Source organism: Pistacia vera, unplaced genomic scaffold, assembly GCF_008641045.1.
Source record: "Pistacia vera cultivar Batoury unplaced genomic scaffold, PisVer_v2 Contig836, whole genome shotgun sequence".
Lineage (NCBI taxonomy): Eukaryota > Viridiplantae > Streptophyta > Magnoliopsida > Sapindales > Anacardiaceae > Pistacia > Pistacia vera.
In genome coordinates, this window is record NW_022196708.1 from 83,572 (window position 1) to 151,947 (window position 68,376).

A 68,376-nucleotide genomic window follows, 5' to 3' on the forward strand; every position below is an offset into this window, starting at 1 on the left:
AATATTTTTTTTTTCTCTATTTTAGCAGAATTTTGTTGAAGGAAAACAGTAGATTCATGGAAGAGGTCACAAGGACTCACCAAGCTATCCTAAGTTAATTAATCTTTTCTATTATTGATAAAGTTGAGATTACAAGTTATTTTACCTGAACTGTTATCCTCGTTAATGATTGAAATATACTGGAATTTTTCCACGTCGATATTATATTTTGAGGTTAACTTAACTCTTTGCTCTTGTTCAACGTTCGAAATATGATCGGTATCCATACCATCTTCCACCGTAGAAATTTTTTGGTGCTGTGTTATTTTGATGTTGGTTATTTTTATATGGAATTAATCTTTTTTTTTTTTAATTTTTATAAATATTGGATATGTGTAGGTCACTTGATAAAACAATTTCAGCACTGGAAATGGAACTAGCAGTGGCTAGAAACAAGGATATTGATGGCCAAATTCAGTAGAAGAGCAAGTACTAATCACAGTTTACAGAAGCTTTTGTGGTCATTGAATTAATACAGCTTTTAGCAGCAAGAAAAGGAGAGACTCAGTCAGAGAAACATGGATCGCTACAGGTTTTCTATTACCCATATAAATGAAACTACAACTTTGGTCAAAGCATTAAATGAAAATTTTGCAATGGATTTATTTAGGGCAAAGTTGAAGAAATTGGAGGAAGAAAAGGGTATAGTGTAAGTTTTGATAGGGCACAGTGCCACACCGGAGGTGTTCTTGACAGAGCCATTGATGAGGAAGAAGCTGAGTTTCATGATTTTCGGAGCTCAAACATGTTGAAGGCTACCATGAATTTCCACTAAGACTCGCTTATATTTCTCCACTGCAATTACCATTTGGGATGCTGAGTTCTACTTGAAGGTTGATGATGATGTTCATGTCAATATAGGTTAGTTTCTAATTACTTCTTTATTTCTCGTATGAATTTTTATCAAAAACGATCTATAATGAAATGTTCAAAATTAAGATACGATTAGGAAGTTTTTGTTACATACTTCGTCGAGAAGAGGTGGTTTTTTTTTTAAAAATCTTTTTTATAAGTTAATTCAAATAATAGCCGATTTTGAAGTTAAAAGTTGTGAAAAAATTATATTTGAGAAAAAAGGTTTTTGATATGAATTTCGAAAACGAATAATTTTGAATAATGGAATTTTCAAGAATTATGATACGATCAGAAAGTTTTTTTTTTTTTTTTCAAAATGTTAGATTTACGTATTAATCATAATATTATTAATTAATTAATGATTATATAATTATTCATTGATTAATTAATATGATATCCATTAAATTAAGGAATTTCTAATTTTGTGCTGTTTTAGGAATGCTAATGAATACACTTGGAAGGCACCGTCCAAACCGAGAATCTATATTGTTGCATGAAGTCCGGTCCGGTCTCTCTCAGAGTGAGTGCTCTTTTGTTTTTCCAATTCTGAATTACATTCCAATATATTTAATATTTAAAAATATATTTGATATAACTTAACTATCTTTCAAGGAAAATTTATTAAATAATAAAATAAAATGATTTTTTTTTTAATTTAATATATTTTTTATAATTACATTCAAGAACAGTTTTTGAAAACATTCAATCAAATTGAATTTGTATTATATCAAACACGTCCATATTTTTAAACTTTAAAATCCTAAATATTGAATAATGTAGAAAATAATGAGATTTTCTTTAATGCAGAGGGGTGAAATATCATGAGCCGGAGTATTGGAAATTTGGGGAAGAAGGGAACAATATTTCGGCATGCAACTGGCCAAATCTATGCCATTTCCAAGGATCTTGCTGCCTATATCTCCATCAATTCGTTGTTCATCATCCCTTTCAGCTCTAAACCCTACATTCAATAGATTGATTTACAATTAATCAATTCATTTGAGATTCTCATTTATTATTTGTAACGTTATCAAATGATAAAGAGTATTATCAGTTTAGAGACACTTATTTTCCACAAAATATTGATAAGTTTTAATACAGTAAAAAGCTTAGAAACCGTTAATTACAATTAATTTTCGGAATATTAAAAGACAAAATACCCCTAATTGCATAGGGGTGTATCCATTTAACTTTAGTTTAGGGGCATTTATGTCTTTACTTTTTTCCACACTAGGTTTCTTTGTAAGTTTATGAAAAAAAATGTTGTCTCTAAACTAATAAACATATCAATTATCGTTGGGTTATAATCAGAATCTTTGAATTATAGTATCCAACGATTCAAGATTTCACTTTAAGATGATTATCAATTAGGTAAATTACAAGTTTACCCTTATCAAGAATATCGATTTATGATCTCATTAAACTACGAATTTTTATTGAATGATTGTCAGGCCTATATTGCATAGATATGCGAATGAAGATGTTTCACTGGGGCATGGTTCCTAGGATGGAAGTTGAGCATGTTAGATCGTTCAATGTGTTGTGGGACTCCTCCAGGTAATTTTATTAATAAGCTATTTAATCACCTAAATTATTGAATTATAGATCGATAAATCAATAGATACAATCTATATCAACTCTATCGAAAAATTTTCAGTGAAATAACGTATATACTTTACTATATTGTGTTAAACACGTTATATATCCTGTTGTAATTTCCGACCATCGTATTTGTTATTGTAGATGATATTTGTATTGTTTGTGTGTGTATTTTGTAGATTGTGAATGGAAAGCAAGAGCTGGGAATGTTTGCGTGGCATCATTTGATTGGTCTTGCGTGGAATATGCAAATCAGTGGAAAAATGAAAGAAGTTCATCAATCTTGTGGTGAAGGAGATGATGCCCTTTGGAATGTTTGTTTTGAGAGGGATTTCACATCTTTTCCCCCTTTTTTTATTTTTTATTTTTATTTGGTTATTTAGTTTTGATCCAAAATTATGTATGGAGAGAAAGAAAGAGAGGCTAAGAAATTAAACTCTTTTTATCTTATCTTAAAAGAAAACCACCATGACGACAAATAATGAGTTTATGTTCGATGAACTCATTCAACATCAAATTTGTCAAATAATGAAGGAACAAATTTCAATTGGTTTAGATAAACTAGAAGATAATACCTTACAAGAAATGTTACAAGATTTTCATACAAACTGATGTGTTAAAAAATGAATGAATAGTGAATTTTATCATTTTTATACATCTTATACATACTCATTGTGTTGAAATCTTTGAAATTTCTTTATAAGTATATTTGAACTTAGAAATAGAATAAATCGACCTAAAAAAGAATAGGAGATTCTACGAAGTTAATACAAATTCTTTCACTTTTCAAGTAGAATTGCGCACACGTTGCAAATAAAAGAAAACAAAATATTATTTATTCGATATATTATATAAAAAAAATGAAACATGATTTCATACATCAAAATACTAAATTTTTGTCATCTAGTATACTTACGTGTGCCCTCCTGACCTTCAAGGACACAAGTTAAGACAATACCTTATAGGATAGATTTATATGTATCCAATCAATGGATTTTTTCTGCTAATTCAAACTTACATTTGTTAAACATGTTCAAAAGCAATGATTCCCTTTTGCATTACCAGTAAAACTTCATCATGAGAAATCAATACTTCACTCAAATAGAAAAATATGACCCATATAGAACAACAAGGTGTACAAAATTAGGTACAATAAGGATTCTTGAAAAGACCTGTCAAAGGGTAATTCTGATTTTGCATAAGATTAAGATTAGTCGGTGTTGATGATTGTAGCTACTCTAATTGTCATTGGATGTTTCTTCAACTTTGGGCCGATTCCTTTTGTACATCATCATTGGCTGATCTTGGACTCCCAGGCAATCCCTTTTCTAGATCGTCGTTGGCTGTACCTGGAGGTCCTGGACTCCCAGGTAATCCCTTTTCCGAACCTGCGTGCAAATCAAAGATTATGAGTTAATTTATCTGATATTATAGTGGAACTATAAAGCTGAACAGAAAGCAATGTCTATTTTTTGGTTTTTAAGTCTCAATGAGTAAATCAACATGATCTAAAACATCTGTATGAATCCCTTGCTTCAAGAAAATAGTGAACACACTTGTGGAACAAAGAGAATGAATCAATGAAATAACTAAAATTCTCGGCTTCAAATCAAATAAGCAGTACGCTGAGATTGAAAATCCAGATGCAATCCCAGCAACATTTGCCTCCACAAAATCTGTAATCGAATACCATGAGAATCTAATAATGTTCTGATTTTAGGGGGGAAGCTAACATGGTTTCTCTACGCCATGAATTTAAGAGGTGAAGCATTGGTGATCATCACTATAAATCAAGGTGCCAGACTTGATTGACTACGAGATGAAGTATGCTTTTAGGGAAAGGTTTCTACATTGGTTACTTTTAATAAGGTTTTCAAGTCCATGACAACTTTAAAGAGTGTACCTTGATTGTCAGACGACTTTCCTCTCAGAAAAGAACAACAAATGAAAAGAAACTTATTATCAAGTTACCACAACTTTAGTATTCAAATAGGTTAGCCAAGTGATTTCTTTTCGTTTACATGAGTTTGAGCGAGCAAGCGACAGACATGAACAAGTTTGAAGCAAAGCAAACTGAACTGGAAACATATTACCAGAAAGAGATCAATTACCTCTGTCATTTCTTCTTTCTCATCAATGCTGGTACTTTTTTCGGTAGGACGTGTTAACAAGACGTTTTTTCTTCTGAACCCGGAATGGAGGAACTGTCTTGGTCAGTGAAATGTGTCTAACTGATCTACAGAGACTTTTATATTTTGATACCACTCCTTGTACACTCTCAGCAATCTCTCCACATCTCCAACTGTTAAATCATCAGCCTCAGCTTCCATAAAAGGATAATTATATCCACCTGATTTGGTCACAGATGAATCATTATATAGAAAATAATCCTAACATTGTTGCACTATTAGGAAATAATAAATGATATATTATTAAACTAATGAAAAATCTGCACTGTGATAACCTATACCGTTGATATAATATATCTACTTATCTACTTGATAGACAGATAGATACTCTGTTATTCTATATAATGTATAGAGTCCTCCGATAAATCCACATTTTTTACAATCCAGACCACTGTCTGCTATTACTGGTTAACTATTCACCACCCCAGTTAACGCTAAAAGCAAATTATCAATCTTTGACTTGAGAGAATTGACCAAAATTATATCTTTTACTGTTTATTGACGGTATAGACGCCAGTCTCATTGTAAAAAAAAGTCAAACATCTGCACTAGAGATGACTCTATATAATATTACAAACTTATTAAAGAATCCACATTCATGACACTGCTTATACAGTATAGTACTAGAAAGATACATAAATAGATGCCAGATGGAAAAAATCTCCCAAAGTACTTCGATGTATGATCTTAAAACAGTGTGAGATAGATAGATAGTAATCAACAGTTAGAAGTTGCAGACAAACAGCATCAACCAGTCATGTATACAGATAGATACTTCAGTAGTACAAGCTCACCACTTGTATGTATTCCGTCGCCATGAATTCTTCCTGATGGTCCAGGACCTCTCACATCTCCCAAGGCTTTAAAGTCGTTTGAGGAGGATGACACTTCTACTTGTGGGCTTTGTTGGCTATCTTGCGGTTGCATATTTTCCTCAAATTCAATTTCCTCAATAGAAAGAGATTTAGCATTTAAATCGACAACAAGGTCTTGGCTGAGACAAGATTTGAAATAATAAGCTGCTTCTGAAACAAGCTTTGTCTGCCTCCGTACAGCGGATAATTTAAGGTTAGAGTGCAGCTGCGGAGGATTGGCCTAACAACACAACTCGAACCCGTAAGAACTTCATTTTAAGAACCAATCGCTGCTCCTCGCAAGCGCAGAATAATCAATAAACACTTAGACATACAGTAGCCTTTCAAATCAAATTTGTATTCTCCAAATCATTTGCCAAGTATAACATAGAAATGGACCCAAAGATAAAAAAATCTCAAAAATAAGAAAGAGAGCTAAGAAATTAACACTTTTTTATCTTATCTTAAAAGAAAACCACCATGACGAGAAATAATTTGAGAATTATGTTTGATAAACCTGTTCACCAAATTTGTCAAATAATGAAGGAACAATTTCAATTGGTTTATAAACTTAGAAATTGAATAAAGCGACCTAAAAGAATGTACAATTCTGAAATTAATACAAATTCTTTCATTTTCTCGAGTTGTCTTACGCCCACGTTCAAATAATAAAAGACAAATATTTACTTATTTTGATATATAAAAATACAAAAGAAAATGATTTCAATACATCAAAATACTAAATATTTTGCCATCTAGTATACTTAACTTGTGCCCTTCAAGGACAAACGTTACGATATAATTGCATAATTGAAATATTTGGGTCTACAAGGATAATTTCCATGTATCCAAATCATGAATTTTTTCTGGTAATTCAAACTACATTTGTTCCTCAAACAATGTTCAAAACCAATGAATTCCTTTTGCAGTTACTGTATAACTTCATACATGAGAAATCAAAACTTAGCTCAAATAGAAAATATACCCATATAAAACAACAAGGTGTACAAAACTGGTACAATAAGGAGTCTTGAAAAGACCTGTCAAAAGGGTAATTCTGATTTTGTATAGATTATGATTACGGTGTGGATGATTGTAGCTACTCTTATTGTCTGGATGTTTCTTCAACTTCCGGCCGATTCCTTTTTATATCATCATTGGCTGATCTTGGACAACTAATTCAACAATCAAATATCAGACATCTAGATACAAATGTAAATGCAAATGCAAGGACTAGTCAAACTCATCCAAGTTGACCGGTTTCGTAGAAATTTCAAAGCCATCTAATCCAATAAAAAGGTAGAGTCGAGTTCAAGTCAACAGAAATTAAGTCGACCAAATTCAAGACAATCTAACCTAATTTAGTCCAAAAAGTGAGCAAATATTCAGCAAGATTAGCTAACTTTAGATTGAAGAACTCAATTTAACTCTATTTCTTCATTTTTCTTTGACTGAACATTTTTAACAGCATATACTAATCGAACTGTTGAATTGTTTTTGAAATTTGGATCAATCGATCCATCAAATTCATCAATCCTAATCAAAATGAAGTTTGCATGTATTGAATTGATCAGTTTGGATAGATTAATTTTGATTTTGACAACCCTATCCACTCTTAAGTCACATGCTTGAGAGCCAACTAATGACTTAATAAATATGCAGAACACGGGAACCATGATTCAAACTGAGAAATGACGAAGGCAGAACGACTTATTACCAAGAGAGCTGTCCTTGATCATACATAAATAAGGACGAAGGAAGTCATCAGCCCCTGCTAGTACCATATTCTCCGACATTGATGCATTTGAAGTAAATTGCTGATCACTCTGCAACAATTCATAATCCAGAGAAGCTTCTCACGAGGAGCTTTTACAGTTTCATCTTCTGTAATTCTTTCTCCGCAAGCTGGAAGGACAATATGAATAAGTACACGATGTAAACTAATAATATTCAGTCCTAAAAATGACATCTAATATAGAAATAAAATATAAAGATGTAAATGGATAAAGGTACTCGCAGTCACTTGAATAAATGCCCTCTTCCACGATGATGGTGAAGAGTAACTTACATACACATAATGAACACTAATCATCCGTGTGGAAGATTGATAATCATCATAAGATCAAAGGTCCAAGCAATTGTTGCTAATCATTTCATAAGCTAATTAATTCATCAAAGCCTTAATCACCTAATTAGTTTACATGATATTCTAAGAACACAGCATTTAAGCTTTGCAATATTTTTGCAACTGCAACCAGCAAGAAATACATTTATAAAATATACAGAAACAAATTTTTTAAGATTTCCCTCATACCATCGGAGTTTCCGAAAAAAAAAAATCATTATTTAAACTCAAATAAGATGGACAATAGAAAATGCATGCAGCTAGACATTTCCCTTTTTTTTTGGAGCCAAAGTAATGCTGCATCTATGTCTAATAATATTCAGATTAACTGCGTGATTTAAGCATATGCCCCATCTTTGTAAGTTCCTAGTGTTTCAAAACTCTGCCTATTCTACACATAATCATTTTGTTTATCAAGTTTTAGCCAGGGTTTGGAAATCTAAAATTAAAACTAATAAAAGACAGGGAGCGGTCTTCCCTAAATGTTTTCTCTTTAATTCTAGAACCCATATTTCACACTTGTCGAGCAAGATCAAAAACTTTATTTACGATGATACATCAACTATTCAGTTCACATTCTATAATATTTATTTATTGAAGTTCACATTTAAATGGAACAAAGGCAATCATAACATAAGCATTAAAAATGCTCAATTACAGCACCACATCACATCACAAACACTTAGAAAGTTATACCTAGTCCTACAATAAGCAGTGTAGATTAATTCAATCCGACAAATAAACTTCCCACAACAAGAAGGTCAGTAACCATACCAGCCAGAAGCTCTATTGAAGTACCACTGTATATCCAAATGCTCAGGCCTCAAGAAGGTTTGCAGCAGGCAATATCTTCTCATAGATTTCCTGATCAATCTTCACATCCTCAGGAGTTGAAGAATTGTCCGAGAAACAGCTTTGTCATGCATACTTCTCCAATCCTGCAGAATATGGAAAAAGTGATTAACCCATATTGTGTATGAGTATGGTAAATTTCTAGAAAATTTTATAAAACATAACTTTGAAAGAGGTTCATGACTATTTCAGAAACTTTGGAGAGGTCAATTAAATTTTCAAATCGTTAGCATTTTTTGAATTTTCACAGTTATATTTACACAGCCAGTCATGGTAACTCATTTCTATAATTACTAAAGTACTATGGCGTTAGAATTCATATTTCATTACATGGTTTCATGTAAATTTTCCCATGGTTATCATAACAGCTAATTATTTTGTCACATGCTAAATACTACAAAAATAAATTTGAATTATATCATCATGAACCTCGATAAATCTATAAGTCTATCATTACCCAATGGTACCAAAATTACAAAAACGCCAACTAGTTACTGTGTCACATCTCATCACTTATTGTTACTCTTGGACCCAAGAACATACTTAATTTCATGGTCATATCATTTTCAAAAAACTATAAACTGAACAGCTAGTTATTTTGTCACACGTGATATATTACTAAAACACACTTGAGTTATACTTTATATCTCATACTGAAAAAATATCAAAAACCAGAGCAATTAAGTTAACCAGTACCTCCAATGCAGAGTCATTTCTCCTCGGTAGCACCAACCCACAAGGGATGATCTCTAATAGCACCTTCCATTGTGAGTAGAACTCGCTTTACTCTCTTCCCATCATTCTCAGGATTTGCAGTATAAAACGAAACGAAACTATGAAGCTGAAATAAACATACAAACCCAATTGATAAACCAAACATAATCACCATGGAGCGTTTGCAACGGTGCAACGGTTTGAGTCTATAATATACTGTACCTATGTTTTTGTTACTACATGTAACATCGTATAACTTATAGTAATCAAAAACAATTTCTCCAATACATTTAATTACACGAAACACTAGTTAGTAATGCTACCACAGGGGTCTGCTCCGGTACTGGGACCGTTCTACACCTAATTATGGTTAAGACTACTCATGATTTAGTATCCCAAAAACGATATTTTCAGTCCATTATAAAAAATTGTCACCAAACATCAACTTAGTAGCGTTACTAAAAACATCTTTCAAACGGGGACTTGCTACAGTATCGGGGTTTGGTAACGTTACCATGTCTATGTTTCATTTCGGTGCACCATTGTTCTAGAAACCAAAAAACCGTATTCTTCCATACAATTATCAAAACATTGTACACAAATATCAGCTTAGTAACATTACCGCAAAACATCTCTCAAACAAGGGTGTTGCTACCGCACTGGACCCGGTATCCTTACCGCATCTGTGTTTCGAAAACTCAGTAGTGTAGCCAAATTTGTACAAAGACCCACCAGAACATTGTTAACTATCATTCTTTGCTACTGCCTGGATCCGGTATCGTTACGTATCTAACTTTTGGAAATTTTCAGTGGTTAGCAACAAATTGTCTAGACCCACCAAAAATTGTTACTCACTAACGAAACTATCACCTCGTTAACATTACCGCAAAGGTACCGACCCCATTCCACACCGAATCAAACAAATAAACTAAAGTAAACAAAAAAACCCCCATAAATAAACAATAAAACAAAACAAAAAAAAGTAAAATGAAATGAAATGAAATAGCGGAGACCTTGATGGATCGAACAGATCGAGGCGGTGGGTTTCGCATGGTCGAAAGTCGTAGAGGGACGGATTGAACAGAGGATGGCGATGAAGGGTCCATTGCGAAGAGTGAGTGTCTAAGTGGGCTGGGAGAATTGATGATAGAAGAAAACCTTAAAAGGATAAAAAGGAGAGTAATTTATTAAGATGATGGGTGAGTTTAGATCGTTTCAAAATTCTAAGATTTGACTTACAAATAATCTCAAGAACATAATACAATTAAACAACACAATATATAGATTAAAAGTAGCTACCAATACTTTGAGAAAAACAAAAAAAATAAAACAACAAATTTATAAGTGAAGTAATTAAAAACTTACAATTTTATATTGTTTGTAACAAGACATATCACATTGCAAATCTTCTTCCTCCATTGCACTATATTTTTGTTCTAAGAATGATTTGAATAGCATAAAAAAAAAAAAAAAAAAAAAAGGGTTTATGAGATAATAGTGGGGTGTGAAAAGCATTTTTAAAGAACAGGAAATTAAAATTAATTTCTAAATTGATATAGGCATTAATTTGTTATTATAAAATTTATTGAAAAATGGAGTTTTTTTAGTCCATTAGTGGGATGCCAATAGATCCACTCTTTTCTTAGTTACAAGATGTATTTATTATATGGTTTAAGCATTAACATATAATAAATATTAAAAATAAAAGATACTACTTGACCAAAAAGCTTATAATAGTTCAACATTAGTATTTATGTCCAACAATGTATCACATGAAACGTGGATTTGGTTTAAAAACTAATAAACTCAGTAACTAGCTTTAAATTGGGGTGATTAAATATATTTAGAGCCTGTTTGATTAGCTTATCTATTCGTTGAAAGAGTTTGACTGGTGCTAAGTGATGGGAGAAATTATTTTACAGTTCATGGAAAAAGTTCAAATTTTGAGCTTCCCTAAGCTCAAAATTTTTTAAAAATTTCCCTATTCTATTTTATATTATAAATTTGGCTTAATCTATTCTTGTGTATGAAAACCCTTTTTGATAAATTTATATTGGAACGTTTCTATGGATTTATTAGAATTGTTGACAATATCATAATTAGAATATTTATACACATTAATTTAATTGTTTTCTATTCAAATACAATGTTATTTTAATTGAGACATTTATGGTTTTAATTGTTAAAATTATCAGATTAAGAATATTTATGTTATTTTAATTGTTTTGAGAGGGAAATCAGCCATGAATTTTGATATTAACATTCTCTTAAAATTGAGAAATATCTATTCTATAGTTAAAAATTGACATTAAATTAGAATTAAAGCTGTATATAAGAGTCTAACGCTATTATTTAAGTTCAACAAACCTTTCATGTGAAAATATTAATATGATTTTAAAGTTTAACGAACCCGAGCTTAATGCGATTGAAATTGGTTATAACAAATAAATGAATAATAATAATAATAAATGGTTAATTCCCATACTAGTGTATATTAAATGAACACTTGACTTAAAAGTTAAATTAATAAATAAGGTCTAACATCGATATTTAAGTCTAACCAAAAAAAAAGAAACCAATTTTATTTTATTATTTAACTATTATACCTTCGTGATTTCTCTATTAAATGGATTTGTCTATCACCCTAGTTTAATATCTCTTTTTGAGTATAATCTTTGACTTATTTCATCAAATATCAATCCACTATAAGAAGCAATATTTCCCTTTTAATTTAAAATAAATAAATAAATAAATAAATTGCCCACTTAGATATTATCCTTCTTAATTCAATTACCAAAAGATTCATCAAATTTTCTGAAGAAAATTTGCAACATTGAGCCTCTAATCAAGCAAGAAACAAGTAATTAAATTGTCTTAATTAGCTTAATTTAGCGTCTTTCTCACACGATTATAGGCAACAAAATTTCAAATAAAACACACGCAAATCTTACCAGTTAGAAGCTCCACTCAAAGAAATTAAAAATCTGGTGAAGCATGAATATTGCATGATTGAACTGCCAATTTTCTCAGCAACCAAACAACTCCCATTACTTATATATCTCTCTAATTAGATATTAATTAGATACGTCGAAAAATGCTCTTGAACCCACCCCTAAATATATATATATATCATTCTTCTATATCAAGAATTTATCAATCGAAAACCACCGCAATTAACATCTTTATGCTCTCTCAAGGTATATTACTTAAAAGTTATATATTTTTTTTAAGCTTGTTATGTAAATTTTGTTTTTCCATTTAGGAAATTTGCATTAAAATTTGCCAACTTTTTTCAACATTACATATGATCAAAATTTCTAGGAATTAATTTTGGAAAACGTGGAGAATATGAAGCTGGAGTATTCAATTTTGCTTCTCGATAATTAATTTACAAGAGATTTGTCAAATTAATACTTTGATTTTTTAATCGATTTAGCACATCATATTCCTTCACATGACATGTTATATTAAACATTAATCTTCCTGTTTGACGTATAATTAGGCTAGAAAATTATGTGACTGATTCAATTTCTTCTCATTTTTTCTGTTTTTGCTTTCATGGAGTTTGCCAAGGGCAAAAACCCTAGGCTTTTGGCTGCCAAAAAGACGAAGCTGACCGTGGGATTGCGGCGACTGATGCACACGGCAGGGGGGTGGCCTTGGCAGCTTGAGAACGAGCCTAGAAAGATGAGTGGAAAAGCACTTTCAGGAAAAGTGATTATTGTTCTCTGCATAGCTTGCTTTCTTGCAGGATCAGTTGTTAGGTCATGGACAAGTACTCATCACACACTTCAGAAGAATGATGATGAACAAGAAGAGCGAGAATTTCCGATCATTCGCCATCATGTTTCGAAGCAGCTTGCAGAAGTTAGAAGTGATTTTGACCCCAAGAATCCTTCGGTAGTTCTTAATTCTACAGCTACTCCTGACAATTGCATGTGTCTTTGTTTTTGTCTCTAGAAGTGCTTCTGAAATAAGCCGCTGAAAATAAGAATGCGACTAAGAAAATATTTATAATGTTAAGTATTGTATAATAAATTGAGTTGGTTCTTAATTATAAAATAAATATAAGCTCAACTCAAGTTTCAGTTAAATTTCTCTCTAGAATTAATAAGCTCAAGTACTTCTTGTGGGTGTAATTGAATTTTTTGTTATTTTATTGAATTGCAACAGTAATAAATGTTACAAAATTAAGAATATTAATATTTTTTTTTTCTCTATTTTAAGCAGAATTTTGTTGAAGGAAAATCAGTAGATATCATGGAAGAGGTCACAAGGACTCACCAAGCTATCCAGTAAGTTAATTAATCTTTTCTATTATTGATAAAGTTGAGATTACAAGTTATTTTATCTGAACTGTTTATCCTCGTTGAATGATTGAAATATACTTGGAATTTTTCCACGTCGATATTATATTTTGAGGTTAACTTAACTCTTTGCTCTTGTTCAACGTTCGAAATATGATCGGTATCCATACCATCTTCCACCGTAGAAATTTTTTGGTGCTGTGTTATTTTGATGTTGGTTAATTTTTATATGGAATTAATCTTTTTTTTTTTTTTTTAATTTTTTATAAATGTATGAATATATATAGGTCACTTGATAAAACAATTTCAGCACTGGAAATGGAACTAGCAGTGGCTAGAACAAGGAATATTGATGGCCAAAATTCAGTAGAAAGAGCAAGTACTAATCACAGTTTACAGAAGGCTTTTGTGGTCATTGGAATTAATACAGCTTTTAGCAGCAAGAAAAGGAGAGACTCGGTCAGAGAAACATGGATGCCTACAGGTTTTCTATTTACCCATATAAATGAAACTTACAACTTTTGGTCAAAGCATATTAAATGAAAATTTTGCAATGGATTTATTTAGGGGCAAAGTTGAAGAAATTGGAGGAAGAAAAGGGTATAGTGATAAAGTTTGTGATAGGGCACAGTGCCACACCAGGAGGTGTTCTTGACAGAGCCATTGATGAGGAAGAAGCTGAGTTTCATGATTTTCTGAGGCTCAAACATGTTGAAGGCTACCATGAATTATCCACTAAGACTCGCTTATATTTCTCCACTGCAATTACCATTTGGGATGCTGAGTTCTACTTGAAGGTTGATGATGATGTTCATGTCAATATAGGTTAGTTTCTAATTACTTCTTTTATTTCTCGTATGAATGTTTTATCAAAAACGATCTATGAAATGAAATGTTCAAAAATTAAGATACGATTAGGAAGTTTTTGTTACATACTTCGTCGAGAAGAGGTGGTTTTTTTTTTAAAAATCTTTTTTATAGTTATATTCAAATAATAGCCGATTTTGAAGTTAAAAGTTGTGAAAAAATTATATTTGAGAAAAAAGGTTTTTGATATGAATTTCGAAAACGAATAATTTTGAATAATGGAATTTTCAAGAATTATGATACGATCAGAAAGTTTTTATTTTTTTTTTTCAAAAATGTTAGATTTACGTATTAATCATAATATTAATTAATTAATTAATGATTATATTAATTATTCATTGATTAATTAATTATGATATCCATTAATAATTAAGGAATTTCTAATTTTGTGCTGTTTTAGGAATGCTAATGAATACACTTGGAAGGCACCGGTCCAAACCGAGAATCTATATTGGTTGCATGAAGTCCGGTCCGGTTCTCTCTCAAGAGTGAGTGCTCTTTTGTTTTTCCAATTCTGAATTACATTCCAATATATTTAATATTTAAAAATATATTTGATATAACTTATAACTATCTTTCAAGGAAAAATTTATTAAATAATAAAATAAAATGATTTTTTTTTTAAATTTAATAATATTTTTTATAATTACATTCAAGAACAGTTTTTGAAAACATTCAATCAAATTGAATTTGTATTATATATCAAACACGTCCATATTTTTAAACTTTAAAATCCTAAAATATTGAATAATGTAGAAAATTAATGAGATTTTCTTTAATGCAGAGGGGTGAAATATCATGAGCCAGAGTATTGGAAATTTGGGGAAGAAGGGAACAAATATTTCAGGCATGCAACTGGCCAAATCTATGCCATTTCCAAGGATCTTGCTGCCTATATCTCCATCAATTCGTTAGTTCATCATCCCTTTCAGCTCTAAACCCTACATTCAATAAGATTGATTTAGAATTAATCAATTCATTTGAGATTTCATCGTTATTAATTGGTAACGTTATCAAATTGATAAAGGGTATTATCAGTTTAGAGACACTTATTTTCCACAAATATACTGATAAGTTTTAAAATACAGTAAAAAGCTTAGAAACTCGTTAATTACAATTAAATTTTACGGAATATTAAAAGACAAAAATACCCCTAATTGCATAAGGGGTGTATCCATTTAACTATTAGTTTAAGGGGCATTTATGTCTTTTACTTTTTTCCACACTAGGTTTCTTTGTAAGTTTATGAAAAACAAAATGTTGTCTCTAAACTAATAATAACCATATTAGTAATTATCATTGGATTATAATCAGAATCTTTGAATTATAGTATACAACAATTCAAGATTTTTATTTCAACGATGATTATAAATTTGATAAATTACGAGTTTACCCTTATCAAGAACGTCGATTTATGATATCATTAAATGTGAATTTTTGATTGGATGATTGGCAGGCCCATATTGCATAGATATGCGAATGAAGATGTTTCATTGGGGGCATGGTTCATAGGATTGGAAGTTGAGCATGTTGATGATCGTTCAATGTGTTGTGGGACTCCTCCAGGTAATTTTATTAATTAAAGCTATTTAATCACCTAAATTATTGAATTATATAGATCGATAAATCAATAGATACAAATCTATATCAACTCTATCGAAAAAGTTTTCAGTGAAATGAACATATTTACATTCATCTAATCATTGTGTTAAAAACACGTTATCATTCTCCTGTTGTAGAATTTCCGACCATCGTATTTGTTATTGTAGATGATATTTGTATTGTTTGTGTGTGTATTTTGTAGATTGTGAATGGAAAGCAAGAGCTGGGAATGTTTGCGTGGCATCATTTGATTGGTCTTGCAGTGGAATATGCAAATCAGTGGAAAGAATGAAAGAAGTTCATCTATCTTGTGGTGAAGGAGATGATGCCCTTTGGAATGTTGATTTTTGAGAGGGATTTCACATCTTTTCCCCCTTTTTTTTATTTTTTATTTTTATTTTGGGTTATTTAGTTTTTGATAGCCAAAATTATGTATGGAGAGAAAGAAAGAGAGGCTAAGAAATTAAACTCTTTTTTATCTTTATCTTAAAAGAAAACCACCATGACGACAAATAAATTTGAGATTTATGTTCGATGAACTCATTCAACATCAAATTTGTCAAATAATGAAGGAACAAATTTCAATTGGTTTAGATAAACTTAGAAGAGTAATACTACACTTACAAAGAAATGTTACAAAGATTTTCATACAAACTGATGTGTTAAAAAATGAATGAAATAGTGAATTTAATATTCCATTTATATCTTACCATCTCATTTTGTATGAAAATCTTTGTAAAATTTCTTTATAAGTATAATATTATTGAACTTAGAAATAGAATAAATCGACCTAAAAAAGAATAGTAGAATTCTACGAAGTTAATACAAATTCTTTCACTTTTTCAAGTAGAATTGCGCACACGTTGCAAATAATAGAAAACAAAATATTTATTTATTTCGATATATATTATATATAAAAAAATGAAACAAAATGATTTCAATACATCAAAATACTAAATTTTTTGTCATCTAGTATACTTAACGTGTGCCCTCCTTGACCTTCAAGGACACAAGTTAAGACAATAACCTTATAAGGATAGATTTATATGTATCCAAATCAATGGATTTTTTCTGCTAATTCAAACTTACATTTGTTAAACAATGTTCAAAAGCAATGATTCCCTTTTGCATTTACCAGTAAAACTTCATACATGAGAAATCAATAACTTCACTCAAATAGAAAAATATGACCCATATAGAACAACAAGGTGTACAAAATTAGGTACAATAAGGAGTCTTGAAAAGACCTGTCAAAGGGTAATTCTGATTTTGCATAAGATTAAGATTAGTCGGTGTTGATGATTGTAGCTACTCTATATTGTCATTGGATGTTTCTTCAACTTTGGGCCGATTCCTTTTGTACATCATCATTGGCTGATCTTGGACTCCCAGGCAATCCCTTTTCTAGATCGTCGTTGGCTGTACCTGGAGGTCCTGGACTCCCAGGTAATCCCTTTTCCGAACCTGCGTGCAAATCAAAGATTATGAGTTGAATTTACCTGATATTATAGTGGAACTTAAAGCTGAACAGAAAGCAATGTCTATTTTTTGGTTTTAAGTCATCAGATGAGTAAAACAACATGATCAAAACATCTGTATGAATCCCTTGCTTCAAGAAAATAGTGAACACACTTGTGGAACAAAGAAGAAATGAGATCAATGAAATAACTAAATTCTCGGCTTCAAATCAAATAAGCCGTACGCTGAGATTGAAAATCCAGATGCAATCCCAGCAACATTTGCCTCCACAAATCTGTAATCGAATACCATGAGAATCTAATAATGTTCGATTTAGGGGGGAAGCTAACATGGTTTCTCTACGCCATGAATTTAAGAGGTGAAGCATGGTGATATCACTATAAATCAAGGTGCCAGACTTGATACGAGATGAAGTATGCTTTTAGGGAAAGGTTTTCTACATTTGGTTACTTTTAATAAGGTTTTCAAGTCCATGACAAACTTTAAAGAGTGTACCTTGATTGTCAGACGACTTTCCTCTCAGAAAAGAACAACAAAATGAAAAGAAACTTATTATCAAGTTACCACAAACTTAGTATTCAAAAAATAGGTTAGCCAAGTGATTTCTTTTCGTTTACATGAGTTTGAGCGAGCAAGCGACAGACATGAACAAGTTTGAAGCAAAGCAAACTGAACTGGAAAACATATTACCAGAAAGAGATCAATTACCTCTGTCATCTTCTCTTTTCTCATCAATGCTGGTACTTTCGGTAGGACGTGTTAACAAGACGTTTTTTCCTTCTAACCGGAATGGAGGGAACTGTCTTGGTCAGTGAAATGTGTCTAACTGATCTACAGAGACTTGTATATTTTGATACCACATCCTTGTACACTCTCAGCAATCTCTCCAAATCTCCAACTGTTAAATCATCAGCCTCAGCTTCCATAAAAGGATAATTATATCCACCTGATTTGGTCACAGAGATCATTATATAGAAAATAATCCTAAACATGGCACTATTAGGAAATAAATAAATGATAATTATAAACTAATGAAAAGATCGCACTGTGATTACCTATACCGTTGATATAATATATCTACTATATCTACTTGATGACAGATAGATACTCTGTTATTCTATATTGTATAGAGTCCTGATAAATCCACATTTTTTTACAATCCAGAACACTGTCTGCTATTACTGGTTAACTATTCACCACCACCAGTTAACGCTAAAGACAAATTATACAACTTTGACTTGAGAGAATTTGACCAAAATTATATCTTTTACTGTTATTGACGGTAGTAGACGCCCAGTTCAATTGAAAAAAAGTCAAAACATCTGCATAGAGTGACTCTATATATAATATACAAACTTATAAAAGATAATCCAAAATTCATGACACTGCTTATACAGTATATGTACTAGAAAGATACATAAATAGATGCCAGATGGAAAAAATCTCCCAAAGTACTTCGATGTAATGATCTTAAAACAGTGTGAGTAGAAGATAGTATCAACATGTTAGAAGTTGCAGACAAACAGCATCAACCAGTCATGTATAACAGATAGATACTTCAGTAGTACAAGCTCACCACTTGTATGTATTCCGTCGCCATGAATTCTTCTGATGGTCCAGGACCTCTACATCTCCCAAGGCTTTAAAGTCGTTGAGGAGGATGACACTTCTACTTGTGGGACTTGTTGGCTAATTGCGGCTTGCATATTTTCTCAAATTCAATTTCCTCAATAGAAAGAGATTTAGCATTAAATCGACAACAAAGGTCTTGGCTGAGACAAGATTTTGTGAATAATAAGCTGCTTCTGAAACAAGCTTTGTCGCCTCCGGTACAGCTGGATGAATTTAAGGTTAGAGTGCAGCTGCGGAGGATTGGCCTAACAACACAAACTCGAACCCGTAAGAACTTCATTTTAAGAACCAATCGCTGCTCCTCGCAAGCAGCAGAATAATCAATAAACAACTTAGACATACAGTAGCCTTTCAAAATCAAATTTGTATTCTCCAAATCATGTTTGCAAGTATAACATAGAAATGGAACCAAAGATAAAAAATCTCAAAAATAGAAGAAAGAGAGGCTAAGAAATTAAACACTTTTTTATCTTTATCTTAAAAGAAAACCACCATGACGAGAATAAATTTGAGAATTATGTTTGATAAACCGTTCAACTCAAATTTGTCAAATAATGAAGGAACAAATTTCAATTGGTTTAGATAAACTTAGAAATGAATAAGCGACCTAAAAAAGAATAGTACAATTCATGAAATTAATACAAATTCTTTCATTTCTCGAGTTGTCTTACGCACACGTACAAATAATAAAAGACAATATTTACTTATTTTGATATATAAAAATACAAAAGAAAATGATTTCAATACATCAAAATACTAAATATTTTGCCATCTAGTATACTTAACTTGTGCCCTTCAAGCAAAACGTTACGATAATAATGCATAATTGAAATATTTGGGTCTTACAAGGATAGATTTCCATGTATCCAAATCAATGAATTTTTCTGTAATTCAAACTACATTTGTTACTCAAACAATGTCAAAACCAATGAATTCCCTTTTGCAGTTACGTATAACTTCATACATGAGAAATCAAAACTTAGCTCAAATAGAAAAATGACCCATATAAAACAACAAGGTGTACAAAACTAGGTACAATAAGGAGTCTTGAAAAGACCTGTCAAAAGGGTAATTCTGATTTTGTATAAGTATGATTAGTCGGTGTTGATGATTGTAGCAACTCTATATGTCATTGGATGTTTCTTCAACTTCCGGCCGATTCCTTTTTATATCATCATGGCTGATCTTGGACAACTAATTCAACAATCAAATATTCAGACATCTAGATACAAATGTAAATGCAAATGCAAGGACTAGTCAAACTCAATCCAAGTTGACCGGTTCGTAGAAATTTCAAAGCCATCTAATCCAAATAAAAAGGTAGAGTCGGTTCAGTCAACAGAAAATTAAGTCGACCAAATTTCAAGACAATCTAACCTAATTAGTCCAAATAAAGTGAAAATATGCAGCAAGATTGAGCTAACTTTAGATTGAAGAACTCAATTTAACATCTATTTCTTCAGTTTTCTTTTGACTGAACATTTTTAACAGCATATACTAATCGAACATGTTGAATTGTTTTTGAAAATTTGGATCAAATCCGATCCATCAAATTCATCAATCCTAATCAAAATGAAGTTGCCATGTATTGAATTGATCAGTTTGGATAGATTAATTGATTTTGAACAACCTATCCACTCTTAAGTCACTTCTTGAGAGCCAACTAATGACTTAATAAATATGCAGGACACGGGAACCATGATTCCAAACTGAGAAATGACGATAGGCAGAACGACTTATTACCAAGGAGAGCTTGCCTTGATCATAACATAAATAAGGACAGGAAGGAAGTCATCAGCCCCTGCTAGTACCAATTCTCCGACATTGATGCATTTAGAAGTAAATTGCTGATCACTCTGCAACAATTCATAATACAGAGAGATTCTCACGAGGAGCTTTTACAGTATTCATCTTCTGTAATTCTTTCTCCGCAAGCTGGGAAAGGAACAAATATGAATAAGTACACGATGTAAACTAATAATATCAGTCCATAAAAATGACATCTAAATTAGAAATAAATATAAAGATGAAATGGATAAAGGTAGCTCAGTCACTTGAATAAATGGCCCTCTTCCACGATGATGGTGAAGAGAACTTACATACACTAATGAACATAATCATCAGTGTGGAAGATGAATAATCAATCATAAGATCAAAGGTCCAAGCAATTGTGCTAGATCATTCATAAGCTAATTAATATCATCAAGCCTAATCACCAATTTAGTTTACATGATATTTATCTAAGAACAACAGATTTAAGCAGTTGCAAATTTTTGCAACTGCAAATCCAGCAAGAATACATTTTATAGAATAAATACAGAAACAAAATTTTTAAGATTTCCCTCATACCATCGAGGTTTGCCGAAAAAAAAATCATTATTTAAACTCAAAATAAGATGGACAAAAGAAATGCATGCAGCTAGACATTTCCCTTTTTTTTTGGAGCCAAAGTAATGCTGCATAATGTCTAATATAATAGTCAGATTAACTGCGTGAATTTAGCATATGCCCCATCTTTGTAAGTTCATCTAGTGTTTTCAAAACTCTGCCTATTCTAACAAAATAATCATTTTGTTTATCAAGTTTTGAGGCCAGGGTTTGGAAATCTAAAATTAGAACTATAAAGAACAGGGGAGCGGTCTCCCTAAATGGTTTTTTTTAATTCTAGAACCCATATTTCACTTGCGAGCAAGAATCAAAAACTTTATGTTACGATGATACATCAACTATTCAGTTCACATTCTATAATATTTATTTATTGAAGTTCACAATTTAAATGGAACAAAAGGCAATCATAACATAAGCATTAAAAATGCTCAATTACAGACCACCAACATCAACAACACTTAGAAAGTTATACCTAGTCCTACAAAAGCAGTGTAAGATTAATTTCAATCCAGACAAAATAAACTTCCCACAACAAAAGAAGGTCAGTAACCATACCAGCCATGAGCTTCATTTTGAAGTACCACGGTATATCCAAATGCTCAGGCCTCAAGAAGGTTTGCAGCAGCATATCTTCATAGATTTCCTGATCAATCTCACATCCTCAGGAGTTGAAGAAATGTCCGAGAAAACAGCTTTGCATGACATAATTCTCCAATCGCAGAATATGGAAAAAGTGTTAAAACACTAGCATAATTGTGTATGAGATGGTAAATTTCTAGAAAATTTTATAAAAACATAACTTTGAAAGAGGTTCATGACTATTTTCAGAAACTTTTGAGAAGGTCAATTAAATTTTAAATCGTTAGCATTATTTGAATTTTCCACAGTTATAATTTACACAGCCAGTATGGTAACTATTTCATATAGATTACTAAAGTACTATGGCGTAGAATTCATATTTCATTACACTGGTTTCATGTTAAATTTTCCCATGGTATACATTACAGCTAATTATTTTGTCACATGCTAAATACACAAAATAAATTTGAATTTATTCATCATGAACCTCGATAAATCTATAAAGTCTATCATTACCCAATGTACCAAAATTACAAAAAACTAGCCACTTAGTTACTGTGTCACATCTCAACACTTAATTGGTACTCTTGGACCCAAGAACATACTTAAATTCATGGTCATTCAATTTCAAAAACTATTAAAAACGAACGCCAGTTATTTTGTCACACGTGATATATTACTAAAACAACTTGAGTTATACTTTATATCTCATACTGAAAAATATCAAAAACCATGAGCAATTTAAGTTAACCAGTACCTCCAATGCAGGTCAATTTCTTCCTCGGTAGCACCAACCCACAAGGGATGATCTCTAATAGCACCTTCCATTGTGAGGTAGAACTCCTGTACCTTCCATCATTCTCAGGATTTGCAGTATAAAACGAAAACGAAACTATGAAGCTGAAATAAACATACAAACCCCAATTAGATAACCAAACCTAATCACATGGAGCAAGTTTGCAACGGTGCAACGGTAGAGTCTATAATATTACTGTACCTATGTTTTTGTTACTACATGTAACATCGTTAAACTTATAGTAATCAAAAACAATTTCTCAATACCATTTTATACACGAAACATCAGTTTAGTAATGTACACAGGGGTCTGCTCGGTATGGACCGTTACTACACCTAAATTATGGTTAAGACTACTCATGATTTAGTATCCCAAAAACGATATTTTCAGTCCAATTATTAAAAAATTGTCACCAAAACATCACTAGTAGCGTTACTAAAAACATCTTTCAAACGGGGACTTGCTACAGTATGGGTTTGGTAACGTACCATGTTATGTTTCATTTCGGTGCACCATGTTCTAGAAAACAAAAACGATTCTTCATACAATTATCAACATTGTACACTAAAATTAGCTAGTAACATTACCGCAAAACATTCTCAAACAAGGGTTTGCTACCGCACTGGACCCGGTATCCTTACCGCATCTGTGTTTCGAAAATTCTCAGTAGTGTAGCCACAAAATTTGTACAAAGACCCACAGAACATTGTTAACTATCACTTCTTTGCTACTGCACTGGATCCGGTATCGTTACCGTATCTAACTTTTGGAAATTTTCAGTGGTGTGCAACAAAATTGTACTAGACCCACCAAAACATTGTTACTCACTAACGAAACTATCACCTCGTTAACATTACCGCAAAGGTACCGACCCCATTCCACACAGAATCAAACAAATAACTAAAGTAACAAAAAAAAACCACATAAAAAAAACAAAAAACAAAAAAAAAGTAAAATGAAATGAAATGAAATAGCGAGACCTTTTGATGGATCGAACGGATCGAGGGAAGCTGGGTTTCGATGCGATCGAGAAAGTCGTAGAAGGTGACGGATTGAACAGAGGATGGCGATGAAGGTCCATTGCGAAGAGTGAGTGTCTAAGTGGGCTGGGAGAATTGATGGAATAGAAGAAGAAGCCATTAAAAAGGATAAAAAGGAGAGTAATTATTAAGATGATGGTGAGTTTAGATCGTTTCAAGAATTCAAGATTTGTATTTTTTTTTTTTTTTTTTTTTTTAAGAGAGAAGACTGTTAGGTTGCGCACGTGATGGATTACTCTCTCCAGCAGCAGAGTCAAATTTCGGGTTGACATGAAACGGGTCGGGTTTTGTTTGAACGACGTAAAAATGATGCCCATATGTTTTTTATTATTTGGGAGGGTAAACCACTTTTTTCCATCCAAATCATGGTTTAGCGACAATTTTTTCACTTAAAAGTTTTAAAATACAACTTTATTACCAAAACATGATTTTATATAAATTCTTTGAAGAAGGGTAGATAGTCAAAAACCGTTATAAATATGGATAAAATGGTCAATTAATATATTGGTCAGAAGAATCAACCAAGTTTCAATTTCAACCTTCCCCTGCCTCAACTGCACTCTTTGGACAATTTTGGTAGAAAACGTGCCAGTTTCCCATGACTCACGCCCATTGGCTATCGTTTTTAGGCCGAAATCGAAAATACTCCCTATCACTCTCTCACAAAACCCCTCCAACTCTCGTTCGTCTAACCCCTCCATTGTCGACCACCGCACATGGTTGGTTCCTGATTCTTTCCCTTTTTCGATCGCTTCCAATGTTGGAAATCCTCTCGAGACCACCAATAACTACCAACCTGCCACCTCCAAAACCCCCAACTTTCTGACGCCAATTGCATGTCGTTCACCGCTCTCCACCACCTAGGGTTTCGCATATTTGAAGACTTGGGGTTAAAACAATTGAGTGGGAGAGTGACCAGAAAACCAAAAATCAACCGATATAACACACAAAACACTCAATAATCCAATCTCTATAAAAAAAACAACTTCAGATCAATCTCCAATCAAACCCACATTCGACAACAAAGAACGTAAAATTTTGAAAACATAATAAATCATTGAAATCATGCAGAGAAGAAAAATACAGGGAACAGAGTAAGCAAAGAAGGGTTACAAATAAGCTGAATGAAACATTGGGTTAAGCAAGAATTACATTAATAAGAGAAGAAGAAGAAGAACGACAACAAAAGCAACTCTTTCTTTCATTACTTGATTCTTGTTTGGGTCAACTACGCGTATTTCGATAGTCTTTCGAACCGAACAAAGCTTCTGAATAAGACAAGTCGTACACAATTCGTGGCTAACAATATAGTAACGTTCTTGTAATTCGAACTGAGACCACAGGGGGAGCAAATTCCTTGACCCCAAGTCTTTATCACTTGGCCAACCCATTTGTTGGTTATAATCTTCTAATCTCATTACTATTTCAATATAATAATATGTTCTAATTTTCTAAATGAATTTATATTTAATTTCAACTATATGATCGTCAAGCTCCATATAATATCTAAATGAATTTGATCTTTTCATAATGTTAGCTCAAAATGGAAAAGTTTCTTCCTTTTCACATTAGGGCTTCTAGAATAAAATGACAATTTTTAACCTTCTAGAATAAAGTTACTTAATATTAGGAAATGCATTCACCAATATTTTACTTCTCCCTGTCTTGGTCCCGATACGAATAATTGTTTCTTTTGAGATTAATATTGATTATATAGTTTGACATCTTGTATGTTAAAGAGAAATTCCGAAGTATGTGACTGACTGTTGTAAGAGATTGATTTTTATTTTATGTTAGAGTTGGTTAACTTACTTTGGTGAGTTAGATACCCATTTTAAGTGCAACAGAATACTTTTCCTTTTTTTTTTTTTTTGGGTGTGTGTTGTTTTTTTAGTTTTTGGTAGCAAAATTATGTATGGAGAGAGAGAAAGAGAGGACTAAGGCTCTGTTTGGTTCACAATTTTGTGTTTTTGGGAAAGTTTTTTGAAAAAAGTAAAAAAAAAAGTTGAATTGGGCGGGTATTACGATGTAGGATTACAAATTCTAAAATACCCCTATGTTTGTTTTTTTACAAAAACACCCTTATAATAAAACATTAAAAGTTAACAAAAACACCCGAATCCACCCTCAAAACGGACAGCCGGCCACCACCACCGGAGGGTGGCCGGAGTCGCCGTAACAAAAACATTAAAATATTTAGGGGTTATTAATTGAATTAACAAATTTAGAGGGTTTAAAAAATGTGAATAAAGTTGATAATATTGTGTGTAGTTTTAGGTATTACTGTTTAACTTTTTTGGGAATACAAAGTAGTATTCCCAAAATCAACCAAACGAAGCCTAAGAAATTAAACACTTTTAGAGAGGGATTCATGTGCTTTTTTTTTTATCTTTTCTTAAAAGAAAACCACCATGACGAGGAATAAATTGAGATTTATGTTCGATGAACTTGTGCAACATCAATTTGTCGAATAATGAAGGAACAAATTTCAATTGGTTTAGATAAACTTAGAAATAGAATAAAGCTATTGTCGAGACGGAGACCTGAAAAAGAATAGGAGAATTCTATGATTAATACAAATTCTTTCACTTTCTTGAATTGTCTACAGATACATTACAAATAATAGAAGACAAAATATTTACTTATTTTGATATATATTATTATAAAAAGATGAAAAATATAATTTCAATGCATCAAAATACTAAATTTTTGTCATCTAGTAGCTTAACGTGTGCCATCCTTGATCTTCAAGGACACACGTGTTAAGACAATAATCGCATAATTGAAATACTTGGGTCTTATAAGGATACATTTTCTATGTATCCAAATCAATGAATTTTTTCTGCTAATTCAAACTACATTTGTTACTCAAACAATGTTCAAAAGCATTTAATTCCCTTTTGCATTTACTAGTAAAACTTCATACATGAGAAATCAAAACTTAGCTCAAATAGAAAATATGACCCCATATAAAACAACAACGTGTACAAAACTAGGTACAACAAGGAGTCTTGAAAAGACCTGTCAAAAAGGGTACTTCTGATTTTGCATAAGATCAAGATTAGTCGGCGTTGATGATTGTAGCTACTCTATATCGTCTTCAGACGTTTCTTCAACTTCCCGGTCGATTCTTTTTTTATATCATCATTAGCTGATCTTGGACTCCCTGGCAATTCCTTTTCTAGATCGTCGTTGGCTGTACCTGGACTCCCAGGTAATCCCTTTTCTGAACCTGAGTACATATAAAAAATTATGAGTTAGATTTATCCGATATTATTTTGAAACTATAAAGCTGAATATAAAGCAATGTCTTTTTCTTTTCTTTTTCTGGTTTTTTAAGACAACAGATGAGTAAATCGACATGATCTAACACATTTGTTTGAATCCCTTGCTTCAAGAAAATAGTGAACACACTTTCGGAACAAAGAAGAATGAGATCAAAGAAATAACTACAGTTCTCGGCTTCAAATTAATTACGCAGTATGCTGAGATTGAAAATTCAGATGCAATCCCAGCAACATTTGTCTCCGCAAAATCTGTCATCGAATACCATGAGAATCTAATAATGTTCTAATTTTACAGGGGAAGCCAACATGGTTTCTCTATATGCCATGAATTGAAGAGGTGAAGCATTTGGTGATTATCACTATAAATCAAGGTGCCGGACTTGATTGACTATGCTTTTAGGAACAGTTTTCTACATTTGGTTTCCATGACAAACTTTAAAGAGTGTACCTTTGAATGTCAGACGACTTTCCTCTGGAAAAGAACAACAAAATGAAAAGAAACTTATTGTCAAGTTACCACAAACTTTAGTATTCACAAAATAGACTAGCCAACTGATTTCTTTTCGGTTACATGAGTTTGAGCAAGCAAGCAGCAGACATGAACAAGTTTGAACCAAAGCAAACCGAACTGGAAAACATATTACCAGAGAGAGTTCAATTACCTCTGTCATCTTCAGAAGGAAAAAACAAGACGTTTTTTCCTTGTGAACCCGGAATGGAGGGAACTGTCTTGGTTAGTGAAATGTGTCTAACTGATCTACAGAGACTTGTATATTTTGATACCACATCCCTGTACACTCTCAGCAATCTCTCCACATATTTAACTGTTAAATCATCAGCCTCAGCTTCCATAAAAGGATAATTATACCCACCTGATTTGGTCACAGATGAATCATTATCTAGGAAATAATAGTGAACATTGTTGCACTATTAGGAAAAAATAAATGATATATTATTCAAACTTACAAATAAGTCTGCACTGTGATATACCTATACCATCGATATAATATATCTATTTGATAGACAGATAGATACATTGTTCTTCTATATATATATATGTATAGGGTACTCTGATACATCCACATTTTTTTACAATCCAGACCACTGTCTACTATTACTGGTTAACTGTTCACTACCACCAGTGAATGCTAAAGACAAATTATACAATCTTTGACACGAGAGAATTTGACCAAAATTATATCTTTTATCTAAATTGTAAAAAAAGTCAAACATCCGCATTAGAGATGACTCTGTATATAAATAAACAAAATTATTAAAAGATACTCCAAAATTCATGGCACTGCTTATGTAGTATATGCACTAGAAAGATACATAAATAGATACTAGATGGAAAAAATTTCCCGAAGTACTTCGATCTAATGATCTAAAAAAAATGTAAGATAGATAGATAATAATCAATATGTTAGAAATTGCAGACAAACAACTTTAACCAGACATGTATAACAGATAGATACTTCAGTAGTACAAGCTCACCACTTGTATGTATTCCGTCGCCATGAATTCTTCCTGATGGTCCAGGACCTCTCACATCTCCCAAGGCTTTAAAATCGTTTGAGGTGGACGAGACTTCTACTTGTGGGACTTTGTTGGCTAATCTTGCGGCTTGCATATTTTCCTCAAATTCAATTTCCTCAACAGAAAGAGATTTAGAATTTAAATCGACAACAAAGGTCTTGGCTGAGACAAGATTTGTGAAATAATAAGCTGCTTCTGAAACAAGCTTTGTCTGCCTCCGGTACAGCTGGATGAATTTAAGGTTAGAGTGCAGCTGCGGAGGATTGGCCTAACAACACAAACTCGAACCCGTAAGAACTTCATTTTAAGAACCAATCGCTGCTCCTCACGAGCAGCAGAATAATCAATAAACAACTTCGACATACAGTAGCCTTTCAAAATCAAATTTGTATTCTCCAAATCATGTTTGCCAAGTATAACATAGAAATGGAACCAAAGGGCACATAAAATATTAATTTCCTCACCTATTTTTCTAATTTATATAGTACAAAAAGAAACGTGAAGTGATGATGAAAAAAGAAAATACCAAGAATATACATACGCCAATAAAAAATCTCAAAAAATAAAAATAATATTTTACAGCTAATTCAACAATCAAATATTCAGACATCTAGCTACAAAGTGTGTTTGTAAATGCAAATGCAAGGACTAGTCAAACTCAATCCAAGTTTGACAGGTTCGTAGAAATTTCAAAGCCATCTAATCCAAATAAAAAAGATAGGGTCGAGTTCAAGTCAACAGAAAATTAAGTCGACCAAAATTCAAGAAAATCTAACCTAATTTAGTCCAAGTAAAGGAGAAAATATACAGCAAGATTGAGCTAACTTTAGATTGAAGAACTCAATTTAACATCTATTTCTTCAGTTTTCTTTTGACTGAACATTTTTGACAGCATACGCTAATTGAACATGTTGAATCGTTTTTGAAAATTTGGATCAAATCCAATCCGTCCAATTCATCAATCCTATTCAACATGAAGTTGCCATGTATTGAATTGATCAGTTTGGATAGATTAATTTTGATTTTGAACAACCCTATCCACTCTTACGTCACAGTTCTTGAGAGCCAACCAATGAATTAATAAATATGCAGGACACGGGAACCATGATTCCAAACTGAGAAATGACGATAGGCAGAACGACTTATTACCAAGGAGAGCTTGCCTTGATCATAACATAAATAAGGACAGGGAGGAAGTCATCAGCCCCTGCTAGTACCGTATTCTCTGACATCGATGCATTTAGAAGTAAATTGCTGATCACTCTGCAACAATTCATAATACGGAGAAGCTTCTCACGAGGAGCTTTTACAGCATTCATTTTCTGTAATTCTTTCTCCACAAGCTGGGGAAAGGCACAAATATGAATAAGTACACAATATATACTAATAATATTCAGTCCATAAAAATGACAATCTAAATTAGAAATAAAATATAAAGATGTAACTGGATAAAGGTATAGCTCCAGTCACTTGAATAAATGGCCCTCTTCCACAATGATGGTGAAGAGTAACTTACATACACAGAATGAACATAATCATCCATAGATAATCAATCATAATATCCAAGGTCCAAGCTATTGTTGCTAGATCATTTCATAAGCTAATCACTACTCATCAAAGCCTTAATCACCTAATTTAGTTTACATGATTATTTATCTATGAACAACAGCATATAAGCAGTTGCAATATTTTTGCAACTGCAAATCCAGCATAAAATACATTTATAAGAATAAATACAGAAACAAAATTTATAGGATTTCCCTCATACCATCGAGGTTTGCCAAATAAAAAAAAATCATTATTTAAACTCAAAATGAGATGGCCAGTGGAAAATGCATGCAGCTAGACATTGCCCTTTTTTTAAGCCAAAGTAATGCTGCATCTAATGTCTAATCATAATAGTCTGACTGATTGTGTGAATTTAAGCATAAGCCCTATCTTTGTAACTTCATCTAGTGTTTTCAAAATTCTGCCTATTCTAAGATAATATCATTTTGTTTATCAAGTTTTGAGGCCAGGGTTTGGAAATCTAAAATTAGAACTACAAAAACAGGGGACCGGTCTTCCCTCAATGGTTTTTCTTTAAATTCTAGAACCTATATTCACTTATCGAGCAACAATAAAAAAACAATTATGTTACGATGGTACATCAACCATTCAGTTCACATTCTATAATATTTATTTATTGAAGTTCACAATTTAAATGGAACAAAAGGCAATCATAATATAAAGCATTAAAAATGCTCATTACACCACCACCATCACGTCAACAACACTTAGAAAACTATGCCTAGTTACAATAAGCAGTGTAAGATGAATTTCAATCCAGACAAAATAAACTTTCCACAATAAAAGAAGGTCAGTAGCCATACCAGCCATGAAGCTTCATTTTGAAGTACCACCGGTATATCCAAATGCTCAGACCTCAAGAAGGTTTGCAGCAGGCATATCTTCTCATAGATTTCCTGATCAATCTTCAAATCCTCAGGAGTTGAAGAAAACGTCCGAGAAAACAGCTCTGTCATGACATACTGCTCCAACCCCTGCAGCATATGGCAAAAGTGATGAGACACTAGCATAATTGTGTATGAGATGGTAAATTTCTAGAAAATTTTATAAAAACATAACTTTGGAAGAGGTTCATGATTATTTTCAGAAACTTTTGAGAAGGTCAATTAAATTTTCACACCGTTAGCATTATTTGAATTTTCCATAGTTATAAGTTACACAGCCAGTCACGGTGACACTATATATACTAAACTAATATAGCGTTAGAATTCATATTTCATTACACTGGTTTCATGTTAAATTTTCCCATGGTTATACATTAACCGCTAATTATTTTGTCACATGCTACATACTATAAAAATAAAATAAAATTATAATCATCATGAACCCTGATAAATATATAAAGTCTATCATTACCCAATAGTACCAAAATTATGAAAACCTGACCCGCTTAGTTACTGTGTCACATCTCATTACACTTAATTAGGTACTCTTGAAACCAAGAACATACTTAAATTCCATAGTCATTCAATATTTTCAAAAACTATTAAAAACCGACCAGCCTAGTATTTTGTCACACTTGATATATTACTAAAACAGACTTGAGTTATACATTATATCTCATACTGAAAAATTATCAAAAACCATGGGCAAAGTTTTTAAGTTAACCAGTACCTCCAATGCAGAGTCAATTTCTTCCTCGGTAGCACCAACCCACAAGGGATGATCTCTAATAGCACCTTCCATTGTGAGGTAGAACTCCTGTACTCTCTTCCCATCATTCTCAGGATTTGCAGTATAAAACGAAAACGAAACTATGAAGCTGAAATGAACATACAAACTTCAATTAGATAAACCAAACCTAAATCACATGAAGCAAGTTTGCAACGGTGCAACAGTATTGAGTCTATCAATATTACTGTACCTATGTTTTCGTTACTTCATGTATTTTAGTATTAAAAAACAATCTCCCTAACAGGGGTTTCTTTTTTCCCCAAAAAATTATCAGAACATTGTACACTAAATATCAGCTTAGCAACATTACCGCAAAAATCTATCAAACAAGGGTTTGCTACCGTACTGGACCCGTTATCGTTACCGTATCTATGTTTCGCAAATTTTCAGTAGTGTAGCCACAGAATTGTATAAAGACCCACCAGAACATTGTTACTTAGTAACCAAACTATCACCACGACAACTTACGACACTGGTACCTGTTTGCTACTGCACTGGACCGGTGCCGTTACCGTATCTAAATTTGGAAATTTTCAGCAGTGTAGCAACAAAATTGTACTAGACCCACCAAAACATCGTTACTCACTAATCAAACTATCACCTCGGTAAAACGCACCGGTACCGACCCCATTCCACACACAATCAAACAAATAAACTAAATTAAACAAAACAAAACAAAAAAAAAATCCATCATAAATAAACAATTAAACAAACCCAAATTCAGAAAATTAAATAAAAAAGTAAAATGAGATGAAATAGCGCGACCTTTTGATGGATCGAACGAGATCGAGGGAAGCTGGGTTTCGCATGCGATTGAGAAAGTCGTGGAAGTTGACGGATTGAACGGAGGATGGCGATGAACGGAGGATGGCGATGAACGGTCCATTGGGAAGAGTGAGCGTTTAAGTGGGCTGGGAGAATTGATGAAATAGAAGAAGAAGAAGAAGAAGCCATTAAAAAAGATAGAAAGGAGAGTATTTTATTAAGATGATGGATGAGTTTAGATCGTTTTGAGAATTCTGAGATTTGATTTTTTTTTTTTTTTAATAGAGAAGACCGTTAGGTTGTGCGTGTGATTACTCTCTCAAGCAAGAGCGTAAAATTTCAAATTTCGGGTCGATATGAAACGGGTCGGGTTTTATTCGATAGACATAAAATTATATCTAAAGAGATTTTAATTATTTCAAAATTAACAAAATAATCATGTGTAAGAAACAACAAAATAAATAATAAAATTCCATTAAATAATCATGAGAACTCTAGAATTGATATAAACAAAAATCTCTTCTAAAAAAAGATTTTTAAAAAGTAATACTTTAGACGGATGTCATAAGCCACCTCATCATGGTCTTGACTCCTTTATTTATACTTAAAAAAAAAAAAATGTACCATAAAATCAACAATAAAACATTAAAAATTTCAAAAATACTACTAAAATATTGATTGAAATAAAAACTCTCAATGAATTAAACCACCAAAATGTGTATGTATTTTGAAATATTTAATAAAAAAAATATAATCCGTCCCCGTTACAAAATACTAAGAAAAAATATATAGAGACTTTATAACTCAATGCATGTGAACTAATGCCTTTTGTTTTAGGCTATGAACATATAATTTCTATGAATAAATGCTCTTTTGGTTTGAACCCACGGATTACAAGTATAATTTCTATATTAGTTGTTATGTGGTTTGACACTTTAATTGTGCTTATGTGTCTCTTGGATTTCATAAGTTCTTTAGAAATATTTGTTTAAGAACGATCACTATCACTAAATAGCTTAATGATAAAAAAGTAAAATGAGGTTTTATGAATTTTTAAGTTTAAATCTTCACAGGCTTTAATAGAAGTGACCATTGAAGAGCTTACGTAGTCGTTCAACTTCAAAGTTCTGATAGATTAGTTGAGATACACACAAACTGATTTTTCAAGATCAATATTATCTAGTCATAAGAGACTCTTCCTGAAGAGTGAGAAGGGATACCTACACAAATATAAAGAGTCATAATTGATAGAATTATAAAACAAAAGACAAAAAAATAACATTAAATTATTTGCAGAGGCGGAACTAGCAACTGGCTGACCGAGACTGCAAGCCAGATCAAAATTTTAAAATAAATTTATTGGTTAATTTTTTTATTTTTATTTTTTTGTTTTTAAAGTATAGTGAAATATTAGATATAAAATGAGCTTTACAATTTACAGGTTTATAAGATATAAACTTAGTTTATATCTAAAATTTTAGGATATGGTAATCCCAAATTATCATCATCTTTTAGAGAGGAGGATGATGACAGTGAATTCTCCTGCCTACATTTGTAATGTATGAAAACTTCTTTTCCATTATGATTTTAAAATATTGTGTTAGAACACAAGCCTAGTATTGATCTATACACCAACACAAATCAATCACACCAAGATTCAAGAATAAAACAGACACTCAAACAAGCCACGATTTACCGTGGTTCATTTATCCTTTTATGGATAAGGTACATCCACGTTGAGCTCAAGAACGGTATGAGCTTGCTGCACTATCTATTATCAAGAACAATCAAGATTACACAGATTCGACACTCACCAGATCTACACAAATACAAACTGCAATCAGCCTAACAAGATACCCTCTGAATATCGCTAACCCGAGAGAACAACACTCTCACCCGAATGATTAATCTCCCTAACCACTCGAACTGATTACACCACAAGCTGGAATAATAATCTCAACCCTAACTCAGAAAATGCAAACCTAGAAAACCCTAAGAAAAATGTGTGTCTCCCTTTATTCTGAACGAAAGAGAGTTTATTTATGGTTTGACTGAGTGATTGATTCTAGCCGTTAGATCTGGAGTGCATCCTGCGGTTTAAATTAGTCCCGGTTATTATGCCTAAAACGACGTCGTATTCCTTTACCCAAAACGATGCTGTTTCAGGCTTCCACATTAACATATTGATATGTGATAGCATTTGACAATAGTTTAAGAGTAATACTACACTTACAAAAAATTTTTACAAAGATCTTCATATAAAGTGATATGACAAAAAATGAATAAAAAAGTGAATTTAATGAATTTAACTTTTTGTTTCACTCTTCTATTTATTGTTTATCACCTCATTTTATATAAAAATCTTTATAAGATTTATTTGTAAGTATAATATTATCACCTCATTTTATATAAAAATCTTTATAAGATTTATTTGTAAGTATAATGTTACTAATAGTTTAACGTTTTATTATAACTTTCTTCGTCAGGAGGTAACTTTCTGCAATGATTGTAAGGTTGGAAGCTAGTAAAATTATTGTTTTTTCAAAAAGGGGTCAGTATCCATCATCATCATCTTCTTCATCATTATTATTATCATTATTATTGAATTTCTTATATACAAAAAAGATGTTGCCTTATATTTAATATTTCCTTCATTGCACGCTATTTGTCAATTTTCATGAGTTATGTCACTATTAGTTTGTCACTCTGTTGTCTTATTTCATTTGTTAAAGGAAGAAATAATGTCAACAAACCAGGTAATGGACTTCTATATCTCTTGTTGAGGCATAACAACTTACTTAATACAAGCATGTGAGATATTCTTTCTCTATTTTTTTTTTTCCCAAAATCATTGCCTTTTTTATTGGGAGAGCACTTCTATATAATATGTATTTATTAATGGGTGTACCCTCTGAATAGAGTGACTGAAGCAGTGTTGATTAGAAAATGTTTCGCGGTGCTCTTGAGATCTTAGTTCCGATACTGGTACGACCTTTCCAACTTATATATGAAATTCTTATCCATTTTGAGGTCTTTGTAACGATGAAAAACTCATTACATTTTTGCAGGATCAAAGAGTGCAAAAATCTCCAATATTGCATCTCTTGAACTTTTGGCGATCATCAAGAGAAGTTCTCTTCTTGAATCTTTTCCGGAGATGGCTTGCTGGATCAGATAATGTTTTCCTAATAGATGCCAGCATCCATGTAAAAAGGTTAATAATCTTCTTCTTCTTCATTATTTATTTGTTTTTTCAAAATTTTATATATAGAAAGAGATAGCCTTATATTTCCTACATTGCTTGCTATTCTCACTTTTCATGGCTATGCCACTTTGTTATCTGTTGTCTTGCTATTCTCACTTTTCATGGGTGATGGACCTCTATATATTGCAAGCACTTGAGATATTCTTTCTCCACTTATTAGACTTATTCTTATATTTTCCCATAATCATTGCCTTTTTTATTGGGAGAGCATTTCTACATAATTTGTATTTATTAATGTTTTAAGGCATATCCTATGAATGGAGTGCTGAGGCAGTGTTGACCAAAAAATGTTTTGCAGTACTCTTGAGATCTCAGTTTCGATGCTGGTTTGACCTTTCCAACTTATATCAGAAATTCTTGTATATTTTGAGATCTTTGAAATGATGAAAAGCTCATTGAATTTCTGCATGATCAAAGAGTGCAAAAATCTCCAATATTGCATCTCTTGAACTTCTGGAGATCATCAAGAGAAGTTCTCTTCTTGAATCTTTTCCGAAGAAGGCTTGCTGGATAAGATAATCTCAAGTACATACCAAATGAACTTCTTATTAAAAATCTTCTCAAATTGGCATTTTTTGTTGTTGTTTTGCCTAATTGCAACCCGAATATTGATGTTTGTCCCTTGAAAATTCACAACTTGGTGCAAGAAAGACAAAGAAGCCCATTGTCCCTTTATATGATACAAAATCTATTCATTAGCCATGGCACTGTGAACTTATTGTGATGGATAAGAGGAACAAGAAGTCTGAAAAATCACAATGCCTTGACAACAATGTAAGCATCGGATTTGAAACGGTTTCTTCATCCAAAGAAATTTATATGTTCATCTCCTCTTCTTTGATTACATATAGACTCGTGGGTGGTGATGCTAAGAAAATGTATGGGTGACGAGTGAGTTTTGTGAGGTCTTGTTAAATAATAAGAGCCATAGATTACAGAAGAAAATTTCAGCTTTTGGGATATGCGTGCATAAAGTGGCCAAGTGTTTGGAGAGATAAGAGAGAAGGGTGTACATAGGTTTCGGGTTTTGGGTTGGGTGTAACGTGAGTGTATTACTTATACTATCATTCTCTATTTTAGTCATTTGACTCACATCCATCGATGTAGACAAAGTTTTGCCGAATCACGTAAATTCGGTAGGGGTGAGCACGGGTAGCAGGTAGAACCGGAACCTACCCGAAACCAACACTGTGCGGGTAGGTTCCGATTCCCTTTTTTTGGAACCAACACTATACGGTTCCTGTTCCGATTTCGGTTCCAGTTCCTACATGTGGAGAAACTAGAACCAAAACCTGGAAAAAGAACCTACAGCGGGTACTTGGTTTTGAACCTGCTTGGAACCTGCTGCGGGTACCCTGTTTTGGAACATGGGTTGAAATGAAATATTTGTGAAGAATTGGGGGTCTATGTAATTTTACATATAAAAAAAAAATAAAATGGAAAAAGTTAAATTTTTACAATAACCTAATTAAATAAATATGCAATTATACTTATTACATATAAAATACACCATATAAAAAACTTTAATATATTATAATGTATTAATATTAAAGTTTTGATTAATTAAGTGTATAATTGGAATTAGGACCAATTAAAAATGTTTTAATGTTATTAAAAGAATTATTTTTGAATAAAATAGTATATTTTATTGAATAATAATATAATATTTTGTTATTTACTTCAATTATTAAGTTCTAAGTATATATGTAATAAATTAGTAATAAATTAATTATATATGATAAATTGATAAATATTAATACATTACTAGTTAAATGATTATTTAATCAATTATAACATTACATTATATTTAAATAATTATTTAATTAATTATAAGTTTATAACATTATATTAGTAATGTAGTACATTACTTAATTAAATAATTAAAAATTTAGTTAATTATATTATTATATTATAGATTTATAGTCTAATTACTTAATTAATTATAACATTACATTATAAACAAATGATTACTTAATTAATTATAACATTCCATTATAAATATTAGTACAATACTTAATTAAATAATTAAAATTTTAATTAATTATAATATTACATTAAAGATTTACAGTATAATTACTTAATTCATTATCACATTACATTATAGTATGATCACATAATTAATTATAACATTACATAATTAAATGATTACTTAATTAATTGTGACATTATATAATAAATATTAGTAATTTACTACATTAAATAAATTTATAGTATGATTACTTAATTAATTATAACATTATGTTATAAAAAAATGATTATTTAATTAAATGTTTACTTAATTAATTATAACATTCAATTATAAACATTAGTACAATACTTAATTAAATGATTAGAAATTTAATGAATTATAATATTACATTAAAGATTTATAGTATAATTACTTAATTCATTATAACATTACATTATAGTATGATCACACAATTAATTATAACATTACATAATTAAATTATTTAATTAATTATGACATTATATTATAAATATTATAATTAACTACATTACCACAATACCTAATTAAATGATTAGAAATTTAATTAATTATATCATTATATTATAAATTTATAATATGATTACTTAATTAATTATAACATTATGTTATAAAGAAATGATTACTTAATAAAATGATTACTTAATTAATTATAACATTCTATTATAAACATTAGTACAATACTTGATTAAATGATTAAAAAATTAATTAATTAAAACATTACATTATAATTAAATAATTACTTAATTAATAATAACATTTGATTATATTATAATCACTTAATTAATTATAATATTTCATTATAAACATTAGTACAATACTAAATTAAATGATTAGAGATTTAATTAATTAGAATATTAAATTATAGATTTATAGTATGATTGTTTAATTAATTTAATTAATTGTTTGTGTTTCGGTTTTAATCGAGGAATTTTATATAAATTGTGATGAATTGATTGAATTCAAGTGTTTCCTAGAGATTAGAGGATTTATGAGTCATATTGGATACAAATGAATGAGTAATCAAAATTTCTTAGGGGTTTAGTTGTAAACTTTTAAGGTGCTTTTGTCAATTTAAAACTAATAAGGGGGTAATTAATTTTTTATAAGGTACCCGAGAAAGGAATATGAACCTGCATTTTAGGTTCCAGTTCCTTGAATTTAAGAACTTGCACTGTGCGGTTCCGGTTTTGGTTCCTTTTTTTGGGAATCTGCACTGTGCGATTTCGGTTCTGGTTCCCCCGAAAAAATGCAGGGTATTCAGAACCGCTTACCCTAAAATTCAGTGTTGTGTGATAGTTTTTTTGTCTTCCTTATTTTTCATATCTTACTAACTCTATCGGAGTCCTAGTTTCTAAACAACATTAATCATCATAAAATCACTAACAAAGACTGACAAGTATTGTAGTGTCACTTTCGCATTTCGTTGGAGCCAAAAATATTTTGCCAAACCTAAGTAATCAATTTGTTAATGGTAAGTCAAGGATATAATTGTCATTTCACCGTTTACATTTCCTCCTCTTCGAACAAGTCGAATAATGCAAGTGCCTGTAATATATCCTATTGAAACATTAATCAACTATATATGCAAAAAATTAAAGGGAATTATTTTTAAAATTAGAATGATTTATTCACAACAAAATATGTGAAATTCTATGTATGTCTCCTTCACTTTCTCACTCTCCTTTCATCACATATGGAAAAGAGAATAGACCAAGGAGGAAAGTGTATTTCGTATTTCTCTTTAAAATACCGCAAAGTTTTTTCAGATGCTGGTCGAACACTTTCCCAATTAACAACATCAATTTAGTAATAGTATCGATTTATTATCAAAGTCAATTTGGATATCTATTTTTCCTTTTTATTCAATATTATGAAAGAACACTTTGTGAATCAATTACAAGTAAACAAAATTAACTCTAAAAATTGATATAGAAGAAGTCTATATATATATATATATATATTTATTATATATATATAAACAAACAATAATATTATACTTACAAATAAATCTTACAAAGATTTTCATACAAAGTGAGGTGGCAAAAAATAAATGGAAAAGTGAAACAAAAAATCAAACTCATTAAATTCACTTTTATATTTATTTTTTGCCACATCACTTTGTATGAATATCTTTGTAAAATTTATTTGTAAGTATAACATTATTCATAAGAAAAAAAAAAAAAAAAAGGAGGCAAACTGTACCTCTGGAACAGAAAGCTGCAAGCGAAATTTTGGCCGTCATAATGATACAAAATGGGCCTAAAAATATCTTCTTCCAATGATTTACATTTCTTCTTGATTATAATTCTAACCTGAAATTAATTAATCATTTTAATTATTCCAACTTAGAGTAAAAACAATTAAAATTTAATTAATTATAATTAAGAATTTAAATTGCCTGGGCTGAAAATCTTGATTCTCCTTTGCACTTCTTATATTGGATCAATGTTTGACCCTCCAAAACTCACAGTCTTAAATTTATAAATAATAAAAATAGAAAATAAAAAATTAATTGTTAATATTCAAGGAAAGTGTTATAAATTTCTTAGCAATTTGAATTAAATTAGCAACTTAAGAAAATTTTAAATTAAATCATCAATTAGAGGCGTTCTAATTAAAATTATGGATTAATTAAACATCCGATTACTCTAAAAATTAAACAAAAAGAACTACACTGTTTATTATAGAAAAATAATTCTCCCCAGCTATAAAACGTGTTAAAAAATTCCGAAACAAAATTCTTTTTAACTTTTTTTTCTATATATTAATTGTGATTAAAATCTAATTATACATTACTAAACAAACCTGAAAAACTCCATGAAGCTAGGGGGCAGTATAGCTATAGAGAAAAAGAGGCAATCCAGGAGTTATTGCCCTTAGAGAATCTTGTGGAAGCCCTACAAACATAATTCAAAAACCATTATCAATGTTAAAAGCTATAAAAATTAGAAAATGTGTTTTTTTCTTCTCTTTTTAATTTTATACTGATTTTTAAAATTGGGCATGATATTTTACCAAAGAGTTGGCGGCAAAGATCTTCTTGCATTATTTTGTTGTTGCAAACCAAAATGTAGCCTCCAAGAGCCTCATTCCTTGGCAACATTTCCCCGGAAGAACAGTCTTGTACCATTTATGATCAGCAACCTGATGTTGCAGCTTCACTGATAAATTCCTTAACAAAGAAAAACTACAATTATAAATGATACAACAACCACAATTTGTATTATTTTTTCTCAATGAATAATATTTCTGTACCATCAATATTCATCCATATAAAAATTCCAACCCTCCCCATGGTTTTACAAGAAACAAAGTAATGCTGCATCTAATGTCCAGTCATAATAGTCTGACTGATTCTGTGAACTTAAGCATATGAATCAACAGGTAACAGTTGATTATTTTTATCAAATTCTGATGCGATTGAAAAATTTATCCTGTTGTGAAAATTATAGAGGATAGCATATAATTACTGAGAGAAAACTTTGTAAAATTAAAACCTCTAAATTTAGATTAAACTTAAAATAAAATAAATGTGCCACAAGATGGTAAACCTCGTTTAGTTGATTCAAGGACAACCATGTGAATAACTGCGTTATCGGCCAAGTGACCATGAAAGAAATTCAACAGCTCCATTACTGGGTCAATGAATTTGGCTCAAGTCCCTTGTGGCATGATCCGCGTTACTTGTTCACCTTATTTATATTCCACAATTTCCCATATTAACTGAAAGATGTGGCATTAGGAACATAATATTTATATAACACAAAGAATTGCTCCATTTTTTAAACTCGAAATAAGATGGCCAGTGGAACATGCGTGCAGCTACACATTTCCCTTTCCTTTGCAGCCAAAGTAATGCTGCATCTAACGTCTAATAATAATAGTCCGATTGAGTGTTTGAATTTAAGCATATGCCCCATCTCTGTAACTTCATCTAGTGTTTTCAAAATACTGCCTATTCTAATATAATTATCATTTTGTTTATCACGTTCTGAGGCCAGGGTTTGGAAATCTAAAATTAGAACTATAAAAACTGGGGTATGGTTTTTCTTTTAATTCTAGAACCTATATGTTATGCCTAGAAAAATAGGGCTGACGTGGCGTCCAGTTAAGTGTGAAAGGTCAGACCTTGGGAAGAGTTTACTGGCATTCTGGCGTAGCCGCGTCGTGTGATCATGGTTACACCCACGGCTTGCTTCCGTCAGAATAATGGGTGCACGTTAGGCCAGCCAGGAGTTGTGATGATCCCGCGTGTCCAATCCCTATAGCAAATCACGTGAATTACTCTAAAAGAAGGATTTGCACGGATCATCCCACCAACTTACAGATTCAGTGATCATTACCTTAAGGCATCCCACTATAAAATGAGAGCTCCTCTTTCATTAAGGGGATTCACACATTTACTCTTGACCAATCTCACTCTCTCTCTATAATAGATAGCCTTTGATACCTTGTATCATCAGTGTAAAGTCAGTCATCTAAAACGACCTGACCATTATCATTAATAAAACATCAGTGGACATAGGATTTGCTTCCTTAGCATCCGAACCACTTTAAAACTCCTTTCTCACTACATTTACTGTCATTTTCCTTTCCATTCACGCGTGTCTTTTGGGCCAACTCAACATTTCACACGTGTGTTTCGTTGGTGTCAAAATCACGCATCAACACTATATGTCACTTGTTGAGCAACAATAAAAAATATTTATGTTGAGATGATACATCAACCTTTCAGGTCACATTCTCTAATATTTATTTATTGAAGTTCACAATTTAAATGGAACAAAAGGCAATCATAATATAAAGCATTAAAAATATCAATTACACCACCACCACCATCACATCAACAACACTTAGAAAACTATGCCTAGTCCTACAATAAGCAGTGTGAGATTAATTTAATTCCAGATAAAATAAACTTCCCTCAATAAAAGAAGGTCAGTAGCCATACCAGCCATGAAGCCTCATTTTGAAGTACCGCGGGTATATCCAAATGCTCAGGCCTCAAGAAGGTTTGCAGCAGGCATATCTTCACAGAGATTTCCTGATTAATCTTCACATCCTCAGGAGTTCTCCAATCCCTGCAGCATATGGCAAAAGAGATGAGATACTCGCATAATTGGGTATGAGATGGTAAATTTCCATCAAATTTTATAATAGCATAACTTTGAAAGAGGTTCATGACTATTTTCAGAAATCTTTGAGAAGGTAAATAAAATTTTCACATCGTTAGCATTACTTGAATTTTTCATAGTTATACATTACACAGCCAGTCATGGTGACATATTATATATAGATTACTAAAGTAAAATGGCATTAGAATTCATATTTCATTACACTGGTTTCATGATAAATTTTCCCATGGTTATATTATACATTAACAGCTAGATAATTATTTTGTCACATGCTACATATACTATAAAAATAAAATTGAATTATATTCATCATGAACCCCGATGAATCTATAAAGTCTATCATCACCCAACAGTATCAAAATTATGAAAACCTGACCCCTTAGTTACTGTGTCACATCTCATTACTATTAATTGGGTATCTTGGACCCAAGAACATACTTAAATTCCATAGTCATTCAATATTTTCAAAAACTAATAAAGACGACCAGCCTAGTTATTATGTCACACGTGAGACATCACTGAAACAAACTTGAGTTATACTTTATATCTCATACTAAAAAATTATCAAAAACCACGAGCAACGTTTTTAAGTTAACCAGTGCCTCCAATGCAGAGTCAATTTCTTCCTAGAAGCACCAACCCACAAGGGTGTTAGTGTATGTGCCCTAAAACGAATGATAGATGTAAGGTTTAGGGAAACATTTATATATAAACTTTGTAATGTTTTATCATTAATAAAATGATGATTATTCTGTGCTACTTTGAGTCATCTATATTTAATTAAGTTGCGTATGTCCCTGAGCTTGTTTTGGAAAGAATTCTATTTTCAAAGAGTTTGAGAATATGAGTATCATGATTCTTTCATGTGACTCGCTCTTAAGTATGTTCCTGATTAGATGTGATAATAATCGAGGGCAATATTATCGCAAGATCAGCATTACTGTGTGCCGCCATTGATTAGCATGAGATGTTGATGGTTGGGTGATGAGACTCATATCATAAGGGCACAAGTAATAAGGACTTATTAGAGAATGAAGCATCGAATGTGACCGCTAGACAATTGATCACATGGGTATAATATTTTCAATCAGTGATCATTGTTATGTGTATTAGTGTCACTTTATCCCTAGACCTAAGATGCGATCATGTCTTGTGCATGGGAGCTCGTGGTTCTTCAATACATTATCACTAGATTGTTTACATCTGTGTGTAGTGCTTGTTGGTCATGAGTTAATCATGTACGGAGTCATATGCACATTCAATAAGGAATCTAATGGCTCAAATATTACAAGTTTGAGTGTTCCAATTAATCAACGAATGTGGAGGAAGTCTTTGGCTGAAGCATTTGTGTTTTATGAATAGTTTCATAGAAACACAATTCCACATTTTAACATGATCCAAATTATGTGATCAAGGTAGGGATTTGACTATACCATGATCTACACTTGATCAAAACACGACATTGGAGGGAATAACGTGACATGACTGAAACGCTCAATTTTACAGATTCATATGATCCCATTTCATTGATTGACTGGGGGCCATGATATACTGCTAGATGTCACTAATAGTCTATAAGGAAGATGAATATCAAGAGTTGATATTTACCTTACTGTCAATCAATAAATGAACCTAGAAATGTCATACACATTTTGGACTTCTAAGCTTGATGGGAATCAGAGATTTTCTTATTAAAGAGTTAATGAGGATATTAAAGTTTCCAGAAGTCTTAATTGACTAATTAGTATAATTGGTTAAAAAGGTATTTTTGTAATTGGATAAATTAATTAATTGATGATTAATTAGTTAAATTAATTAATTAAAAAAATAAGGCCAAATAAGGAGGCTTTATAAATGGATTTAATAATTAAACTTGGACCTAAATTGGGCTAGCACTCAAATAGGCCTAGGTTTTGTTATTAATTAATCCATCAAAGAATGACTTAAATTGGAATAAGATATTCACGGGATTGCCTACTAATCCAATTTTGGTGGCTATTTAAAGGAGGCTTAAGGTTCATTATTTCATAGAAAGAGAAAAATTATAGGAAAACCCTAGCCACTAATATTCTTTGCCATTCGAATGAAAAAGTTGTTCTTGATTCCATTATAGTGGGTTAATTCCTATCGGTGAGAGATCCTGTGTGTATTAATCTAGAGGTACCACACTTGGGGTACTTAGGGAGGATTCAACAAGGAGAAAGAAAATAGGAAAGGAGTCGGTAACCTTTTCTTGCTCTTGTTTTGTATTTTATGTTTTTGATACATTTATGCATGCATGTGTTATTTGCATTAAATCGTTGTTACCTCGATCATCATAATGGCACATTTGGGTAGCAAGTTTGTAAAATCTGGGAAACCGGGTGCTTCCGCTAAACCTTCCTTACCCCAACAGTGGTATCAGAGTCATTGGTTATAACGTTTTAATGCTAATAAAGGTTTAATGATTTTTTGGGATTGTATGTAACGATGTTCTGTGTTTTGGTTAATTGATGCCCTTAATGTTGTTATTTTTGGATTTTTTTTTTTTTTTTCGTTTTTTGTTTTTGTGAGTGCTTTTAGCATGTTGATGAATGATTCTACAAAATTTTAGCTTAATCTGATATCGGAAAGGTTGTTTTTTGGCCAAAACATGCAGACCCTAGAAATCTGTCTTGTTGATTCGTCCAGGGGCTGTTTGACAAAATTGAAAGTTTTGGGGGTTTGGCAATTCCAGAACTTGAAATTTTAAAATGTAAATTTTATGAAAATTAAAGGGGGTCAAAAAGGTAATTTCCACTGGTAAGATTTAGATTTAGATTTTAATTCTAAATGGCTAAAATCAAATAGAATTGATTTCATGAAGATTAGATTTTGTATGAAACTTGGATTCTATTATTTTTATTATCTATTGTTTATGATAGAATAAAATCCCTAATTAACAGGGATTAGATGGGATTGAAAAATCATTGATTATCAAATTCAATTTTTTAACTTTTGAATCAGATTATTATCTTGTATTTGATAAGTGATTGTGATTAAACAATAATATTTTTGAGGGATAAAAGTTATCAAATAAGAAGGGATAAAAGTTAGCTGAAGATAAGGTTTAATCAAAGTTTTAATTTTAAAGGTTAAAATTTAAATAAGATTAAATTTTGAATAATCTTAATCCATTAAAAATTTGTCCAATATGATTAAATAAATAATAAATGGATAAAGATTACTCAATTCAAATTTTAATGGATAAACTAAATCTTGTTAAAGTTTCAAGATTAGTTTAGGATTTGAACTATCCCTGAAAGCCTAAGATAATTTTGAATGAAGAAGTGATTAAAGAGAATTCTGTCACTAAGGCGATAAGAGCCTAAGGAGATTGGGAGTTAAGAGGTCATCTCGGCCCCCAATTTCTCTTGGGAATTTTCTTTTCTCACAACCATGAGAAATTATCTTAAACCCAAGAACATTTTATTTATTTATTAAAAGTTAATAAAATATTAGGATCCCACGTCTAGGCCTCATGATATATATAAAGAAGATAGTCCTAAAAAATGTGCTAATAAATGATCTCTATGATATGTATGAGATACACATACATAGACATCAATGTGCATAGACAAGTGAGACCAATATATATATGCACACACACACAATCCTATATACTAAAATGTTTATTAAAACTCTCCCTAAAATATATTGAGTCTAGGCCTACTGACACGGTCCAGTAATCTTCCTGATGCACCATTGGTGATCCCAATAACTGTTAGGTGAGAGATCTTCTGTGCGTCATAGGTTACTAGATCTGTTCAACATAATAGCCTTGTAGGCTAGTGTCCCAATAACTATTAGGTGAGGGACTTAGCTGATTGAGCTATCTAAGAAGAGTGTCAGGTTTGACCTAACTAGTCAAAAACACTAAGTGTTAGGCAAGAAAATGATCGAATCTTATATGAGATATAATGAAAAAGAGATTTTCTACTTGTTGAACATAGCATGTCAATAACTGTTAGGTGAGGTATGTTATGCTCAACAAGAAATCGATCACCTCCTAGAAACTTACCCAACGTAGGTTTCTGTTTTTCCATATTGGGAGTATGGAATTCGAATAAAGTTAGTGGGAGTGTAATTGATTAAATAAATCAATATAAAAGGTTTATATATTAAAACACTAAAACAAATTTTGTCTTTTGTACACAAAATGAATCCACTAGCAACCATCTTAGACAAGGATGGATGCATTGGCCCAAATTTTCTCGACCGGTGTTGGAAATCTTCTCGACCGATGTTGGATAATGAACCACCAGCGCCTTTGGCTGCTGAAGAGAGACAAACCCATAAGAAATGGGAAGTTGATGAGCTCAAAGGAAGAAGCTATATAAAAGCTTCTTTGAGCTCACAGCTATTGGAACAATATAAGATGAATTCTTCATTAGACATAATGAATCATCTACAAGAGTTGTATGATGAGAGCAGCTTAACTGTTAGTTATGAAGTAACTAGCAAGCTCTTTAGAATGAGAATGGCTGAAGGAACTTCTCTATCTGATCATGTACTTAAGATGATCAAGTTAATTGAACAAGTGGAAGGATTTGATCTTTACTTAGACTATAGGATCCAAGTTAATCTCATCCTTCAATCCCTCCCGCCAAACTTCAAGTCTTATATCACCAATTTCAAAATGAACAAATTGGTAATGTCTATAGTAATGCTTTCAGAGCTCCATGGCTCATTGAAATCGTTTGAAAAGACAATGAAAGGGGACAAGGAGACTGTTCTTGCTATTTCTGGTCCTGCTCAGAACAGAAATAGGAAAGAGAAAGGCAAAAAGCCTGTCTCCAAGACAAAGCCCAAAGGAGGTGTATCCAAGCCAAGCCCAAGCCCAAGCCTACGCCCAAAGAGAAAAATGCAAAGGGCTAATGCTTCCATTGTGGAAACGTTGGACATTGGAAGAGGAATTGCATAGAATACTTGGCAAGCCTAAAATCTTCAGAAGGTATGATTCCCTTACTTGCTATTGAAATTGAATTAAGTGTTAGTTCAGATTTTCACACATGGATATTAGATTCTACATCTCACATATGTACTTCTTTGTAGATTCTAAGGAGTAAAAGGTTACTCAACAAAGATCAAGTGATCCTAAGAGTCAGAAATGGAGCAACTGCTACTGTAGAAGCCGTTGAAATACATCATTTACAACTTCCCTCAGGACATAGCTTAGTTTTGAATAACGTTCTGTATTTGTCTAGTGCAATAAGAAACATTGTTTCAATTCTTGTTTTAGCTCAATGTAATTATCAATTTCATTTTGTTAAAAACAATTGCACAATTTATTTTAGAAATAAATATGTTGGCACCACTTTAAATACAAATGGCTTATATGTTCTAGAAATGTGTAATAATAATAACAACGAAATAAATACATAACCCATAAAAGATCAAGAGATAACATTAGTTCTAAGCATCTTTGGCACCTAAGATTAGGTCATATAGGGGACAAAAGAATTACAAAGTTGGGAAATGATGGCTTAATAACATCATTAGGCTCATAGCCCAACCTAACTTGTGAATCTTGTCAGCTAGGCAAAATGACCAAATCCCCCTTTGTTGGACAACGTGAAAAGGCCCAAGACTTGTTAGAATTAATCCACTTTGATGCATGTGGGCCATTTAGTATAATGGCAAGGGGAGGTTCTTAGTACTTCATAACTTTTATCGATGATTATTTGAGATATAGTTATTTGTACTTGATGAAGTACAAGTTTGAATCTTTTTGAAAAGTTCAAAGAATTCAAAGCTGAAGTAGAAAAACAAACAAGAAAAGGTATTAAAGTTCTACGATCAGATCGTGGAGGAGAATACCTAAGTACTAACTTCTAAGACTACCTCAAAAGTTATGGTATTATATCACAATTAGCACCTCCATATACGCCACAACATAATGGTGTATCTGAGAGAAGAAATCGTATCTTGTTAGACATGGTACTATCTATGATAAGTTATACGAACTTACCATTGTCAATGTGGGGGTATGCAGTCCAAACCGCTTTATACGTCCTAAATAGGGTTCCTACCAAATCTGTTTCCAAAACACCACATGAGATATGGCATGGAAAATGACCTAACCTTAACTATCTAAGGATTTGGGGTTGTCCTGCATTTGTTAAGAAAATCTTAACAGAAGAATTGGAAACAAGATCTGAGAAAGGTCGTTTTATAGGCTATCCAAAAGATTCCATGGGATATTTTTTTTATTTTCCCCTCTGATCATAGAGTTTTGATCAATAGACTTACAATTTTTCTTGAAGAAGATTTCATTCAAGAAGGAGGTGTAGAAGGAAAATAGAGCTAGAAGAAGAATCTTCTGAGCAAGAAAATGACCAACCCCAAGAGGAACAACCTATAGAGGAACCAACTCAACCTTCTGAAACACAAATTCTTCATAGGTCTACTAGAGTGTCTCGTCTTCTAGAGGGGTACAACTTGCTTAATCAAAAGGATTGGGAATCTTTATTGATTAGGGATGTTGATCACGGTGATGATCCTAGAACTTATGAGGAATTGATGTCAGACACCGATTCTGAAAAATGGCTTAAAGCCATGAAATTAGAGATTGATTCAATGCATTCCAACCAAGTCTGGTCTCTAGTCGACTCACCTAAAGGAATTGTTCCTATTGAGTGTAAATGGGTTTACAAGAGAAAGATTGGTAAGGATGGCCAAGTAGAAACCTACAAGGCTAGACAAGTGGCAAAAGGTTATACTCAAAAGCAAGTAATTGACTATCAAGAAACTTTTTCTCCAGTAGCCATGTTAAAATCAATCAGGATTTTGTTAGCGATAGCTGTATTCTGCGATTATGAGATTTGGTAGATGGATGTTAAATCCGCATTTCTTAATGGATATCTTGATGAAGATATCTATATGAGACAACTAGAAGGTTTTATATCTAGCGACGAAAGTCACAAGGTATGCAAGCTACAAAGATCCATCTATAGACTCAAGCAAGCCTCCAAAAGTTGGAACATTCATTTTGATAAGGAAATCAAAGAGTTTGATTTTATCAAAAACATGGATGAACCATGTGTTTATAAAAAGGTTAGTGGGAGCGCAATCGTATTCGTAGTATTACATGTTGATGACATACTACTACTTGGAAATGACATTAGTTTAATGACATTAGTTAATGTTTGGTTATCAAATAAATTGTCCATGAAAGATTTGGGAGAAGCCACATATATCCTTGGAATTCACATCTATAGAGATAAAGCAAAAAGAATGATAGTATCATCCCAAAGTTTGTACATAGAAAAGATGTTAAAAGAGATTTAACATGCAAGATTCTAAGATGGGTTGTCTACCCTTTAGGCATGTGATTCATTTATCCATATCAATGAGCCCCAAGAAGCCTAAGATAGAGAACTCATGAGCAGAATACCATATGCATTAGCAATTGGTAGTCTTGTGTATGTCATGCTATGTACAAGTCCTGATATAGCTTATGCTATAAGCATTACAAGTAGATTTCAGTCTAACCCTGGAGAAGAACATTAGGTAGCAGTCGAAAATATCCTTAAGTACTTGAGAAAAACTAAGGATTTAATTTTGACATATGATAGTTTTGAATTGAAAATTGATAGGTATACAGACTCAGATTTCCAATCAAACGTCGATGATAGAAAATTTACATTGAGATTCATTTTTCTTTGTAATGGAGGAGCAGTTAGTTGGAAAAGTTTCAAAGAAGCTACAATTGCAGATTCCACTACGTAAGTTGAGTATATTGCTGCTTTAGAGGCCACAAAGGAAGCGATCTGGATCAAAAAGTTTGTAATAGAACTTGGTGTGGTTCCATCAATTGAGAGCACATTACCTTTGTACTGCGACAACAATGGGGCTATGACACAAGCCAAGGAACCAAGGTCTCACTAGAGAGCTAAGCATATTAAGCAAAAATATCATATAATCAGAGAGTATGTTGGAGATGGTCAAATCATCATGCAAAAGACACCGTTAGCAAACAATGTAGCTGACCCACTCACAAAGCCTATGACACAGTTACAATTAGATTGCCATCTTGAGAAGATGGGTATTGGATACCATAGCGATTAGTTTTAGTGCAAGTGGGAGTTTGTTAGTGTATGTGCCCTAAAACCAATGATAGATGTAAGGTTTAAGGAAACATTTATATATAAACTATCACGACCGAGGGCTATGTTAGCCCAATGGTACTCATGTTACTTGGCCAAGATATAAGTCCAAGGTTCAAGTCATGGGAGAGGCATTATCTTGCCACCTTTAGGTTTCGACGCTTAGGGAAAATCCTTGAGCCCGAAGGTGGCAAGATAAAGGATAGCCCCCGATTGTGACATAAACTTTGTAATGTTTTATCTCTTATAAAATGGCAATTATTCTACACTACTTTGAGTCATCTATATTTAATTAAGTTGTGTATGTCATTGAGCTTGTCCTAGAAAGAATTCTATTTTCAAAGAGTTTGAGAATATGAGTATCAAGATTCTTTCATGTGACTTGCTCTTAAGTATGTTCCTGACTAGATGTGATAATAATCGGGGGCAATATTACCGCAAGATCAACATTACTATGTGCCGCCATTGATTAGCATGAGATGTTGATGGTTGGGTGATGAGACTCATATCATAAGGGCACAAGTAATGAGGTGATTTATTAGAGAATGAATATTGAACATGACAGTTGGATGATTGATCACATGGATATAATATCTTCAGTCAGTGATCATTTTTATGTGCATTAATGTCACTTTATCCCTAGACTTGAGATGCGATCAATGTCTTGTGCATGGGAGCTCGTGCTTCTTCAATACGTTATTACATCTAGTGTGTAGTGTTTGTTGGTCATGAGTTAATCATGTACGGAGTCATATGCACATTTAATAAGGAATTTGATGGCTCAAATATTACGAGTTTGAGTGTTCTGAGGGATCAACGAATGTGGAGGAAGTCTTTGGCCAAAACATTTGTGTTTTATGAATAGTTTCATAGAAACACAATTCCACATTTTAAGATGATTTAAATTATGTGATCAAGTTAGGGATTTGACTATACCATGGTCTACACTTGATCAGAACACGACATCAGAAGGAATAAGGTGACATGACTGAAATGCTCAATTTTACAGATTCATATGATCCTAGTTCATTCATTGATTAGTGGCCATGATTTACTACTAGGTGTCACTCATGATCTGTAAGGAAGATGAATATCAAGAGTTGATATTTACCTTACTGCTAATCGATAAATGAACATAGAAAGGTCACACACATTATTGATTTCTAAGCTTGATGGGAGTCAAGGATTTTCTTATTAAAGAGTTAATGAGGATATTAAAGATTCTAGAAGTCCTAATTGACTAATTAGTAAAATTGGTTAAAAGGGTATTTTTGTAATTGGATAAATTAATTAATTGATGATTAATTAGTTAAATTAATTAATTAAAAAAATAAGTCCAAATAAGGAGGCTTTAAAAATGGATTTAATAATTAAACTTGGACCTAAATTGGGCTAGCACTCAAATGGGCCTAGGTTTTGTTATTTGTTAATCCATGAGAGAACGACTTAAACTGAAATAAGATATTCAAGAAATTGCCTACTAATCCAATTTAGGTGGCTATTTAAAGGAGGCTTAGGTTTCATTTTTTCATAAGAAGAGAAAATTTATAAGAAAACCCTAGCCACTGATATTCTTTGCAATCGCAAGGAAGAAGTTATTATTGATTCCATTATAGTGGGTTAATTCCCATCGGCGAGAGATCCTGTGTGTATTGATCTAGAGGTACCACACTTGGGGTACTTAGTGAGGACTCAACACAGAGAAAGAAAATAGCAAAGGAGTCAGTAACTTTTTCTTACTCTTGTTTTGTATTTTATATTTTTAATACATTTATACATGCATGTGTTGTTTGCATTAAATCGTTATTACCTTAATCATAATGGCACATTTGGGGAGGAAGTTTTTAAAACCCAAGCAATCGGGTGCTTCCACTAAACATTCCTTACCCCAACAAAGGGATGATCTCTAATAGCACCTTCCATGGTGAGGAAGAACACTCTTGTATACTCTTCCCATCATTCTTAGGATTTGCAGTATAAAACGAAAACGAAACTATGAAGTTGATGTTAGTGTATGCCCTTGGAACCAACCGTGTCATCGGTTCCAAGGTATTATATTTTGTATACATATGTTAATGTATATATTTTGTATATACATTTTTATCTTATTAATAAAAGAAAGTACTCTTATTTCACATGTGATTTATTGCTTCATTTATATATATGAAATGTTCAGATGATATAAATATTGGGAAGATCAAAATCATCAAAGTATTCCCTGCATAGGTAAATATTAATTAGGAAATAATATTACATAGTACATATGCTGAATGTCTTCGTTGAATATCATATGATGGCATTAGTGTGGGTGATTATAAAAGTTAGATCACTAGGGCATTAGCATGGATAAACTGTTAGTGGATTGTTTATCGAATATGACCATTTATGATGAATCACATGGACATTTAAAATGAAGTCAATGATGCATCATAAGATTGTACTAGTGTATAATTAATCCTTAGATCTGAGATATCACGGTTAGATTATGCATAAATGCGTATGGTTCATATGGTGTATAAACATGAGGCTAATCATGTCATGTGTTAATAAACCGATTTGATTGTGTATTGTTTATGTGTGAAGACAAGTGATAATCAAGATGAGATCTGTTGACTTGGTATAGATTGATATCAAGTTCCTAGACAAATGTCAAGATACGTTGGAAAAGGAAAATCTCCGACCGGGGTATATAAAATGTTACTTGAAATGTTGTTTCATGATGACACGTTCCATATGTATTGATTGTCAATTTGATATAAAATTAAGATAAGGATTTTGACATACCATGAATCCATTCTTAATTGGGATTAGAAAACGGAAGGATTTGATTACATAGCGCGTATGATTATAAACGTGTTTGTTGGAATATATCTTCATTATGACTTAGGGGTTATAGAGCATTGCTAGATACCTACCATAATCGATGCGAGTTTCGGTCATAAAGAGTTATGACGAAACATATCGGAATAGGCTATGATATTGGGCCTACGGCTAGACCACAGTGAACCTAAAAGGTCGCACATAAAAACTAAGGAGAATGGAGAAATAGCAAAAAAGAGTTGATTTTCCAAGGTTGGCTAGCACCTACTAAGGGTAATGAAGTTATTTATATTATTATCATTGAATTAGATTCAATGGAGGGTTATATTAGTTATTATGAATAATTTAATAGTGAAATTGCTAATTGGAATTAAATGAAATTCTAATTCATAATTAATCATTTTCTTTATATTAAAATATTAAATTGAATTTAACAATGGGTTGTAATTGTGAACATATGAACAATTTAAGGTAAACAATTTAAGGGTTAAATTGTTATGTAAACAATTTAAGAGTTAAATTGTTAATTGTGATTAAATGTTAATCCAATGTTATTATTTAAAGAAATTTAATAACTTCATAATAATTATGGAATTATTTACAACTCCGAAACAATTATTGAATTGTTTACAACGCTACATATGTAAAGAAAATGATATATCAATTTTATAGTAGAGATAAAAAAATTTCTAAGAACCCTAAATGTCTCTCTTGGCCTAATTCTTCTTTTATTTTAGTGTTGATACTCTTTTGTTTAATTTCTCATGAAATTAAAAGTCTCTAAGATTACTAAGTACTTAAGGTAATGAGTTATACTTTACTTGTTTTCAATTTGATTGAATTTTTTTTACAAAACACTAATATACATAGTATAGTATCACATGCATCATTCTCCATGCATTCCAACTTTCAGTTGAAATAAACATACAAAACCCACTTAGATAAACCAAACCTAAATCACATGAAGCAAGTTTGCATCGGTGCAACAGTATTGAGTCATCAATATTACTGTACCTATGTTTTCGTTACAAGATGTAACATTGTTTCAGTATTCAAAAACAATTTCTCCAATACCATTTATTTACATGAAATATCAGTTTAGTAACGTACCACCGGGGTCTGCTCTGGTACTGGACCCTGTAATGTGACTGCACCTATATTATGGTTATGATTACTCATGATTTAGGATCCCAAAACGACTTTTTTCAGTCCAATAACATTGTCACCAAAAGATCAACTTAGTAACGTTACTACAAAACATCTTTCAAACGGAGACTTGCTACAGATCAGGTCTGGTAACGTTACAATTTCTATGTTTCAGCTGGGTGAACCATTATTTTAGGAAAAAAAAAAAAAATCCATAGAATTATCAAAACATTGTGCACTAGATATCAGTTAGTAACATTACTGCAAAAATCTCTCAAACAAGGGTTTGCTACATACTGGACCTGGTATCGTTACCGTTTCTATGTTTCAAAAATTTTCAATAGTGTTGCCGCAAAATTATACAAAGACCCACCAGAACATTGTTACCTAGTAACCAAACTGTCACCTCGGCAACTTACGCACTGATACCTATTTGCTACTGTACTGGATTCAGTATCGTTACCATATCTAAATTTAAGAAATTTTCAATAGTGTAGCAACAAAATTGTAGTAGACCCACCAAAACATCGTTACTCACTAACCAAGGCATCACCTCGGTAACGTTACCGCTCTGGTATCGGCCCCATTCCACACACAATCAAACAAATAAACTAAATAAATAAATTAAAAAAAAAAACCGACATAAACAAACAATTAAACAACAAACCCAAAATCACAAAATCAAACCAAAAAAAAAAAAAGTAAAATGAAATTAAATGAAATAGCCAGACCCTTTTGATGGATCGAACAAGATCGGAAGCTGGGTTTCACATGCAATTGAGAAAGTCATAAAAGGTGACGGATTGAACGGAGGATGGCGATGAAGGGTCCATTGGGAAGACTGAGTGTTTAAGTGGGCTGGGGAGAATTGGTGGAATTGAAGAAGAAGACGAAGCCATTAAAAAGGATAAAAAGGAGAGTAATTTATTAAGATGATGGGTAAGTTTAGATCGTTTCGAGAATTCTAATATTTGATTATTTTTTTTATTTTTTTTTTAATTTTTTGAAGAGAGAAGACCATTAGGTTGTGCATGGGATGTGAATGTAATTACTCTCGTCAGCTAGGCCGAGTGGCTCGGGTCGGTATGGTAGGAGTGGGGAAGACTCTGGAGGGGCTGACAGTCCCTCTTCATCCGGTAGTAGCTTTGAGGAAGAGCCGAGCCAGCAGGGCAGTGGGATTCTGACCAGGGATTATCCGCCTGTGCTCAAGGATAGTGACGTGTGGCATATCCGTACGCTGTATCATATCCCTGGTTCTGTCAAAGTCCGGACCCTGCAGTCGTACCAGCGGGTTGATTGGGAAGCTGAAGGTTGGGTCTGTGTGTACGAGAAATCGTTTCACGATGGGTTGAGGTTGCCTGTGCCTCGCCTCATCTGGGAGGTGCTGAATCACTTCATTATTGCCCCTTCCCAACTTATGCCGAACGCCTGGAGACTATTGATGGCCTTGGAGGATCTGTGTGTTCGGCATTAAATTGTGTTTAGGTTGCACGAGCTGCTGTACTCATACTTCCTGAAGGAGAATGATAAGGAGAAGAGCCGATATCTGCTAAACTTGAGGCACGACCGGTCTCATCTAGTGACCGACCTGCGGTCTAGTGATAAAAACTGGAAAGATCGCTACTTTTTCTTGAAGGGTCAGGCCGTTTTCGGAGACAGAGGCACAGGCGAGATCTCGATCGGCTGGCGATTAACTTCGTCATTTCTTTCGTACTTTTGATTACTAAATCTTGATTGTGTTTTTTGTTTGCAGAGCTCGATTTCAATCGTGCTAGGCAGAGCGGGGACGGCTTGGACGTAGCTGCCCAGAGGGTGTTAGCCATCCCGTAAGAGCAGAGGGATTGGCGAGTGGTGCTGGCAGAGTCTAATCTGAGGAGCAGTATTCTTTGGGCCGGAGTAGAGGCTATTCAGAGAGGTACTCCCTTCCCCTCTCTGAAGCAGACTTGGGATGTGCTCTTGAGTCGATACTGCAACCATATCATTTTTGGTGAGTCCGGGCTGAACCCACTAACCGTTGGAGAGTATACACTTGCAGAGTCACTAATGAAGAAGTTGACTGTCCCAAGCGCGAGCGAATCCATCGCCAGGTGTCGAGAGAAGAGGAAGAGGGAGTCGTTGGTAAGGGCGGATGCGAGGGTTGAGGATGTATTGGCGACGCCGCCCAGTCGGCAGCCACCGAGTCAGCAGCCTTCGGCGGGAGTCTGGTCGTCCCAGGCTGCCGTTGTGGATGAGGAGGCTGGGACTATTACCATCACGATTCCGGCTACTGCGTCAACTTACTCTGACGCGACATCTATGAGTAAGCTGGCCGACTCCTTCTTGTTCCCAACGGACGAGGCGCGCCTGAACCAGATGGGTGCGTTTGCTGCCGCTGATTGGGGTGTATCTCGCACCGTTCAGGTATGGTAGTACTTGTTCATTTTTCTTGTTTGACTTTGTTCTCATTGCTCAGTTTTGTTGTGCAGGTACTCACTAGCAGTCTCCATCTGAGGAAGTCTGTCGTGGCGCAGGAGAAGCGGATACAGGATGTATCCAAGGCCAATGCTGGTTTGCGGCAGAAGGAGGCAGCATCCTGGAAGGCCGAACAAGAGAGTCAGCAGTGCCTCAGGGATAGTGAGGCCGAGGTCGAGAGGCTACGGCGCGAGTTAGCCGAGAGGACTGCGGAGGTCGAGTCCTTTAGGGAGCAGTGCATCTCCAGATAAGATATCTAGAGTATATATATATATATATTATGTAATATATATAGTATATATCTTATATATATATATATTATATATATATATATATATATATATATATATATATATGTATTATATATATTATAATCTTCTATAGTGATACTCTATATATGAAATAACTCTACAAGTCACAAAAAAATTTGTCTCATTTGGGATAGTTTATAGAATAACTATATATTGTAATAAGTTATAATTTTTCTAATTTCCGCCTTAAGGAAAGTTGCCTCTATATAGTAATAATTATCTGTATATTACAAAAAATATATGTTATGTAAAATTAAAGGGAAATCTCCGACCAGGGTATATAAAATGTTACTTGAAAGTTTGTTTCATGATGACACGTTCCAGTATGAATTTCAATTTGATATAAAATAAGATAAGGATTTTGACATACCATGAATCCATTCTTAATTGGGATTAGAAAAACGGAAGATTTGATTACGTAGCGGTATTGATTATAAAAGTGTTGTTGGAGTATATCTTCATTATGACTTAGGGGTTATACAGCATTGCTAGATACTTACCATAATCGTGCGAGTTTCGATCGTAAAGAGTTATGACGAAACATATCGGAATAGACTATGATATTGGGCACGGCTAGGTCACAGTGAACCTAAGAGGTTGCACATAAAAACTAAGGAGAATGGAGATATAGCCAAAAGAGTTATTATCCAAGGTTGGCTAGCACCTACTAAGGGTAATAAGTTTTATATTATTATCATTGAATTAGATTCAATGGAGGGTTATATTAGTTATGTAATAATTTAAGAGTGAAATTGCTAATGGAATTAAATGAAATCCATTCTAATTAATCATTTTCTTTATATTAAATGAATTTAAATGGGTTGTAATTGTGAACATATGAACAATAGGTTAACAATTTAACTCTTAATTGTTATAACAATTTAAGGGTTAAATTGTTATATAAACAATTTAAGAGTTAAATTGTTATTGTGATTAAATGTTAACACTGTTTTCTTTAAAGAAATTTAATAAACTTCATAATAATTATGGAATTATTTACAATTCCGAAACATTATTGAATTGTTTACAAGTCTACATATATAAAGAAATGATTATCAATATAGTAGAGATAAAAAAATTTCTAAGAACCCTAAATGTCTCTCTTGACCTAATTCTTGTTTTACTTTAGTGTTGATACTCTTTTGTTTAATTTCTCATGAATAAAGTCTCTAAGGTTGCTAAGGACTTAAGGTAACAAGTTTACTTTACTTGTTTTCAATTTGATTGAATTTTTTTTGCAAAAAACACTAATATACATAGTATAGTATCACATGCATCATTCTCATGCGTTCCAATTTTAGCTGAAATAAACATACAAAACCCACTTAGCTAAACCAAACTAAATCACATGAAGCAAGTTTGCATCGGTGCAAGTATGAGTATCATCAATATTACTATACCTATGTTTTGTTACAAGATGTAACATTGTTTCAGTATTCAAAAAGAATTTCTCCAATACCATTTATTTACATGAAATATCAGTTTAGTAACGTTACCACAGGGGTTTGCTCTGGTACTGGACCTTGTAAGTGACTGCACCTAATTATGGTTATGATTACTCATGATTAAGGATCCCCAAAAACTGGACTATAAACGAGCCGAGCCGAGTCGGCTGGGCTCGATAAAAGCTCGTTTAGAGCTCGCTCGATAAGGCTCGGTTCGATTCGACTTGAACTCGGTTTGTTAACCAAGTCGAGTTCGAACACAGTAAAGCTCGGCTCGTGGGCTTGCGAACTGGCTCGGCTCGGCCGTGGGCTCGCGAGCCTGGCTTGGCTTGGCTCAATTAAGCACTGTACACTTAATAGGTGTTTTGGTGATTTTTAAACTATTAGGTATTAAACTGTATTTTTCAGTGAAAAAAGTTTTAAAAAATGATAGTTTCTCCCTCCAAAGTGCAAATTTGAATAACACGATACACCAAAACAGAGCGTCAATTACTCAATTTCAATTCCCCATCCCAGTTGCCCTAAATCGCAATCAAAGACCCCTAAATCCCAAATCGCGAACTAGACACTCTGAAATCGGTAATCTCCTAGGAATGTTATTTGTATATATTCAGAATTGTTTTTGATTTTGTAAGGTAATAGACAGTTGTAATGTTCAAAGCTATCATGGTTATTCAACATTGGATGTAATATGAAATGCTGTACGCAGGCAGATTGCTGTAAAAAGGGGAACTTGGCTTGATCAAACCTGGATAAATAGTGGTTTGATCGAGCTTATCGAGCTCGATAACGAGCTCGCGAGCCCTTATCGAGCTCGAGCTCGACAAGGCTCGTGAGCTCGATATGAGCGGCTCAAAGCTCGACCGAGCTCGAGCTTGAGTCTCAATTTGAGGCTCGCAGGCTCGAGCTCGAGCTCGACATTGTTGTTAAACGAGCCGAGCTCGATAAGCCAAAAGCTCGACTCGGCTCGGCTCGTTTACACCCCTACCCAAAACGACTTTTTTCAGTCGAATAACATTATCACCAAAAGATCAACTTAGTAACGTACTACAAAACATCTTTCAAACGAAGACTTGCTACAGATCGGGTCTGGTAACGTTACAATTCTATGTTTCAGTTAGGTGAACCATTGTTTTGAAAAAAAAAAAAATAATCAATAGAAAGACATAAAATTATATTTAAAGAGATTTTAACTATTTCAAAATTAACAAAATAGTCATGAGTAGGAAACAACAAAATAAATAATGAAATTTCATTAAATAATCATGAGTAAGATTAAAGATTAAATATTAAAACAAAAATATAAAATAGAGTATAGTGTATTTTGAAATTATATTGTTATTTTTAGTAATTTTAATTGAAGGCAAAACTTGTCAAAATAAAAGTGGGGATTAATATAAATTATGTGGGGGTTAGAAATCACTTCCCTAAAAATTATGGATTCTTGATTTTGATTCTCCTTCAATTCCACTGTAAACAAAGCCTAGCTATGGATGAATTAGGATAAATTCCACCTCCTCTAAGTTCTTAAGATCAACTAAACGACATTCTATCGTGTAGAATATTTATACTAATTGGCGGTTCTAAATGGATGCACCATCAAGTATAGAACTCTAGAATTGATATAAACAAAAATTTCTCCTGTTGCAAAACATGTTACAGTTCAGGCTTTTCTTTCAGTAGCCTATACTCTTGACTAGTCTTTACATCAGATAGACCTCCATAATGCCTTCCTTCACGGCGATCTTTATGAAGAAATTTATATGGATCTTCCTCAAGGACTTCAACGACAGGGGGAGAACACTGTATGTTGTCTACAAAAGTCCATGTATGGATTAAAACATGTATCTAGACAGTGGAACGAAAAATTCACAGAGGCACTTACAAGCATTGGTTTCCTCCGAACCAAACATGATTATGCATTTATCTCAAGGCGCAAAGGCAATTCCTTTATTGCACTCATCATATATGTTGACAACATCCTGATCATAAGAAATGATGAAGCTGTTATCAAAAACTTGAAAGAAAATATTTCCTAAGGATTAAAATAGTAAGATCTCTAGCAGGAATACCTCTCAGTCAAAGGAAATATGTTCTTGAACTTGTATCAGATTCTAGATTGTCAGGATGCAAGCCGAGTGCCATCCCTGTCAAACAAAATTCAAAATTGACCACTCAGAAGTATGATAAAGTGGCATCATCGACAGAAAAGGACCCACCATTGGAAGATGCATCTCATTATTAGAGACTTGTGGGATGTCTCATTTATCTCATTGTGACATGACCTGATATCAGCTATCCAGTGCAAATCCTCAGTCAGTTCATGCATGGACCAAAACAGTCTCATATGGACACAACAGTAAAGGTAATAAAGTATTTAAAAGGTTGTCCTGGCCTCAGACTCCTTTTACCACAGAATACTGATTTAGATATCATAACCGATTATGATTCTGATTAGGGCACATGTCCAATGACAAGAAAGTCTCTTACTGGTTTTTGCATAAAACTCGGAGGAGCTCTCATCTCCTGGAAGACAAAAAGATAGTCCACAGTATCTCTTTCGTCAGCAAAAGTTGAATACAGATCTATGGCTAGAACTACATGTGGGATCACATGGATCCTTAGTTTGTCATGAGATTTGGAGGTACGAGTCAAAAGACCTGTTCAGTTGTACTGTGATAATAAGGTAGCAAATGATATTGCAACAAATCCAGTTTTCCATGAGAGGATAAAGCATATAAAGATTGATTGTCACTTCATCAGAGGAAAAATACATGAAGGGATGATCAAAACAATGCACATTCGAACTTTGAAGCAGCTAGCTGACATTTTCACAAAACCACTATACAGCAGACAACATTCATATCTATTATGCAAGCTTGATGCTTATGATATATATAAACTACAAGCTTGAGGAGGAGTGTGAAGATATAAATATTATTATTAAGGAAAACTAATATTTGACATTATGTCAAATATTATGTTTTTATTAACATACAGATTTTATGCTAATTACATCCCGGATTGTATGGGATTAAAACATTAAGGCACATAATGTGATTGCCTTCTTTAGAGATATTACACTTGTATGAATAGTCCCTCTTTGTACAAATTATGATATACAAAAATATATAATTCATTGTTCTATTTCTCCTCTCTTCTCTTATATATATATATATATATATATATATATATATATATATATTTATATATATCTATATATATATATATATATATATATATATATGTATATATATATATATATATATAATCTTTCTATAGTGATACTCTATATATGAATAAACTCTACATAGCTCACAAAATTAAGTCTCAATTGGGATAGTTATAAATAATAATAAACTATAATTGTTAATTAAAATTTTTCTAATTTCCGCCTTAAGGAAAGTTGCCTCTATATAGTAATAATTATCTGTATATTACAAAAAATATATGTTATGTAAAATTAAAGGGAATCCCGACCAGGGTATATAAAATGTACTTGAAAGTTGTTTCATGATGACACGTTCCATATGTATTGTTATCAATTTGATATAAATTAGATAAGGATTTTGACATACCATGAATCCATTCTTAATTGGGATTAAAAACGGAAAGATTTGATTACGTAGCGCGTATATTAATAAAGTTTTTGTTGGAGTATATCTTCATTATGACTTAGGGGTTATACAGCATTGCTAATACTTACCTATAATCGTGCGAGTTTCGATCGTAAAGAGTTATGACGAAACATATCGGAATAGACTATGATATTGGCCCCACGGCTAGGTCACAGTGAACCTAAGAGGTTGCACATAAAAACTAAGGAGAATGGAGATATAGCCAAAAAGAGTTTAATTATCCAAGGTTGGCTAGCACCTACTAAGGGTAATAAAGTTATTTATATTATTATCATTGAATTAGATTCAATGGAGGGTTATATTAGTTATTATGAATAATTTAAGAGTGAAATTGCTAATTGGAATTAAATGAAATTCCAATTCATAATTAATCATTTTCTTTATATTAAATTGAATTTAACAATGGGTTGTAATTGTGAACATATGAACAATTTAAGGTTAACAATTTAACTCTTAAATTGTTTATATAACAATTTAAGGGTTAAATTGTTATATAAACAATTTAAGAGTTAAATTGTTAATTGTGATTAAATGTTAACCCAATGTTGTTCTTTAAAGAAATTTAATAACTTCATAATAATTATGGAATTATTTACAATTCCGAAACAATTATTGAATTGTTTACAAGTCTACATATATAAAGAAAATGATATATCAATTTTATAGTAGAGATAAAAAAATTTCTAAGAACCCTAAATGTCTCTCTTGACCTAATTCTTGTTTTACTTTAGTGTTGATACTCTTTTGTTTAATTTCTCATGAAATTAAAAGTCTCTAAGGTTGCTAAGGACTTAAGGTAACAAGTTATACTTTACTTGTTTTCAATTTGATTGAATTTTTTTTGCAAAAAAAACTAATATACATAGTATAGTATCACATGCATCATTCTCATGCGTTCCAATTTTTAGCTGAAATAAACATACAAAACCCACTTAGCTAAACCAAAACTAAATCACATGAAGCAAGTTTGCATCGGTGCAAGTATTGAGTCATCAATATTACTATACCTATGTTTTCGTTACAAGATGTAACATTGTTTCAGTATTCAAAAAGAATTTCTCCAATACCATTTATTTACATGAAATATCAGTTTAGTAACGTTACCACAGGGGTTTGCTCTGGTACTGGACCTTGTAATGTGACTGCACCTATATTATGGTTATGATTACTCATGATTAAGGATCCCCAAAACTAGGACTATAAACGAGCCGAGCCGAGTCGGCTGGGCTCGATAAAAGCTCGTTTAGAGCTCGGCTCGATAAGGCTCGGTTCGATTCGACTTGAACTCGGTTTGTTAACCAAGTCGAGTTCGAACACAGTAAAGCTCGGCTCGTGGGCTTGCGAACTTGGCTCGGCTCGGCTCGTGGGCTCGCGAGCCTGGCTTGGCTTGGCTCAATTAAGCACTGTACACTTAATAGGGTGTTTTGGTGATTTTTTAAACTATTAGGTATTAAACTGATATTTTTCAGTGAAAAAAGTTTTAAAAAAATGATAGTTTCTCCCTCCAAAGTGCAAATTTGAAATAACACGATACACCAAAACAGAGCGTCAATTACTCAATTTCATTTCCCCATCCCAGTTGCCCTAAATCGCAATCAAAGACCCCTAAATCCCAAATCGCGAACTAGACACTCTGAAATCGGTAATCTCCTAGGAATGTTATTTGTATATATTCAGAATTGTTTTTTGATTTTGTAAGGTAATAGACAGTTTGTAATGTTCAAAGCTATCATGGTTAATTCAACATTGGATGTAAATATGAAATGCTGTACGCAGGCAGATTGCTGTAAAAAAGGGGAACTTGGCTTGATCAAACCTGGATAAATAGTGGTTTGATCGAGCCTTATCGAGCTCGATAACGAGCTCGCGAGCCCTTATCGAGCTCGAGCTCGACAAGGCTCGTGAGCTCGATATCGAGCCGGCTCAAGCTCGACCGAGCTCGAGCTTGAGTCTCAATTTTGAGGCTCGCCAGGCTCGAGCTCGAGCTCGACATTGTTGTAAACGAGCCGAGCTCGATAAGCCAAAAGCTCGACTCGGCTCGGCTCGTTTACACCCCTACCCAAAACGACTTTTTTCAGTCGAATAACATTATCACCAAAAGATCAACTTAGTAACGTTACTACAAAACATCTTTCAAACGAAGACTTGCTACAGATCGGGTCTGGTAACGTTACAATTTCTATGTTTCAGTTAGGTGAACCATTGTTTTAGAAAAAAAAAAAAAAAATCCATAGAATTATCAAAACATTGTACACTAGATATCAGTTAGTAACATTACTGCAAAAATCTCTCAAACAAGGGTTTGCTACCATATTGGACCTGGTATCGTTACCGTTTCTATGTTTCGAAAATTTTCAATAGTGTTGCCGCAAAATTATACAAAGACCCACCAGAACATTGTTACCTAGTAACCAAACTGTCACCTCGGCAACTTATGCACTGATACTTATTTGCTACTGTACTGGATTCAGTATCGTTACCGTATCTAAATTTAAGAAATTTTCAATAGTGTAGCAACAAAATTGTACTAGGCCCACCAAAACATCGTTACTCACTGACCAAGGCATCACCTCGGTAACGTTACTGCTCTGGTATCGGCCCCATTCCACACACAATCAAACAAATAAACTAAATAAATAAATTAAAAAAAAAAACCGACATAAACAAACAATTAAACAACAAACCCAAAATCACAAAATCAAACCAAAAAAAAAAAAAGTAAAATGAAATTAAATGAAATAGCCAGACCCTTTTGATGGATCGAACAAGATCGGAAGCTGGGTTTCACATGCAATTGAGAAAGTCATAAAAGGTGACGGATTGAACGGAGGATGGCGATGAAGGGTCCATTGGGAAGACTGAGTGTTTAAGTGGGCTGGGGAGAATTGGTGGAATTGAAGAAGAAGACGAAGCCATTAAAAAGGATAAAAAGGAGAGTAATTTATTAAGATGATGGGTAAGTTTAGATCGTTTCGAGAATTCTAATATTTGATTATTTTTTTTATTTTTTTTTTAATTTTTTGAAGAGAGAAGACCATTAGGTTGTGCATGGGATGTGAATGTAATTACTCTCGTCAGCTAGGCCGAGTGGCTCGGGTCGGTATGGTAGGAGTGGGGAAGACTCTGGAGGGGCTGACAGTCCCTCTTCATCCGGTAGTAGCTTTGAGGAAGAGCCGAGCCAGCAGGGCAGTGGGATTCTGACCAGGGATTATCCGCCTGTGCTCAAGGATAGTGACGTGTGGCATATCCGTACGCTGTATCATATCCCTGGTTCTGTCAAAGTCCGGACCCTGCAGTCGTACCAGCGGGTTGATTGGGAAGCTGAAGGTTGGGTCTGTGTGTACGAGAAATCGTTTCACGATGGGTTGAGGTTGCCTGTGCCTCGCCTCATCTGGGAGGTGCTGAATCACTTCATTATTGCCCCTTCCCAACTTATGCCGAACGCCTGGAGACTATTGATGGCCTTGGAGGATCTGTGTGTTCGGCATTAAATTGTGTTTAGGTTGCACGAGCTGCTGTACTCATACTTCCTGAAGGAGAATGATAAGGAGAAGAGCCGATATCTGCTAAACTTGAGGCACGACCGGTCTCATCTAGTGACCGACCTGCGGTCTAGTGATAAAAACTGGAAAGATCGCTACTTTTTCTTGAAGGGTCAGGCCGTTTTCGGAGACAGAGGCACAGGCGAGATCTCGATCGGCTGGCGATTAACTTCGTCATTTCTTTCGTACTTTTGATTACTAAATCTTGATTGTGTTTTTTGTTTGCAGAGCTCGATTTCAATCGTGCTAGGCAGAGCGGGGACGGCTTGGACGTAGCTGCCCAGAGGGTGTTAGCCATCCCGTAAGAGCAGAGGGATTGGCGAGTGGTGCTGGCAGAGTCTAATCTGAGGAGCAGTATTCTTTGGGCCGGAGTAGAGGCTATTCAGAGAGGTACTCCCTTCCCCTCTCTGAAGCAGACTTGGGATGTGCTCTTGAGTCGATACTGCAACCATATCATTTTTGGTGAGTCCGGGCTGAACCCACTAACCGTTGGAGAGTATACACTTGCAGAGTCACTAATGAAGAAGTTGACTGTCCCAAGCGCGAGCGAATCCATCGCCAGGTGTCGAGAGAAGAGGAAGAGGGAGTCGTTGGTAAGGGCGGATGCGAGGGTTGAGGATGTATTGGCGACGCCGCCCAGTCGGCAGCCACCGAGTCAGCAGCCTTCGGCGGGAGTCTGGTCGTCCCAGGCTGCCGTTGTGGATGAGGAGGCTGGGACTATTACCATCACGATTCCGGCTACTGCGTCAACTTACTCTGACGCGACATCTATGAGTAAGCTGGCCGACTCCTTCTTGTTCCCAACGGACGAGGCGCGCCTGAACCAGATGGGTGCGTTTGCTGCCGCTGATTGGGGTGTATCTCGCACCGTTCAGGTATGGTAGTACTTGTTCATTTTTCTTGTTTGACTTTGTTCTCATTGCTCAGTTTTGTTGTGCAGGTACTCACTAGCAGTCTCCATCTGAGGAAGTCTGTCGTGGCGCAGGAGAAGCGGATACAGGATGTATCCAAGGCCAATGCTGGTTTGCGGCAGAAGGAGGCAGCATCCTGGAAGGCCGAACAAGAGAGTCAGCAGTGCCTCAGGGATAGTGAGGCCGAGGTCGAGAGGCTACGGCGCGAGTTAGCCTAGAGGACTTTGGAGGTCGAGTCCTTTAGGGAGCAGTGCATCTCCATTGCTGATGACGCCATCATTAAGGCCCGAGGCGAGCTCATGCTTGAGTTTAAGGAAGGGCGGACCTCTCATTGGGATCCGGATGAAGACATTCTGCTCACGCAAGAGTTGTTGGAAAAGGAAACTGGTCATCCGGTGGGACAGGAAGAGGAGTAGACGCCTGAGCTTAGTCAGCCGGGTGTTGGGGACGTGAGCGACCTGGCTGCGGGGCCGAGCACTAGTGGTGCTTGCGTGGCGACTAATTTGGTGGAGGATGAGACTCATGCCGAGGATGCTTAGTGCTCTCCCCCTTTTCCTTTTTTGTATTTTGGGGCCTGCGATGCCCTTTTGTCTGGCGTCTGTGCCGTTTTTTGTATTCTGAACTGGGGCGTTTGACGCCATATATATTACTTTTGACTGTTTTGGTTTCTCATGTTGTCTCCTTGGATGAATGAACTGTTCTTTTGTTTCTCTTCCTTATTTTTGTGCGTGTTACCTCAGCGTGGCCTGATGGCTAAGGCATGTAGGCCTTATGTTGGGCTGGGTTGGTGCTGACCCAAACAACGGTATAGGAATCATTCATTCGGTCAGGTTGACCGAGTGTGTAGTCCC

General features: G+C 33.3%; 2 protein-coding genes, 1 long non-coding RNA gene and 2 pseudogenes across 4 annotated transcripts; 2 read left to right on the forward strand and 3 right to left on the reverse strand.

Annotated features, from left to right (window-relative positions):
• The first annotated feature begins 513 nt into the window (after positions 1–513).
• LOC116118072 lies at positions 514–4,305 on the forward strand (annotated as a pseudogene).
• Positions 4,306–12,890: 8,585 nt separating this feature from the next.
• Positions 12,891–16,354, forward strand: LOC116118068 (probable beta-1,3-galactosyltransferase 8). The gene is made up of 8 exons (XM_031404051.1): positions 12,891–13,127; positions 13,455–13,522; positions 13,822–14,018; positions 14,102–14,359; positions 14,802–14,889; positions 15,186–15,311; positions 15,858–15,967; positions 16,206–16,354. Exons 1-8 carry the CDS (start codon positions 12,915–12,917, stop codon positions 16,352–16,354), a joined length of 1,209 nt encoding a protein of 402 aa, XP_031259911.1. The 5' UTR covers positions 12,891–12,914.
• A 753-nt stretch (positions 16,355–17,107) lies between these two features.
• Positions 17,108–18,256, reverse strand: LOC116118069. The gene is made up of 2 exons (XR_004126087.1): positions 18,191–18,256; positions 17,108–17,467 (listed from the first exon to the last, which is right to left on the reverse strand). It is a non-coding gene; the product is annotated as an uncharacterized LOC116118069 (long non-coding RNA).
• An 895-nt stretch (positions 18,257–19,151) lies between these two features.
• LOC116118074 lies at positions 19,152–24,618 on the reverse strand (annotated as a pseudogene).
• A 2,126-nt stretch (positions 24,619–26,744) lies between these two features.
• Positions 26,745–32,900, reverse strand: LOC116118067 (vacuolar protein sorting-associated protein 9A-like). Of its 2 annotated transcripts, XM_031404049.1 has the most exons (7): positions 32,749–32,900; positions 31,924–32,071; positions 31,113–31,283; positions 29,904–30,083; positions 28,699–29,008; positions 27,867–28,076; positions 26,745–27,149 (listed from the first exon to the last, which is right to left on the reverse strand). In XM_031404049.1, the coding sequence occupies exons 1-7, from the start codon at positions 32,790–32,792 to the stop codon at positions 27,007–27,009; spliced, it is 1,206 nt and encodes a 401-aa protein (XP_031259909.1). In that variant the 5' UTR covers positions 32,793–32,900; the 3' UTR covers positions 26,745–27,006. The 2 variants fall into 2 exon arrangements, with proteins under 2 accessions (XP_031259909.1, XP_031259910.1); XM_031404050.1 differs by lacking the exon at positions 27,867–28,076 and having other exon boundaries at positions 26,747–27,149.
• Between the last annotated feature and the right edge of the window lie 35,476 nt (positions 32,901–68,376).

Bases quoted from the DNA above. Each gene is read 5' to 3' on its own strand.
- LOC116118068 (XM_031404051.1), top strand. From the start codon at position 12,915: ATGAGTGGAAAAGCACTTTCAGGAAAAGTGATTATTGTTCTCTGCATA. The intron at 14,360-14,801 runs GTTAGTTTCTAA...GTGCTGTTTTAG, and splicing joins TGATGTTCATGTCAATATAG to GAATGCTAATGAATACACTT. The intron at 14,890-15,185 runs GTGAGTGCTCTT...TCTTTAATGCAG, and splicing joins GGTCCGGTTCTCTCTCAAGA to AGGGGTGAAATATCATGAGC.
- LOC116118067 (XM_031404049.1), bottom strand. From the start codon at position 32,792: ATGCGAAACCCAGCTTCCCTCGATCTCGTTCGATCCATCAAAAG. The intron at 29,009-29,903 runs GCAAGCTCTCCT...TTGTGTTGTTAG, and splicing joins TTATTTATGTTATGATCAAG to GCCAATCCTCCGCAGCTGCA. The intron at 28,077-28,698 runs GTGAGCTTGTAC...TGACCAAATCAG, and splicing joins CGACGGAATACATACAAGTG to GTGGGTATAATTATCCTTTT.